Below are 72,089 nucleotides of genomic sequence, written 5' to 3'. Positions count from 1 at the left end.
TTGTTGAGTCAGAAGATGCGGAATTTGAGGTAAAATTCATGGTGGACCTTGAGCTAAGTTCTTCAAGATTGGGTACCAGTGGTGGTGTGGCCAGTCTGGGGCAATCAGGATAATTTTTGGCTTTTCTTGTCTGGCTTTTATGAGTACCTTTGAAAGGAGAGGCAGTGGTGGGAAGGCATACACTTGTAGGCTTTTCCAGCTGAACGAGAGGGCATCCACTTTCCATGCTTGTGTGTGGTAAGTCCTTGTGCAGAATTTCTGTAGTTGGCAATTCATTGGGGAGGCAAAAAGATCTATGTCTGGGCTCCCCCATTTTTGTGTTATCATGCTGAATACTTGTGGATTTAATTTCCACTCGTGAGGATCCATGATGTTTCTGCTTAAGTCGTCTGCCAGAGTATTTTTCTTTCCTGGCAGGAATTGTGCTTGCAGATGAACTTGATAGGTTATAGCTGTGTTCCACAAGGTTATGGCTTGTCTGCAGAGGGGATAAGAATGAGTGCCCCCTTGCTTGTTTATGTACCACATAACTGTGGTGTTGTCTGTCTTTAGTAATAGTTGTCCTGGATGCAGAAGGTCCTTGAAAGCTGTTAGGGCATTTTGTACAGCTAGCATCTCTTTTTGATTGATGTGAAGATGCATTTGGTCTGTGGCCCACTTGCCCTGAATACATTTTCCTGCCATGTGTGCTCCCCAGGTGTAAACCGAGGCATCTGTTGTTAGTGTCTGCCTGGCTGTGGGTAGAGTGAAAGGATGACCCTTGTTGAGGTGACATGCCTGTGCCCACCATCGAAACTCCTGTTGTAGGCAGGGAATAAGTGGTATTACTGCTTCCAAACTGTGACAGTGTTGAGACCAAACACTTTTTAGGTACCATTGTAATTTCCTCATATGCAGTCTGGTATATGGTATTAGTAGTATGCAGGATGCTATGAACCCCGAGACCTGCAGAATTTTTCTTGCAGGGAGTTGGGTTTTTGTTGCCATCAATTGAAAATAATGAGTCAGTTGTCCTTGCTTGTCTGGTGTGAGATAAGCCATCTGGGCCATTGTATTTAAGCTGGCGCCCAGGAATATTATTTCTTGTGAGGGCACTAGTTTTGACTTCTTTTCGTTTACTGTGTACCCTAGGCAAATTAGCAATCTTTTTACAAATGCCAGATGCTTTAGAAGAATGTCCTTGCTCTCTGCTTGAATAAGGCAGTTGTCCAAGTATGGATATATTTGAATTCCTTTTTGGCTGCAAAATGCAATTACTGGTGCCAGGCATTTTGTAAAGACCCTGGGTGCAGTAGATAAGCCAAAGGGCAGTGCAGAGAATTGGTAATGCATTGAACCAGCTATGAATCTGAGGTATCTTCTGCAATTTTGTCTGATAGGGACATGCAGATATGCCTCTTTGAGGTCCAAAGTAACAAGCCAAGCCTTGTTGCCCAGCATGGGAAGAAGCTGCTGAAGTGTCAACATTTTGAATTTTGGAACATCCAGGTAAGTATTTAGAGTAGAAAGGTCCAGTATGGGTCTCCAGGCATTGTCCTTTCTGGGGACCAGGAAAAGTCTTGAGTAAAATCCTTGTCCTTGTTCCTGTTGTGGTACTTTTTGAATAGCTTTCATGTCCATGAGGGCTGCAATTCGGTTTTGTGCCTCTGCCCATTGATTTTGTGGTAGGTCTGGCATTCCTTTTAGCCTTGGTAAAGTGTGAAAGTGGAACCTGTAACCTTGAGACACAATATTCAGAGCCCATTTGTCTTGGGTGATTATATACCAATTTTGTGAAAAAAGTGTTAGTTTTCCCCCTAAGGGAGCTGCCAAAAGGTAAGTGCTTTGGCATTTGAAGGGGGAAGTCATTGGGACTGTTTCCTATAAGGTTGTGACTTGTCTTCCCCTCCTTTTGGGGTTGAAGCACCCCACTGTTGTGGTCTGTAAGAGCCCTGGGGCTGAGATCTGCCTCTTGGGCGTCTGTATCTGCCTCTTTGTGGTCTGTCTGACACTGGAAAGGACCAATTTTTTTGAAGGCCAATTTCTGCTAAATCAATGTAGCTGTACCTGTAAGAAATCCTTCACTGTTTGCATAGATTTTGCCTTATCCTCCATTTTCTTTAATACCTCTTCTGCCTTAACACCAAATAAAATATCCTGCTGTAAAGGTGCATCCAATAATTTTGCCTTAACATGATCAGGTAAACCTTGTTCTTTTAACCAAGCATGCCTTCAAATCACAGATCCTGTAACTACTGCTCTACAGGAAGCCTCCAATGAATCAAAACCACATTGCAGAGTATGTTTTCCCACTTGTTCAGCTGCATGCAATAAATCCTGCATTTCCTTATAGTCAGGATGTTCTGAACTTGTAAGCATTTTCTGTTTTAACAGGGACATTAAATATTGTTGGTATTTAAGCATGTGAAACTGGCAATTTAAAGCTCTCACTGATAAAGTTGCAGAGGTGTAAACTTCCTTCCCCCATCTATCTAATGCTCTAGAATCCCTGTCAGAGGGAACTGGATTTTTAACTGTGGAAGCCTTTACCCCTTTGGGACCCTGGGAAATAGTTTCTGGGTCAGCAACAGGGTTTTTATAAAGAAATTTGTGAGAGTCAGGGACTCTGTAGTACCTGTCGGGCTTGACTGGAGCAGGGGGCAAAGAATCTGGATTCAGAGAACACATCATCCACAATATCTAACACTGGCGGAATTGCAAGGGGCCCGTGCTGAGGCAACAAAAGAAAGTCTCTGAGTCTTTTCTTGGATTCTGAGTAATCCTGGCCCTCCCAGTAGAAATGCTCCCTCATGGTATGTAAAGTTTCCCCAAAAGAGTAATCCTCAGGAGGAGAGGCTGAAGGAATTGATTCTTCAGCATCAGAGTCCTTATAGGGGGGTAAAGAGTATCCCTGGTCTAAAGAGGAATCAGAAGAAATGGAAACCTGGTCAGAGGAATCATAGTCTGCATCCTGCCTAGGCCTTTCATCAGGAGGGGGATGGAAACCCCTGATCAGAGTAATTAAGTCTTCGGCCATTTTGAGCATCTGTTTTTAGGCATGGGGGCCTGTCCATGTGAATGCTGTACTTGCTTCTTTGTCTTTAATGGAGTTTTAGACTTTGCTGTAGTTTTGATGGTAAGCTGTGAAGGTCTGAAAACACCCTCAGAAGCCGATGCCTGCTCAGCGGCTCCAGACCCATCTAAGGGGTTAGTTTCCATAGGCCCAATACCTTGAGTATCCAGAGGCCTAGACATCTCTACGTGGGAGCCAGAGGCGGCCTGTGGCTCTGAGGTAGCAGGTGTCAGGAGCTGCGAAAGCGCCTCACTGAGAACCGGCGACTGGCCTAGAAGAGGCTTCATCGTCAATTTTGGGCCTCGGATGCCTGTCCTTATCCTTGTCTTTGCATTTTTTGTGTATTCCAGTCGTCGGTTGTTCCAATGGCATGGTATAATTGAACCTTCGGCCAAAGTAATGGCGAGCAAAGTCAAACTGATGTTTAATAGTACGCTTGTTAAATCTAGCACAAAACTGACAACTAGTGATGTCGTGGTCTGGGCCTAGACATGTAATACAGTAAGAATGAAAATCCTTATGAGGTATTTGCTTCCCACAAGAAATACAATTATTAACTTTTACTGACATCGGTCTGAGGCAAGAAAAAGTTTCCTCAACGGGGTACTTAGCTTTATTGAAGACTTTGGTTCTGAAATTCAAATTGAAAATCTCAGGAGTCGGCTGACCGGCACTTGCGAACTGCTTTTGCTTTGGGAACCGTGCGGCAAGAAAGACTGAATAAAATGGCGTTGGCTGCATCTTATATACCTCTGGCGCACTGACGTCAGGGAAGAAGTGACAGCAACAGATGCCGGACCAAGACTTTGGAACTCTGGCCGACTGCAGGACCGCCTGATGGTAGGATAACCCAAGTGTAATGACTGCAGCAGTGAAACACGATGAACATCCATGGTTTCTTGTGCTGTTCTAGTTTTTGCCAACAGTTGTGCTGCCATTGTTATGATAAATTAATGTTTAATGCAGTGTGTGTGTGCGCACGCATGGGTCTATTTTGTATATGTTAACTTTAACCTTTCCTTGCTGTGTCAGGGGTATTAGTGAACATTTTCTGCAGAGTTTTTACTTCTAAAATGGATATTTTCATTTTATTTTGAGTTGAAGTGATGTGTAGTAGTAATATTTAATGAGTACTACTCAATCTTCATAGTTAGCTTGTGGTGATCAGTGCTTTGCCTTTCAAGCACATAAACTGCAGTAGCTCTACCACCATGGTAGACTATTAAAATGTGCAGTACACGTTTTGCATGAAAACTTGCTATACCAAAATATTCCTACCTATTTATCTCACCTTTTTCTACTTCTCCTCTCTTTTACTTCCTAACTGTAAAGAATAAGAGTGTAGTTTTTTAAAGCAGACATATTTACTCATACTACATATTTTTGACTTTCACAATAAATGTTATTTGTAACTTGCCTTATTCTAGTATTCAAATGGCTTTGTTTTTGAGTACAGCTTTATTTGTAATAGCCTAGTATCATCCTATGGACCTATGTGGTGTACTATATTGAGGAGTGAAGGTTAAATAACTCAGTATTTGCAGGGTGTGGATTCTGAAAGAATTGATGATGACATTGAAAGAAGAGCGAGAGGAGATATTGGATAGAGTGGGATATCTGATTATGTGGGCCCGATATTTTGATCAGCAGATGTGGTTAATATATAATTGGCATCTAGCAACACAAAGATTTATTAACTGGGGGATTGCTGTCAGCAAGCTACTGATCTCCTGTAAAACACATGCAGTGATTTATACTGTCACCACTGGAGAAATCCCACTTCTACATGTGCTCCTTGAGAACCTGGTGCCATCTTCAAACCCCTAACAGAACAGAGGAGACCATGCCCTTGACTCATGTCCCTCTCTGTGTAGCTTCAGCTATCACAGAGCTGCTAATGAATCCCTAATCACTTGGTTCACAGTTTACACTCTGTCCTTCTGCACCAAGGAGCTGGGAATGAATCATAACTACTGAAGATGTTTCTTAAATTGCATTAGCACAATGTTTTAGTTGCATTGAAGTAAACTTTGGGTAGAGAGGGAAGATTTCTTTATTTATTATTAGGAGTTTACAAATAATGGATATTAGAACTAGGAGAAGGTTAAAGGATTGAATGCTGAAGAATTAATGGGATAGGTTGTGGCTAGTATAGTTATTGACAGTAGATAGACAAAAATGTTAAGACATTGGTATGTTCAGTATTATGTAGAATGGAATAGGAAAGACAGGTATTTACACAGGGAATTATGTAAATTAACTGCTGCCAAAAATGTGTGGGGCCTGAATAGTATGGAAACTGAATGTAAAAAATTGACCACAGTAAGACTGCTGCATTTCTGTCACTGGTGTTTCAAAAACTAATTTCTGATCTAGAAAGGTTGCATATTTTGTGCTACTCTTGGTGAAGATGGAAAAGATGGGTGCTATGCTTATTTTCCACCTTTTCTTTCTCTTATCCAAGTTTGTGTGACAGAAAACCATAACTTGTCTGAAGAAGAGACCAAAATATGATTTTTCCCAAAATTATGATTGTCACTTGTAAACAATGGTAGTTGTCTCACTGAGATCAATGGTGTTACTTGTGGACTAATACTAGCATGGAGCCACCATCTATTTTGGGCAATATGCATGGTTATGTCAGTCGTGTAGAATTTAGGTGGGAGTAAGAGCTCAGTAATATACAAGTGTCCTACTGCGTTTAGTGAATTACTCTGGTGTTCCCCTAACAGATGGCAATGGCTCCTTGTTACATAACACCTGCACCAGGAATATAATGAATGCCTAATCAACAGGTTTGGTGCAGCAACAATCACCTTTGCTGAACGTGCATAACCTTGAAGTAATGAAATGCAGATCATTATCACATTTGAACAATAACTACAGTTACAGTATAATAGCCATTCTCACTTGTCAGGTGAAACGGTCAGCATCCGCCATTGTTATTCACATACGTAGAGGTCATTATCACATTGATGAATGCATAGACCATATGGTATGTTTTTCTAAGTTTATTAATGTTAGATTTGTAACCAAGGGAGTTTTATCTTGTAATACTATTGGGGTTGTATACAGGTTGAAATGTCCATGTAATTTATTTTATATTGGTGAAATAACATTTAAAGTGAGATTATTAGAACATATTTGGGACATTAAAAATCAACAGGAAGATTAGATGATGGCTGCACATTTTAAAGAAAATCATGTGATGCTTCATTGTTTCAAGGTAGTATCTTGGAGCAAGTGAATTTTAAAACAGATGACGAACATTTGCTTTTTAAATAATCTGTTTTTATTCCGAAATACAACACTTTAGTACCTACAGGTTTGAATTGTGAAGTTAATTGGAAGTATTTTATTTGATTGAATAATGGGATAATTACTTCAGTTGGATGAGTTTGCATATGAAGGATTTTTTTTTTTTAAATATGGTATATTACTTCTTGAAGGTCTTTGACAGAAGCACTACAGACAAAGTAGAAATCAGAGCTGCAGCTCGTGGTTTATTTATTTAGGGGTCATTGGGGAGAATGTGTCATTTTGCTCCTTGTACATACTTGGAAGGGCTGCTGAAGGGGTTGTAGATGGAAATGGTGTATTCTGATGCTCATGCATAGTAGGCCAGACTGGGGAAGGGGTCACTGGGGAGATGTTTCATTTTAGTGCTTGTGCATACTGAGACTGCTGAAGGGGTAATTGGTGGGAATGTTTTATGTTGGAGTTAGTGAACTGCTTGTGCATACATACAGTATCTGCTCACTCTGGCAAAACTCCTAAACTTTAAGCAGATTTCCTTGATCTCCCATAATGGGTTCTGTGCTGTAGTAAGTAATTTTGAATTTCAAACTGGATTTTTTTTCCCTGTACATATATATATATGTGTGTGTGTGTGTATGCATGCATTAAATTATCTAAACCATTGCCAGCACCTTTCAACTAGACCCAAGATGACCTATGCAGTATATTATATTTTGTTTAGGACTTCAATTATGGATATTACGTTTTTTTTTTCATATTTTGGTAACAAGTTTGCTAAGAGAGCATGCAACTGTGGCAAGTGATACCTCGTTTTGAAGACAATGTTAGTCCTTTCAACATGGTGAAAGAACTGTGTCTGTATGCTGTACACATGTACATATATCAGTTTGTTTAGTCTTGTAGGATTAGGAAAATTCTACATTTCCAATACTTCATTGTTATGCCCATATCTTTACAAGCGAACACAGTGATGACACAAATGATGCATCATTTTGAAGCTTGAGACACACTTGTACACTGATATATAACCTCTGTCTGTTACCGGTGATGAGATTTTATGTATCAATTGTGAGAAATATATCATATTTCTGTGAATATCTCTGTAAAGGAACATAACACAGTAATGGTTAAGGTATCATTTTAAAACTGACTCATACAAAAAAGTTAAATACAAACTGTATGGGTCTATATGGTACATTGACAAAGATATTGTGCTTTGCTTAATATGCACATTATCAGCATTCCTAGCCAAATATTTTATGACTTTGATACACACTATCAACATTTACACTGTTGCAAAGGTCAGTGTCTGCGCAACAACTTTCACATTTACATTTTTACTCTAGCTCTTATAGTTAGAGTTATGAACATTTGTTTTCTGTATGGTATTACAAATGGAGTTTCTGAAAATGAGCTCAGGCTGCATTTTTGTTCCTATAGTGGAATTAAGGAGGCAGCTTTTTTTGAGCTGCTCCGGAGTGAATGAGTTAAGGTCAGGGTTCATGACTCAACCATAATAAAGAAACTGGGCAAAAATGGCATACATGGCGGAGTTCCAAGGCAAAAACCACTGATGACCAAAAAGAACATAAAGGCTCATCTCACTTTTGCCAAAAAACATCTTGATAATCCCCAAGACTTTTGGGAAAATATTCTGTGGACTGATGAAACAAAAGTTGAACTTTTTGGGAGGTGTGCATCCTGTTACATCTGGCGTAAAAGTAACACAGCATTTCAGAAAAAGAACATCATGCCAACAATCAAACGTTGTGCTGATAGTGTGATGGTCCGGGACTGCTTTGCTGCTTCTGGACCTGGACAACTTGCTGTGATTGATAGAACCACAAATTCTGCTCTCTACCAAAAACCCCTGAAGGAGAATATCTGGCCATCAGTTCATAACCTCAAGCTAAAGTGCACCTGGGTTCTGCAGCAGGACAATGATCCAATGCAGACCAAGTCCACCTCTGAATGGCTTAAAAAAATGAACATTTTGGAGGGGCCTAGTCTGGACTTGAATCCAATTGAGATGCTGTGGCATGCCCTTAAAAAGGCAGTTCATGCTCAGAAACCCTGCAATATGGCTGAATTAAAACAATTCTGCAAAGAGTGGGACAAAATTCCTCAACAGCGATATGAAAGACTCATTGCCAGTTATCGCAAATGCTTGATTGCAGTGGTAGCTGCTAAGGGTGGCACAACCAGTTATTAGGTTTAGGGGCATTTTTATTTACATAGGGCCATGTAGGTTTGGATAGTTTTTTTTACCCTTAATAAATAAAATCATCACTTAAAAACTACATTTTGTGTTTACGTGGGTTATCTTTGTCTAATATTTACATTTGTTTGGTGATCTGTGTAACATTTGTGTGTGACAAACATGCCAAAAAAAAATATATATATATATAAGAAATCAGGAAGGGGGAAATACTTTTTCATTGTACAGATGGAAAGACGCAGATACAGGGGGAAAAAAAAGAAATAAGCTAATCTCATATTTTTTTAACTGACTGAAGAATTACTGCCCCCTAGTTACTTGCTAAAGTAAGGAAAGATGAAAGTGGATGTGTCTTTTCAGGACAACAAGCAGAGTGCAATCCTCACATCTCTCACTAGTATCCAAATACAATTTCAGTGCTAGCTACAGAATGACATCACATCTGGTCACGGACTCTGGTTTCCACTCTACCCCTTCAATAGAAACTGAGCCAGGATTTGGCACTGATGTGTCACAATACACACAGAGAACTTCAGCTAAGATTTATTATAGCATCTGGGAACTGTAAAACAATTCAAACACTTCCACCCTTCCTGCTGCAACTAACAAGCCATTCTCTGGCATCGAAGGTTAGCAATTAGTTCACCACTAAGGACAATAGAGCAAGATCCCAACCCAGACTTTTCAGACATTATATCTTTGGCTGCATTCAGACCTGTGAGAACATCTTTATGGTCTAAACTATGTAATTTAATTTCAGGCTATTTTTTTTTTCTTAAGGTTAGCTGGGCTGAGCTTAACCTCTTCCCTACCAGCATCCTCTGTTAAAATATATGCATTTCATCAGTTACAATACAGTCTGACATACATGCATATTTCGTCTCTGTCCAGCAGGACCCACTGATATGTTCCTGGAAACCAAAACTAATTTGTGATGAGCAATAAAAATGTGAGTGACCATTAGTCCAAGTTGCAGCTGCACAAAATGTCATCAAAAATCTGGAGAGACCACCACAGAGCTTGAATGAGCTCTAGGAGGTTTAGGCAAAGATAATCCTCTTTTATTACAGAGGATAAGAGATACAACTGGTTAACTATTTGGCCAGCATAACTTTGGAAACTGTTTCCTTCTCTCCTAACAAATTGTGAAAACTAAACTAGTCAGATTTCCTGAAATCCTTGGTTCTACGAAGGTAAATGCAAAGTTGTGTATGCGCATCCAAAAGATGGAGCATGTACTCTCCTTTATTTGAGGAAGCTTCTAAATTACGTAATTTTCACCTAGGTGGAAATTTGAAATGGCAGCGAATGGACCCCAATAGTACACAGCTAGCCTATCAGTTGAGGAATAAATGAAAAGGACAACATCAAGTGTTTAATTTTGACAGGAATCTGAAGAGAGATTTTTTCCAGCAAAAAAAAAAATTCCCAAGGGATGTTAACAGTTTTTTGGCTAAGCACCCCTTTTTCCACAGACAGCAAGAGTGGCTGTCCCTTGCCCTCCAAGGGTACTCACAACAGCTACACAGTATGTGACTAATCCATGGTGGCTGCAGGAGTGAGATAGTGGGACTCAAAGAAAAAGAAGTGACCTGAGGAACCAGACTTAACCATAGCAGCCACCCACATGTAGTGGATGTATTTTATCAGCTTGTTGTGGTGGCAGAGTGCTTAACAATCTTTTTTCTTTTTGTGACTGGAAAAATGTAGAACTGACATAGGGTTCCATGGCTATGCTGAAAAAGGTGAACAATTCCAGGGGAAGCCTTGCAACAAGTTAGTAAAACCAGTTTTAGCTGTAAAAAGCAACTTCTCTGCTTTAAAACACTTAACCAGACCGAAAGTACAACAGTTCAACTTTTAACACATGGGAAAATAGTCTGAAGTTCGTTATAATTCCTTACCACAAATGTAACCCTCCTGTTAAAAGTGTACAAAAGTCAACTGACATTCCTCGCTCAATAAAAGTTTTACAGAAAAAGTTGGTTTACTGTGATCAAAAGTAAAGTGAAAGGTTTTTTCGCCTCCACAAAGGGAGTTTATTTGCCTCGCAATGGAATAGCAATAGCCAACCGTCAATCCTTCAAAACCCAGAGAAAAGCAGTCTATTCAGCAGCAGGATAGCTCTGAAGGGCTTGGTTCCCAAACTTGACTTTTAGTCAACTTAGCTCAAGCTAACAGTTTGGGAGCATGAAAGGGTCTCTGAAAGGTTCAAAAATTGGCCAGCTGCTGTGACCTGTACAGGACACAACCCATACAGCTTACACTACTGCAGTACTGATCCTTATGAAGCACATCTGAGGAGACTCAAATAGAAAACACATGATTGTCTTGGCTAGTGGAGCTATTAGAATTAGACCGTCCTCATCTCACTGTGCTTTAAGTAGTACTTTCAGAAACAGGTGAAATTGGGTTAAGACATTCCTTAAATCCTCCACCCCCCCCCAATTCAAAATTTTACAAATTATCTTTTGAAGAATTAGAAGCAAAACATTGTTACCCAACTGGAGTGAAGAACAGCAAACGCAGCATAATCTGGGACAACAATATGAACTGTTAAAAGATGAAAGCATGTGGATAAGTCCATTTCCAAATGCAGACTGCTTTCTTACACTACTGACAGGGTAATACAATTGTGCAAGTTGCACTAACCCATAACAATAGATGCTAGAATTCCTCACTTCTGCACTAGCTTTTAGGCTATAAGAGTTGTTTTCTGCTTAGGAAACAACCAGTTATCTTAAAAAAGCTCCCCTCCCCACCTTCACTATGACTGCTTAATTGCCAATTCTAAAGAGGAAAATACTCAGTCAGAATGAAGGCAGTATGGACAAAAGCTCTGAAGAAGTCTATCAGAGAAGAGCCTAACAATTTTGAATCAAACCACCAATAAGGAAACATATAAAGTAGAAACAAAAAAATAAGTTATGTACTCACCATAACATTCCATCAAAGTAGTTGTACTCATTTGTCTTCAACCTGTGGGTTATGGATCCATATTGGATCTGACATGACCACATATCCAGCATCTGATCAGGGCTCCAAGCTCCTCCCCTTACCCACAATACCCCATCTCTCCTTCCTCCCTTCGGATCGAGTTTGCTGCCCAACCGATAACATACACCCAAACCCAACAGAACCTTACGATTACTGACAACCCAAAATACCTGAGCCAAAACATAACGGAGGACACCTCTGAAATGTTCTTCTTCCATAAGTATGGCCAAGACAATAGTGACAAGGTTGAAGGAAGGGGGGATGTTTGAAGACAATTACTTAGATGGACTGTTATGGTGAGTACATAACTTCTTTATATGAAGTAGTTGACTTCATTTGATCTTCAACCTGTGGGACAGAGTCCCTAGCTACTATACACCTGAGAGGCCCTCATGGAAGGATATTCCAGAGCATGGTGGAGCCAAAAGATGGCCTGTTTATGGATATGATGTCCAATTTATAATGGAAAATGAATGTATGACATGAGGACCAAGTAGCAGAACAGATATCATCCAGTGACACCCTGGACCAAAAAGCTGCTGAAGTAACCATTGATCTGGTAGAATGTGCTTTTACCTGACCGGGAGGGTAAATTCCCCTGACATTTTATGCTCGAATAATACATTGGGAAATCCAATGGGCAATCGCAACCTTGAAAATTAGTTTCCTCTAAAAAATGTTTTTTTGAGTAAGAAACAAACAGCTGGTCAGATTTATGAAAAGCTTGTCCTTTGCAAATAGAACTGTAATTGTCTATGCACATCAAGCAGCTCCCTCAGTAGCATGGGAGTGGAGACGCATGGAGGTGTTAGTAACTGATTTCAGAGTGGCCATACGAGCAGAAAACATCTCCTGCCAACATGGTCTCTGGGGTTGACTTAGCAATCTCCTTCACCAAGTATCACTGCAACCAAATCACATGTGCCATGTAATTTAGCACTCTTACTCAGAAGGTGGCTGAAGCATAGACCCACTTCCTTAATCAATCCAATGCCCTTGACTCTCGGTCAGGAGGATGAACCAAAGAGCTCTCCTGAGTGAGCTCTTTCCTGGTGGCAGCTGCCACCACCATACAACTGGGGACCTTTTGTTCCAACAAGTCCTGCCTGAAGGGTGGTTAAATACTTTATCAGGGTGCATAGGAATAGGCTCCACCATATCCGGTTCCTTCCATGCCCCAAATGTTAGTAAGGGATCCATGGGAGGGGACACCCAGGAAATAGATGGACCTGTGCTGAATGCCTCTAGGAGCACAGACTCGTCTTGAGGTAGTTTTTTGGAGACATCCTGTGGGGCTGATCGGGTATCTGCCCCTTTCTCCAAATCAGTGTCTTCAGTGAGGGACTCTGGTGGGGAGTCCAAGTTCTTCCTCTTACATGTCCGTTTGCGAAAGATCTCTGTGGAGGACTTGTGAATGTCCTGCTGCTCCCTCACGAGGGCGTCCTGAGGCAAAATGTGCACAGGTTGTCCCTGAGATGGTAAGATGGTTCGGACGGTACCCAAAACAGTGAGCCGGGGCAGAGTACGAGGACAAGATGGTCAAGAGTCTCAACGACACCGAGAGAACCCTCTCCACCATGTCAAAGGCTGAAGAATGGACATTCTGATAACTGCCAGCTGGAGCCGTTCCCCTCTGACCCAACAGGGGAATCAGAGCAGAGACTCCAGCCACCAAGATACCAAAGGGAATACTACGCTCAGATACACTCTGAGTAGACAGCATCCCCTCGGATCCAACCACGAGGCTACAGCTACAACAGCTTGGATTGGACCTGGTCAGATCAGACATGCTCAATGCAATGTCCGGTGTCGAGGTACAAGGTACCATATGCGGCAACCCCTCGACCCCAAGGGTCCTCGGATCCAAGGGCTCCAAAACCCAAGGCTGGATCCAAGGAAGAGTGATTGGAGTAAAGAAAGGCTGTGAGCTTCTCCCCTCCAGAGGGAGAGAGGGCTGGCAAGGCCCTCATCTGAATTTGGGTGCAGATAAATGTCATCATGTTATCCATCTCAGCTTCACTGAGGATCCGGGTGGAGCAGGAGGATACTGATACCGGTCTGGAGTAACGGTGGGGGGAAGCCCGTATGGTTGACCGGATCTGGGATTCTTCCAGCTCCGGGGAGAACCAGGAATGGTCTCTGGCCTAACCTTCAGTGGCAGGCCGGCTAAAGCAGAGTGGTCAGGAGACCGCTTCCTTGGCCTGTCTTTCTTGGACTTCTCCCCTACTCCCGACCTCTTGGTGGGAGGAGGAGTCCCAGAGACCAAGGAAGAGGTAGAAGCTGCTTGCTGCACCTGAGGTGGGGGGAGTAGGAGCTACTGTCCCTGAAGATGGAAGTAGGCCCTTGAGAATAAGTTTATCCCTCCTATCCTTTAGTACCCTGGGATTAAACCTGGCACAGATAGGAAGGAAGTTTGTAGGTGGGCCACCCCCAAACACAACACACACAGTGTGAGACCATCAGCTGGGGAGAGCTTATGGCCAGCACTCTGTACTTTCCAAAACCTAGTTTAGGGGGTTCAGCAATGTCCCTAAACAGGCCAAGAACATACACACTTGCACCAAAGAGAAAAGGGATAGATGGGAAAGAGAAAAGATTTATTTTTTTTTTTTAATTCCAACGACTGAGTGGGGAGGATAGAAAGTAAAGCTAAGAGAAAAAATAAAGAGAAGGAAAACACACAAAATTGCACTCACAAAACCCGACGACTAGCAAAGAACTCAGACCATGATGCTTGTTTTTCCAGTGACAAACGAGATCTGAAGGGAGGAAGGAGAGAGGGGATTATGGGTAAGAGGAGGAGCTTGGAGCTCAAGTCAGATGCTGGATATGCGGCCGTGTCTGATCCGATACGGATCCATAACCCACAGGTTAAAGATCAAATTAAGTCAATTACATCAGATCCCTACTTTATCCCAATTACAACGATGTACAAGAGTAGGGAGATTGAGAGTGTATACAACTACTGCAACAGTGAGAAATTTGAACATCTACTTTTAGGGGTATGTGCAGCATATACAACTGTACTTTGCTCATCATTCCCATTGCTTCAGTAGCATTTAGGGTATATGGGTTAATTACTAAAGCCTAGGCAACCTGGTAGGATGATGGATACTGCTCCAGGAGCCCAAGGACAGTGGTCCTATGAAAGCTAGTTTTGTACCATGAAGAGATCCAATTTGTAATGCTTTACACAAGTATTTACAGAAGACAGTGTTGCTGCCTGTAGAATGAGACCACATCTTTACAGCATGTCACAGACCAGGCTCATTTAAAATCTCCCTTGATTGTGCCTGGAATAGCTTTGCCAATCTGGGAGTAACCAAAGGCAATAACACAGGACACCCACCTGGAAATTGTCAGTTTAGGCACAAGATGTGCTCTTTTTGACCCTTGACAAAGTATAAATATAGCTGCTGAGCTTTTCTAAAAGGCTTATTTCTGTCAAGATAGTACAAGAGGCTGTCTATGCATATCTGGATTAATCAGGGTAATTTCCTCCCTGTTTTTTTTCGGTTAGATAAAAAAACTGGAAGAGTGATGACTTTAATGAGTCAAGAGAGACCCTAGCCCTATGGAAAATTAGATAGGGCTCACACACCATGAGAGCTTGCAAGGCAGATACTCTTCTTGCAAGTGTCACAGCAAAGAGGAAAGCAGTTTTTAAAAAGTCAGGAACCTTAAAATCAGCATGATGGGCAGGTTAAAAACTTGACTTGTTCAAATTCTCTAGTACAAAGTTGAGATCCCAGGGTACAGCAACCTGTTTATGAGGTCTCAGGTGCAAAATTCCTTTCTGAAACAGTTTTAAGACAGAAAAGAAAGATGAGGATCCATGGGCAAACATGCTGAAATGGCCTCTTATACTGAAATAAGGGAGGGCAGAGTAAAGTAACTTGCCAAATATATAAGCAACAGTTGTACAAAATCTCTGATGGGCTCTTGGTTATAGGTTAGCCATCAACTAGAAAATCACTTCCAATTACCAATATAGGATTTTGATATTTACCTAGAAGCCCAGAATGGTCAAATGAGACATAACCCAAGCTAATGACTCTTGGCATCTGGATAAATACTCTGCAAAGATAAGTAGACTAAATAAGGAAGAATGAGAATGTCATTTAGTCAGAAATGAGCTTTAAGTGGAGCTGGAAATTTTGTGAACCAAAGAGTAATGCAGAGAACTGAAAATGTGAACCCTCCAAAAAAACCCCAGAGAACCTTGGAAATTTCATGAAGTCAATGGCTATGGGAATGTGGCAGGCATCTTTTAGCACTACCAAGTAACTCAAGTGAGGAATAAGGATTAACAGTTTCTGTAAGACCAACATTTTGAATGTTGGTACTTTCACATAAAAACTTAGAAATGAAAGATCTAGTACTGCTCTCCAACAGGCCTCCTTCTTTGGTACAAGGTACATTCTAGAATAGAAGCCTTTGTCCTTTTGACTTATAGGCACTGGTGTGTGGACTGCTTGGCATACAAAGACTGAAGAACCTTGAGAAAAATATTTTGGTTTCAATGGTAGGAAGACATTCCTCTCAAAGGAGTTTTTTTTTTTTAATCCAGTGCTTCCTTTAACAGTCATGCACTACTTTTAGCACTCAAGAACATGCAACAATATTTTACCAAAAGAGGATATTGAGGACCAGTCTAGGAAACAGATGTGTAAAAATACTGGCCAAAGGAGAGGGAATGGAAAAATAATGCTGGCATAGTCATTCTGTACTGTTGGCCTGTCTCTACTGAAAGGAGACCAGTTTGTTTTCCTCCAGCCATATTTTTACCACCTTGTTTGCAAGGAGGCGACTGGCTTTGCTTATCTGGCTTTCTTGTGTACAAGTTAACTGTACAAGATACTAAGGTATATGAAAACCTTAGAAACTACCTAAATCAGTTTCTCCCTTTCATTATACTATTTGAATACCTGGGTAGCAGAAAAGCCAAACAGTACCTACTTATCTAAAGCAGCAGATATTAGACTGTTTCTTTAGCAAACTTCTGGTTACATACCCAAGCATATCTACAACACTGTAGCAGTAGCCCTAAACACAGCATATGCTCAATAATACGAGTCTTCAAAGCATGTTTAGATACCTAGAACAGGGAAGAACTAGGTTAAGAATGAAAAACAAAGCTTTCCTCTATAGGATGTGGTAGCCAATGCCCTCAGATCATCCATATGAAGAAGCATAATCTCCACAGAGATGCCTAAAGTGGAACAAAACATCTTACCTTTGTGGTTCAAAATACTGCCTTCATTATCCCCAGGAGAAAGGTTTGCATCAAGAAACAACCTGTCGCCAGCATAAGATGCAGATGAAACTGCTGCTAGATCAAATCTATGGCAACAGAAAAAAAAAAACAGCCTAAAGTATCTTATACAGTTTACCTGCTTTTATTTTTTTGGTTTGTTTAAGGGCTGACAGCTGGGTATCTGGAGAACTACTTGCAGCATTCAACACATCTTCCAGTACTGGCAGTATAAAATGGATGGGAAGGGAACATCCATAAAAAAATACTTCATTCATTCTGGCTATGATCTGATTAAAAGAAAAGTACAGTTGTGTATACTTACCATAAATGTAGATGTTAGAGTGTATTCACTGTTGCAGTCATTACATTTGGGCAATCTGCTGGCAGGTTGCCCTCAGTCAGCCTGAACAACACTGGGTCCTGCATCGGTTGCCGTCTCCTCTTCCATGACGTCAGGGCTATAAAACATGCAGCCAACGCCATTTTAACCAGTTTTTCTTGTCCCAGATGTCAGGTGACCCCCCCCCCAAAAAAAATGGGGAGCAAAAATATATAAATAAACTGCAAATATATAAATGCACTTTAGAAACATAAAATTTATCTTCAACTAAAAGCAAATACACCACAAAGGCTTTTGAGTATAGTAAAGGAAAGAAAAAGGTATAGAATGGGGAATAGCGGGTGGGTAACCTGGACTGCAACAGTGAATACACTCGAACATCTACCTTTATGGTAAGTGTACACAACTGTACTATGTTCTTCATGTTTCACTGTTGCAGTCATTACATTTGGGTAGAATCCCAAAGCTATGGATGGGAGGATGGAACTAAACGGCATTAGGAGCAGCTATAAGGCCATGCAGGACTGCAGTGGCAAAGCCTGCCCTAGATTTAGAGAGAGGTAAATGATAATGCTTTGCGAACGTACGAACAGAGCTCCAAGTAGCAGCTGCTAGAATGTCTTTGGTTGGGACCCCTCTGAGAAAAGCTGCTGAAGTAGAGGCAGCCCTAATGGAATGGGATTGGATCCCCTTGGACACAGGTTTACCATGGTGCAAATAGCAGAAATGAATGCAGTGGCTTATTCCTTTAGAAATAGTCTGCTTTGATATAGCCTTCCCCTATGATCCTGCAGCAAATGCTACCAGTAGTTGCTCAGACTTTCTTAGAGATTTCGTCCTGTTTAAGTAGAATCTTAGTTGTCTGTGCACATCCAATGAATGCAGAATCCACTCCCCCTTGTTCTGTGGATCTGGGAAAAAAGTTGGCAGGCGAATGGTCTGGTTAAGAGCCACACTGGATACCACCTTAGGCATGAAGGAAGGGTTGGTCCCGAGGGCCACACAGTCCGAGTAGAATATAATGAAAGGCTCCACTGCCATGAGAGCCTGTAGTTCCAAAACCCTTCTAGCTGAAGTAACTGCCAAGAGAAAAGCTGTCTTCCAAGACAGAAATTTTATATCCACAGTAGCTGCTGGTTCAAAAGGAGGCAGGGTGAGTTTTTCCAGCAAATAAATGTGGTCTCATGCAGGAGTTGGTGCTCTTCTGGGAGACCTTAAATTTTTGGCTCCTCAGACACTGTTTTAGCAGTGGATGAGAAAAGAGGGGAGGGCTCTGTGTTGTAATGAGCCGAGATGGCAGAGACATAGATTTTTATTGAAGAAAAAGATAGGCCCTTGTCAAGCATCTCAGTTGAGTATTGTAAAATCTCAGGAATATTGCACCTTGCTGTGTCTATTCCTTGTGCTTGGTTCCAAGCACAGAATCTCTTCCATTTATCAGCATAAGATTTTCTAGTACTAGGCCTACTAGGCCTTCTGGCTTCCAAAATGACATCCATCATAGGTTTACTGAGAGGTGCTGCAAGATTCAGAGTTTGGAGCAGAGTGTGCAGAATTTGATAGTTCTGCTGAAACAGTAGATGAGGGGTATGAGGCAAGTACCACGGAGGAAGGTGTCACATATTCCTTAGAAGCAGGTACCAGTGCTGGCGAGACCAGTCCAGAGCAATTAGAATCATTTTTGTTTTTTCCTGTCTTTTAGTAAGACCTTGGAGAGTACAGGCAGAGGGAGAAAGGCATAGACTGATAAGTTTTTCCAGCTGAAGGATACAGCATCCACTTTCCATGCTTTTTTGTGATGAGTTCTTGTGCAGAATTTGTCCAACTGACAGTTTTGGGGAGAGGCAAACAGATCTATGTCTGGGCTTCCCCATTTCTGTGTTAACATGCTGAAGATTTGTGGATCCAGTTTCCATTCGTGCTGGTCCATAAGATTTCTGCTCGGGTCATCTGTGAGTATTTTGCTTTCCTGGCAGGAATTGGGCTTGAAGATGTATTTGGTAAGTCAAGGCTGTGTTCCACAAGGCCATGGATAGTCTGCAAAGAGGGTAGGAATGGGTACCCCCCTACTTGTTTATGTACCACATAACTGTGGTGTTGTCAGTCTTTATCAGCAATTGTCCTGGATGAAGTAAGCCCTTGAAGGCTGTCAGAGCATTCTGAACAGCTAGCATTTCTTTCTGGTTGATATGCAGATGCATTTGGGTTGAGCTCCATTTGTCCTGAATGCATCTCCCTGCCAGGTGGGCCCCCCCCCAAGCATAGTCTGATGATTCTGCAGTTAGGGTTTGGGTGGCAGGGGTAGAGTGAATAACAGCCCTTTGTTTTGGTGACATGTCTTTGTCCACCAAAGAAACTCCTGTTGTAGGCAGGAAATGAGGGGAATCATTGTTTCCAGGCTGTGACAATGTTGACTCCATAAACTTTTTAGGTACCGTTGAAGTTTCCTCATATGCAGTCTCGCATATGGAATTAGTAGAATGCAGGATGCCATCAACCCCAAAGCCTGCAGAATTTGTCTTGCAGATAACTGGGGCTTTGTTGCCATTTGTTTGAAGTATGTTGTCAATTGTATTTGTTTGTCTGGCATGAGGTAAGCTATTTGGGCAGCTGTATTCAAGCTTGCACCCAGGAATGTAATTATCTGAGAGGGTACCAGTTGTGATTTCTTTTTGTTTATAATGTACCCTAGGCATGCTAGAAGCCTTTTTACAAATGCCAGATGTTGAAGAAGAGTGTCCTTATCCTCTGCCTGAATGAGACAATCGTCCAGATAAGGATAAATTTGAATGTTTCTTTGTCTGCAGAAGGCAATTACTGGTGCCAGGCACTTTGTAAAGACCCTGGGCACAGTAGATAAGCCAAAGGGCAGTCCAGAGAATTGGTAATGCAAAAAACCTGCTTTGAAGCGGAGGAATCTTCTGCAAGATACCCTTATTGGGATATGCAGGTATGCCTCAAGTCTAGAGTTACTAACCAAGCATTCTTGCCTAGCATAGGCAGTAGCTGTTGTAAAGTCAACATTTTGAATTTTGGAATGTCCAGGAACATGTTCAGAATCAATAAGTCCAGTATTGGACGCCATGAATGGTCTTTTCTGGGTACTAGGAACAGTCTGGAATAAAATCCTTGTCCTTTTTCCTTTTCTGGCACCGGTTGAATAGTCCCCATATCCATGAAGGACATGACTTGTTTCTGGGCCTCTGCCCACTGGTTTTGTGGCAGATATGGCCATCCGTTTGGAATTGCCAAAGTATGGAAATGAAATCTGTACCCCCCTGGGATACTATGTTTAATACCCAATGAAATCTGTACCCCCTGGGATACTATGTTTAATACCCACTTGTCCTGGGTTATTAACTGCCAATTTTGAGCATGAAGTGATAGTTTTCCCCCCAAGGGGGCTGCCAAAAGATAAGTGCTTGGAGATGGTAGAGGAAGTCATTGAGACTGCTTACTGTAGGGTTGTGCTTTGTTACCTCCAGATTTGGAGGTGGAGTCACCCCATTGCTTTGACCTGTAAGATCCCTGTGATTGATATCTGGAACCTTTTGAGCATCTGGGTTTGCCCTGATTGGCTCTGTTGGACACAGGGAAGGACCAATTATTAGTAGGCCAGTGCCTACTGAACCTGGGTGGCTGCACTTGCAAGAAATCTTCTACAGTTTGCATAGATTTAGGTGTCTTCCATTTTCTTTAAAACCTCTTCTGCCTTATTACCAAACAGTATCATGCTGCAAAGGGGCATCCAGCAATTTAGCTTTAACATGATCAGGCAGATTTTGCTCCTTGAGCCAGGCATGCCTTCTTATCACAGATCCAGTACCGGTGTCAGTACAAGAGGCCTCCAAGGAATCAAAACCACATTGCAAAGTATGCTTTCCAACCTGTTCTGCTGAATGCAATAAATCCTGTAACTATTTTCCACACAATCAGAAATCAACATAATTTTCTGTTTTAGTAAGCCCATAACATGCTGTTGATATTTAAGCATATGAAACTGGCAGTTTAAAGTCCTGGCTGCCAAGGTTGCAGACGTATAAACTTTCTTACACCATCTATCCAGCGCCCTGGAATCTATCAGAAGGGGTAGAATTTTTGGCTGTAGAAGACTTTACACACTCGAGACCCGGATAAATAGTCTCAGGATCAGCAGTAGGATTTTTAAAAAGAAATTTGTGGGAGTCAGGAACCCTGTAATATCTGGCTTACTAGGAGCCAGAGGCAGGGAATCAGGAGCCATGCTTGATTCCGAGAACACATCATCAACAATGTCTAAAACAGGAGGTATTGCCAAAGGCCTATGCTGAGGAAGGAGAAGAAACCCCTAAGCCTCTTTTTTGATTCAGAGAAGTCCTGACTCTCCCAGTGAAAATGTTCCCTTAAAAGTATGCAAAGTCTCTCCAAGAGAGATCCTCAGGAGGAGATGCAGAGGAATCTGCATCAGAATCCTCATAAGGTGGAATAGAAAATTCCTGATCAGAAGAAATGGAAACCTGATCTGAAGAGTCATAATCAGTGCCTTGCCTAGGCCTCTTAGCAGGGGAAGGGGGGGGGGGGACCCCTGATCAAGGTAATTAAATCCTCAGCCATTTTGATCATTTGTTTTTTAGGCATAGGGGCCTGAGCACGTGGCTCATGTGTCAGTTTTTTTTAGACATAGAAGCTGTTTTTGACCTTGTTTTTGTTGATGGCATTGTTTAATATAAAAATGTTGAGGCCTGAAAACACCCTCAGAAGCCGGTGCCTGCTCAGAGCGCCAGACCTATCCAAGGAGAGATATCCGCGGAATTCATACCAGACTCTGAATAGGTCTTGGTAGAGGCCTGCCACTCAAAAGTAGCAGGTATCAGGAGATGCGAAAGTGCCTCCCTCAGTACCGGTGAACCGGCGACTGTCTTAGAAAAAGCTTCGTCGGTTTTGGACCTAGACGGTCTCTCTCTGTCTTTTTCCTTGCGTTTTTTGTGAACTCCGGTAGTCAGATTGCTAACCGACGACATTTCAGGGTAGTTAAATCTTGAGCCAAAATATTTATAAGCAAAAATATACAGACGCTTAATAGTGCGTTGGTTAAATTTAGCACAAAACTTACAGCAAGGCACGTTGTGATCAGGGCCTAGGCAAGGAATACAGTACAAATGAAAATCCTTGAGGTATTTGCTTCCCACAAGTAATGCAATTATTAACTTTTACTGACATCGGTAAGGAGCAAGAAAAAGTTTCCCCAACGTGGTATTTAGTTTTAGTTTGAAGACTTCGGTTCTGAAATTCAAAAACAAAAATTTCAGGAGTCTGCCAACGGGCACTTGCGAACTGCTTCTGCTTCGGGCACCGCATGGCAAGAAAGACGGATGGTGTCAGCTGCATGCTTTATACCAGATGACCTGACGTCATGGAAGAGGAGACAGCAACCGACGCAGGACCCACGACTTTGTTATTCAGGCTGACTGAGGGCAACCTGCCCGCAGATTACCCAAATGTAATGACTTCAACAGTGAAACACGAAGAACATCTTCTTATCTTACTGTGGAGGAATTGATATTTTTCTCACAATAACTAAGCTGGGCTTAGGAATCTCTAAGGGAAGCCCTCTGTCAAAGCCCGAATTCTCAGACCATGTTGTTCAGGAATGACTTTGCAAGGGATGCCCACCTGTAACAGTTTCTGTGCACCAAGATTCATTGCTTGTAAAGCCTGCCTTGCCAAGGTAAGAAAGTCCATCTTTAATTGTAATTATTAAAAGTTCCTGTGGAAGACTACTGACGTAAAGGAGTGCCACCTGCCTGGTCTTATGGCCTCTTGTCCCAGTAATCCAAAGAAAGACCTCCTGGAGCGTCTCTCTGACAGAGATGATAGTTCTCCCATGCCTTTATTTGAGACTGGAAAATCCATAGAGGATATGGCTTACCTCCTGATTCAGAATGGCCAAAAGGACTACAAGCAGAGGAAGTCAGAGAAGTAATGGAGTAGTCTGAGGAACTACCAATGGCAACTGCAGGTCCACTCAATGTCGGCTGAGGTGTAGACAGAGTCCGCCACACAGGCAAGGACTCCTTGGCAATTGATGTTGTTCTGTGTACAGCAAGAGAAGACCCAGAAAGACCAAAGTATCCATGCTGTATCCAAAGAGGAGGAGCTAAAGGCAGTAAGCACTGCTGGTGCCAAGATGGTTGGGAGGTAAGTGGTCACTTACCCTAACACTTTTAGTCAATAAACATTGTATGTTTTTTTCTCCCCGTTTTAAAGGGCAATAATTTCTGCACGGAGGGGTTCTCTATAGGGACTGGTCTTCCAGAAACTAAATTCTAAGCAGATTACCGCTGCAAAACCGGAGAGATATTTCTTCTTCAGATGAAAAAGTATTGAAGAAATGTTCATCATGACTACTGATTTTCCTCCTTTGAATTTATTTTATTTATATTTGTTTTCTACAGTACAGCACTGATGTCCACGATCTTTGTCAGACTCAGCCTGGGAGCGGTCCCTGGTTAACGGACTTGCTCAGAGTCAATTAGCCAATCATAAGTCATGGTGGAAATGTAAGGGGAAGTCATCTTTCTGAAGCTGGCTGGTTGTCTTCTAGACAAGAAACAAAACATAGGATCCTGCAGCAGAGGGAATCATTAACATCTGCCATCTTCTTTTGTACCCCAAGTGCTGATCACACAACGTATCCTCACTGAAAAATGTATAGAAAAAGCTGTGAAGAACCTTTATATATGGTGTTAATTTCCAGAGATGTAAAGGGACTTTCTTGCAAGTCCAGGTGCAAGAAGCTTATGCATAATCCAAATATTCACTTGCTGCATACTAAATTTTACAAGGATGAAGGTTACTCCCAAAAGCACAAGTGTGCTACCTGGCTACCATAGCAGTACTATCTCTAGAAACTGGGAATCTGAGGAACTTTTCTGTGAGACTGTTTTAATGAGACATTTTCCATACCTTGAGATGCCATGTACATAATGCAGTATGAAACACAAGTAAAGATTTACAGTCTGAATGACTGTGCTTATAAGCTTGCTTGAATTAGACACATTTACAGTTGGCCTTGACTTTTAACTAAATCTGGAATAAAACCTTGAACTCTTTGAAAAGGAGGTATCATCTACATTTAGACTTTTAATATCAGATTCACCAGCTGTAAAGCTTGCTGTACTTGATGTAGGGGTGTCTATGAGACAAGCTGCAATGATGGTCATGAATACATTCCAAGGCACACTACTGTACCCTTTTGTAAAACCAGTTGATATTTTGTACCATTCAAAACAATAAGTGAAGATTTTCTACAAAGGTTACGGGTGTGAGCAAGTGTCAAGGGGTGCAACCCTCTTGTTACAGCTTCCCCTTCCTGTTGAATTTTGAATTTTAACCGATCTTTCTGTTTTTTTTTTTTTTGTCAAAACAAAAAAGACATAAGGGCAACTTTTTTATACGACTAATTTTTGACAGTGTGGAGTACATATAGAAGCATTTACCTCATCAGTTTAGAAAAAAGAAAGGGTAGAAAACTAAATTAGGTCAACCAAATAAGAAATGTTGTGCCACTGCAGTATTTAGCAAACATCTGACATCCTGATTGCAAACCTCTATACTAGGCAACACAGGTCTAGTCAAAACTCAACCTGGATAGTTATCCTTGCTGAGCTGTCTATAGCACCACACGTTATTTCTGTGTATGAACTCTAATCTCAAATCATCTTAACTACAACAGACTAACCCAGATGCACCATTAGTGATTGGAGCAGATTGCAAATTTTCTTGAATTTGCACTAAAAATAATACATGGATAGAAAATAAAATAAAACTGGATGAGATATTTTACTGCCCCAAGTGTTAAAGCATGACATGTGTACATTTTGTTTTCATAATTGCCATCTAACATGGCAATGCAGTGGATTAAAGGACATGGAGTACGAATGAACTTCATTCAACTGTCCTGAGTTAGATGCTCACTGTCTATATTTGTTTACTCTGCAAATCTGAGCAGGCCATTTCACCAGAAAGAGTTCCTGGTGCTGCAATGAAAAAAGCCCCCAACCCAACTGAATAATCCAGTTAACAAAACAAATAAATACAGATAAAGAATCTTTACCAAATGAAAAGGAAAGCAAGAAGGAAAGCCTTACCAATCTAATTAGAAGCTGACAAAGAAAGCAGGTCAGTCTTCAGCGCATCATTTAAATCCTGCCTACAAGAGACTTGGACATCTTGTCACTGTTTCCTACAGCTGGTGCTGCGTGTACGAGCATCGACTATTTTCTTTCAAAGCATCCTAAAAAGTGTACTTGTGATGCCATCCACTATCAATCTAGGCGAGATGGTGGATTAACACAAACCAAATAAAAAATGTTAACACAAAAAATATCTTCTGGATGACAGCCTGAAGACTAGGAAGTATAACCCATTTACATAACACAGAAGTCCTTCGCCTTCAGTGCAGGAGTCAGGGAGTACTCTGTTTCACTATGCTTTTTAGAGTCTTTGAGGCAATTGCTAAGGTTCACATATCTGTGTTATAACTACACAAGGATGTGTGACCTGTAAAGGTAAAGGTCAAGTCTCGGATGCTTCATTGCATTTTCCTTCTTTACATTACAATACTCCACTGCAAAGGTCTAGTATTCAAGAGATGATTTAACACAGGATCTGAAGCTGATGCTGTAATTTGGGTCTTTATTACCTAACCCCCACCCTTATTTTTTATAATGTATTTATTTTTTTTTACTGTTTCCTGTGATAACTCACCCTTATCCATACCTCTCAACTTCTGGACAAAACTTAAAATAATGGGAGGAACTAGCCCAAAAACAGGGACGAATTTTAAATATTTCTCTTACAAACTTAGAAAGTTGCTAGAACACATTTGGGTAAGCATGCATTTTCTGAAGGAAATGAAGTCTGAAACTTCTTTATTTAGTTACTTCAGTCCTCGGTGATCTGCAGAACCCTACAAATTTTATGAGGAACAGAGCAAAACAGAGGAAAAATCTGGTCATTCTGTGAAAGTCTGGATAGCTGCCGGGTACATCCTTATCCCTGTTCTGCTGTTTCTTGCAAAAACTCTCCGCTATGTATTTGAGGAGCTACATTTACAGAAGGTGCAACAATCTACTAGAAGTTGCATTTCAAATCCTTTTATTTCGAGTCTGCCTGAAGCTCTTCAAAAGACATGAAAGAAAGGTCAAAAAGCACAAGCTACTACTCAAAATGAATTACTCACTCACTAATGCAGGAAGTGAAACACCAAAAGTAATGATAAACTAGATACTCCATTAAGTTGCTGACCAACTAAGGTGACATGGCATGCCTGGGAGGACACCCAAACTTGCCTTCACAAGTACAAACACACAGATAATGACAACTTGGATTTACAGTTATTCTGACCCTCTCCAAACAGTAGCATTTCCTTAATGCGCACTATGGGATGCACGAGAGACAGGTGTAGGAATCCAACATTTTTTTTTTTTTTTTTTTAACTTTAGCGTACCCCGATGACTTCCTTTCAGATTAAATGACTATGACAAGGAACAATATTATTATAAAATTATTAAAACACTTGATTTTGATGCATCGAGCGAGGTCAAAACAAATTTTCTTAGGTGCTGTTTTCACAACTGTCTTACTGTGGCAATTTCCATCTTTGTCTTCTCCATGGTTACCTCATTAGTTCTGACAAACTCACTTAAAACAGAAACAAGAAAGCAGTGAAATTATCTCCTGTGCTAGACATAAGGACAAGCTAGAATTCAAGAATTATTAAAATATACCAGAAGTACCAAATATGGTACACAAATAAAAATTAAGACAGTACTGTGGAAGCATACTGCTAACAGTCAGCCAGCATCTGTACAGAAAGAAAAAGTGCAAACATGAACAAACTAAAATGGACCAACCAAGCCTTTTCTGGGCACCCTCATCTAAATCAGCAAAATATTCACAACCACATCTTTGTATTACATTCTACTTCCATATGCTGCAAAACACATTTAATCTGTCTTGATAACAATTACAGTAATTGGTTAAAAAAAAACAAACAAAAAAAAAAAAAAAACTTTTAAAAAAATTATCTTTAGTCAAGTTTCACAAAAATGCTTTACATTTTAAGGTTAATGTAACAATGTTGAAAGAAATATAAAGTGCAACATTTACAGTATGTGCTGTAATAAATCTAAAAATCAAACAAATATAGTACAACAGCTTCAAGAATGTTGCAGAGAGTGGCATTTGTCCCCATTTCCATTAGAACACTCTGAATTATGCATGCTGATTACATAGCTAATGTAAGGATAATGGCTCAACAATTACTACCACCAATAGCTCTGACTAATATTCAAATTTTAGCCATTTACAAAATTAGTCCCGAATTATACTTTAATGAAAATCTAAACAAGGCAACGCTGAGCACGCAACTAAAGTAAGTGCCTTAGCCAAGTAAGAAGTTCAGAAAGATCATATGCTCAAGTCACAGAAAATGGAACATTGCAAAAGGTTAAAAATGATGGGAGGTTTTTCGTTGCAGAAGGGAATAAGGCTTCATCTGAGTAAATCCTTCATTTTTTATTCTTGGGTTGGGCTGCCATGTAAAGTGCTATCAAACAGTATACTGCCCCACCGACTGTCAGAGCCATAGTGGTCCGGTAAAGAAGCTTGTCAGGAACTCCTCGTTTTAAATGTACTGGCACACCATCTGGTCTCTAAAACAAAGCAAAAGGAAAAAACATGTTAACAGCAATAGTGCAAACTATACACCATAAGAAACCATTTCAAAAGATTCAGAAAGTTATGAAGTGAGGACATCCAGATGCTTGAACATTCAGTCACACAGACCCTATGCATTTGCTTAATAAGTGCATTTTAAATCACCAAAGGAGTTCCTCCAAAAATAATGCCCAATATTCAACCAACATGTTAAAAAAATACATCATAATAACATTGTGTACAGCTACGACTTGGAGCAAAATAATCCTAGTCATAACAGTACAACAAAAGAACAAAGAAAACAGCTTCCCCAGAAAAGCTAAGGACATAAAAACTTCATACTCCCACAGGCAAGTTTATCAACAGGTTAAGGAATTCACATTTAGTATTAGACTTGCAATTTGTGCTTTAAAAAATGCATGTTAAATCATGCCATAGCATGCGTCTTGCATGTCATTCACTGCATACCACAGTACTTACTATAAATCAATGGCACGCTTAAAGCCTGCATACAGAAGCTAGAGAGTCAACCCCACCAGCATTTTCAATTTAGAATTATTAAGTTATTTTTTTTTGCACTACTTTACCCTACTTGGGAGTATGGACAGCTGAATATTACTAAGGCATGCAATGGGCAAAAATTACAGGACAAGTCTGGATAAGGTGCCAAGTTCATTACAGATGAAGATAAACACTCAGGGGCAGTTCTAAATGATTACTATTTATACAGATCTTTTTGGGAAGTGAGAGAAAGATAAAGATTATCAAAACCCAAGTTGACATAAGGAAGACAAGCAGACTACATAGAAGGCCCCTCAGTAACAGAACTTCAAAATGTTCACTCACATCTTCAACTTGGATTTCAGATTACTATAAAAATAAGTGAGTGCATGTATAAAGGGGGTAATCTGATTAAATAAAACAACCTCCACCACCCTCAGTAGCCTTTATGTCACAGAGCCACAGGCCTGGGCACTAAGAAGTGCAGAACAGTAGAGAAAGTAGTGCTGACTGCAGATATGAAATGATACATCAGTATGAGACATCACTGTCAGTAAAAACAGAAAACCTGGACCATCTCCAATAGGGCTGGGCCAGTAATTGTACCCACCCAGGGTGATGTAAGGCAAAGTTTACAGAAAGCCCCCCAACATGAGGCTGTGTAGGATGCAAAGGGAAGTGAGAAAAATGAAAGTTCAGTACGTAAGGAGAATGATGAAGCTTAGGGTTAACAACAGCTGCAGCAACAGCAGCAACTCAAATCAGAAGACAGGATGCTGACAGGTTGTCATACGAGACTACCTGCTAAACACCAACTGTAGCTTCACAATACATGCACAATGCTTGGAAGGAAGTTTGGATCATAGCTCTAGTGCTCACTTTACGCGTACTACTAAAATCAACCCCACAAACCTGGAAGAAATGTGCTGATAATGAATTTCAGGAACTACATAAAGGCCTGATCTTAAAAAGATCTTTTGCTAATAAAAAAGTAACAATAGGAAAATTGATAAGGAGGCAGCACTAGCTTTCCATCCTTAATTTCAATGAAATAAATGTTTGGTTACTTTACTAACTTGATTATAATACATTGACCCTTCTCCTAATTCAGTAGTGAGAAGCAGAAATCTAAAGTTGGACTTGAAAGCAAAAAAGAAATTATGTACTCACCATAACGTTCCATCCGAGTAGGTAACTTCATTTGTCAGCAACCTGTGGGTATCGGATCCGACCTGGATCCGAGCCGGCAGCTTTCCAAGCTAGAGATCCGAACTCCTCCCCTTACCCATAATGCCCTGCCCACCTCCTTCCAATCCCCAGTTCGCGTTTGCCCATCTACATAATCCCACCACGACAAAACAACCTGGAGAATCCTAACCCAAGGATTAACAAATGACCTGGATAAACCATCCTAGTGATCAGGAAACCATAGAACCAGGTTAGGAGGGAGAGTCGGTTGCTGACAAATGAAGTTACCTACCCAGACGGAATGTTATGGTGAGTACATAACTTCTTCATCTGAAGTAGTTAACTTCATTTGGTCATCAACCAGCTACCAAAAACTTGGGAGGTCCTCAAGGAAGGATATTCCGGAGCACTGCAGAGTCAAAAGCCACCCTTCCTCTAGAAACTAAATCCAATTTATAGTGAGAGATAAAGGTACGAGAGGATGCCCAAGTAGCCGCAGAACAAATATCATACAAGGGAACTCGACCAGAATGCAGCTGATGTAGCCATAGAACGGGTAGAGTGAGCGTGAACCCCAAAATTCTGGCAGGCCAGATAGTTTATATATGAGCAAAATACAATTTGAAATCCATCTGGCCAAAGTCACCTTCGATACAGGCTTACCCAAGAAGGGTTTAGCAAGAGACACAAATAGCTGATCAGATTTGCGGAAGGCCGCTGTTCTGTGTAAATAAAACCATAACTGCACATGAACACCTAACAAATTAAGTTTGTACTCCCCTTTGTTCTGAAAGTTAGGGAAGAAAACTGGAAGATTAATGGACTGATTGATGTTAGTCTCGGAGGCCACTTTAGGTAGGAAAGATGGGAGTCCTTATGGAAAACCAGATACAGGGCTTTAATACAGAGAGCTTGAAGCTCCAACACTCTTTTAGCTGAGGTAATGGCTACCAAAAAGGCAGTTTTCCAGAACAAGAATTTCAAATCAACGGAGGCCGCAGGTTCAAAAGGAGGTCCAGTTAGAGCTTGAAGGACCAAAGTTAGATCCTAAGGAGGGAAGGAGTTCCTAACAGGGGGCCTCAAGAGAAACATCCCTTTCAGAAAGGCCTTACAAATCTTGGTGGAAGCGAGGGTACTGAGATTATCTCCAATGTGAAAATGCGAGATGGCAGCCATTTGAACCTTTACAGTAGAGGAACTGGTCCCTTGCTGAAAAATATGCGATAGAAAATCGAGCACTGCTGGAATGGGAGCAGTGAAAGGGTCCAATTTTCTATGAGACGCCCAAATAGAAAACCGCTTCCATTTACTATTGTAAACCTTCCTGACGCTACCAGGCTAGATCTAACTGCAGACGCGATACCAGGAGTGCTAGCAACTAATGGAACTGAATCAACCATGCTGAGAGCTTGAGATCGACCGGGTTCGGGTGCTTCAATCCTGAAGGATGAGATATTAGATCTGGGATAGAATCCAAGATCCAGAGAGGAGCTACAAGACTAGACCGCAGGCACGGGAACCAGGTTTGACGAGGCCAGAATGGGGCTATGAGGATAATCTTGTTCCCCAACCGACGCGCTTTCTGTAAGAATTTTGTTATCAGTGGCAGAGGAGGATAAGCATACAGAAGACTGGGTGGCCAAGCATGAACTAGTGCGTCTCTGGGGCTCTCCCCCGGAGGGGGAATTAGCGAAAACCTCGCTGCACTTCACACTAGAGAGATGCGAAGAGATCGCAGCAAGGCTGACCCCACTTGTGGAAGATCTGTTTCGCTAGGGATTCAGAGACCACTTGTAAGGCGAGAGGATGGTTTGACTCAGTTTGTCCACTAGGATGTTGGACCGACCCGGAATGTGCGTTGCTAACAGAAAACGGTTGGTGGATATCGCCCAATCCCAAACTCTCATGGCTTCTCGACAAAGAGGGTAAGACCTGGTCCCCCCCCCGTTTGTTGATATACCAGACCACCGACATGTTGCCTGACTGAATCGCAATAGTCCCTGGAGGGAGAAAGGCATGAAGGGCTTGCAACGCTAGAAGCAACGCTCTCATCTCCAGAACACTGATATACAGAACGGTCTCTGACTGGGTCCATGTACCTTGAACAGTTCTGCCCTGGTAATGCCCCCCCACCCAAGGCGAGAAGCGTCCGTGGTCACCGTGACTTGGGGTTGTTGCATAACAAACGGTCACTCTTCCCGAAGCTCTCGGGAGTGGAGCCACCACAAGAGAGAATTCCTGCATACTCTGCTGAAAGGAATCGGCAAGTCCAACGGATGGTGAAGGATGGACCAGTGAATCTGTAATGTCCACTGGAGAATCCTCATGTGTAAGCGGGCTAAGGGCGTGAGGTTGATTGTCGCTGCCATGGACCTAGAGCTCTCAGGACTAACCCCGCTGACGGGACAGGTGACTGGAGAAGGGCTAAAATGTGTAAGGTCAAACTGCAAAGTCTGTCTGACATCAAGAAGGCCTTGGTCTGGTCTGGTGTGTGTCTATCCTGGCCCCTATGAATTCCAAGACTTGAACTGGTTTGGAGGGATGACTTCAAGTTTATGGTGATCCCCAAATGGGACGCTAGAAGTAGGAAACAATCCCTGGCTAAGAAGAGTAGATGCCTGGTGGGGGTGGTCAGGAGCCAGTCGTCTAGGTAAGGAAAGACCTGTATTCCCTGAAGCCTCAGGTGGGCCGTTGCAACTGCCATGACCTTGGTGAACACCCTGGGGGCTGTGTTGAGACCGAAAGATAGGACCCTGAACTGGTAATGACTGGCCCCTAGTCGAAAGCGGAGAAATCGCCTGGAAAGCCTGTCCATGAGAATGTGATAGCACGCATCCTTGAGACCTATGGAGCACATCCAGTCCTCCTCCTGCAGCAGGGGCAAAATGGATTGGAGCGTGACCATCCGGAATTTGTCCTTGGCAATGAAGAGGTTCATTGTTGAAAAGTTGAGAATCTGCCTCAAGTCCCTCGTCTTCTTTGGCACCAAAAAGAACATACAGTAATTGCCTAATCTGGATCGTCTTGGGGGGACGTGCTGGATGGCTCTTTTTTCTAGCAGCTTTTTTACCTCTAAAGCTGCAGCCTCCATCTGACTGGGTGGGACATTGGGGAGACACCTCGACTGAGGAGGCAGATTTATGAAAGGGATAGAATAACCTCTGGATATTATTCGAAGCACCCAGCGATCTGATGTTATGGACTCCAATTGGGCCAAGTGCTTCGAGAAACGCCCCCCGACTGCCTCCAGAGAGGAGCAGTCGGGCAACCCTTCAGGGCTGCTGCATGGGTTGATCTGAAAAGGGTTCCCACGACCTAAACTTTTTCAGCCCCACCTCTGCCTCTGGGCCGGCGTCCACCTTGTCCCCCTCTGCCTCTGAAGGACGAAGGGTCCAAAGCGTAACTGGACTGCTGATACTTGCGGAACCACATCTTTTGTCCTCTCTGGTTCCTAGATGACAAAAAATATACCGAACCCACAGACATTGCCAGCATCCTAGCTGACAGGTTCAGCGCAAGCTTCTCCACCCCCCCCCTCCCCACCAAAAGGGCAAATATCTATCCCAGCAGAGTGCTGCCCCCCCTGACATCTCAGATGTTCAGGTAAGAGCCACCCTCTCCAAAGCAAAAAACAAAGCATCAATGGGACCAGACTGTGTCCCAGGCTGCGTCCTACATTAACTCCAAGAAGAGCTAAACCCAAACATAAAACTACTGTTCAATCTCAGCCTTACTACAGGATATATACCCAAAGAGTGGCGTACAGCAACAGTGGTCCCTCTCCGCAAAGGTGGTACCTCAACGGATCCTGGAAACTATCGCCCTATAAGCCTGACTAGCTTGGTCTGCAAAGCTATGGAAAGGATCATCATGGACCTCATAAATAAAGATATTGGGGACCTACAGACACTGGATCCTACCCAGTTCGGCTTTAAGGGCAGATCCTGCCTCTTAAACCTGGTCGATTTCTTTGAAACAGTCACCAAGGCCATTGACGAGGGGAAGGTGGTCCACACAGCCTACCTGGACCTCGCAAAAGCCTTCGATACAATACCCCACTCGGGCATTATAGATAAGCTCAGAAAACCAAATGCGAACTTTAGAACTCGTACACAAACACACTACCACTGTTAGAAACAAAGGGTCTCAAAGTCAAATAATCTTGACGCGTTTCGTCCACTTTTATTTCCTGTGAACTTCTTCAGAAAATGAATACACGTTACAAAAGATTTAAATAGTCCCAATACATCCACTCATGATCCACAAAAGCCAATCAGATGTGTCTGACTTTCCATATATACTTAAAGACATATATACAAATATCAAAAGTTAATAACAACTTATTATTTCATTTTAAAATTCTTTAAAACATTTTATAAAAATTACATATGTGTGTATAATGAAACTGAAAATGAATTGATATCAAATGTCAAAATGTATATAGACTTGATGTAAATAGACATAGGTCCCTTAACAGGGTCTTTGTGCTTGTAAAAAGCACTTTATGTTAACTGCTTCGTTCAACCCAGGATATTTGTCTGCATTTAACAAAATCTGCCATATGGCTTCCTTACATTCCAGTTTTACTTTGTAATTACCACAAAATCCAACATCTTTAACCTTTTCTAGTACTGAAAAAGTGAATTTCTTGAAATCCACACAAACACTTGCGTGCTTTGCTAGGGCATTTGTCGAATCCTTATTTTTAATGGCTAACAAGTGCTCATAAATACGTTTGTTTAATGTTCTGATAGTCTTGCCAATGTAGAAATGTTCACAAGAATTACATAGGGCAACGTACACCACATTTTTAGTGCCCCCTGATGAAAAATTCTTTTCTTAAATGTTTGAAAAAAACTGAACTAGTACCAGAAATATGTCTACATTGTTTACAATTTTGGCAAGGAAAAGTACCATCAGTTAATCTATCAGTAACACTGGATGGTCCTTTTTCCAAAATCATTTTTAAATTCTTCGTTTTTTTGTATGTAAATAAGGGTACCTTTCCTATTATTGAACTCAAATCCTTCAGTGATGGGAATAGGGAAAGCTAACCTGAAAATAGGATCGGCTTTATTAATGTTGGAAATCATATCACCATTAGTGGACTTGTACAGTATTGGAATAGCTTTATTACCTCTTAAGGACACAACTTCTTGTAATATACTGTTAAGCCATAAATCTTTATAACCCCTATCAACAAAAAAACATTTTAACTTGTTTGCCTCATTCAAAAAAATGTCTTCACAGGTAGTGAGCCGACTCAACCTGATGAACTGCCCCTTCACAACCCCACGCTTCATAAAGGTAGGGTGCAAACTGTCAAAATGTAGGTATTGGTTTGTAAAACTTGACTTTCTATAAATGCTACTTTCAAATTGACTAGATTCAACATTGTAGCTCAAATGTAAATCTAGAAAGTCTAAGGTCTTACCAAAACAACCCACTGTAAATTTCAAGAAATCAGTGGAATGATTTAAATGTTCAACAAAATTGTTGAACGAACTGTGGTCACCTTTCCATAGAATAAATAAATCATCAATATAACGTCTATAGAAAAGAAGATATCTAGACAGTGGATGTATCTCCAAAAAAAATAACTCCCACATAGCCATCACTAAGTTGGCAAAACTTGGTGCCACTCGTGAACCCATCGCTATACCTGTGGTTTGCTTGTACTGTATACCTTCAAATTTAAAGAAATTGTTATCAAGAACTACTTCCATCAAACAACAAACTGTGTTGACCTTATCGTTACTCAAGTCTGTGTGTACTGACAAATATTCTCTTAATAATTCAACCCCTTTGATTTGATCAATACAAGTGTACAGAGATACAACATCTAATGATGCAAAATGAAAAGAAACTCCTTGAGTTGGAACTGTATTTAAAAGTTCCAAAAGGTGCCACGAATCTCTTAGATAAAATTTCGTCTTCTGTACTATGGGGTTTAAAATGTTATCTAACCATATAGAGATTGTCTCGGTTTTAGAAAAACCTGCAGAAACTATAGGTCTGAATGGTAATTTGTCAGTCATTTTATGTAATTTTGGTATACCGAACAGACAAGCTAGTTTGGGGTATTCAGTGAACAAGAAATCATATTCTGAATATGTGATGTTACCTTGACTCAATAAGTCAAATACATCAACCTTTAGAAAACTTTTTTCAATGTCTTTACTAGTTACTACTTTGTAACTGACATCGTCTTCTAATAAAGCTCTCAGCTTGAACATAATCTATAACTTTCATAATGACTTAAGTACCACCTTTATCACATTTCATGACTCTAAGGTGTCTATTTTTAGTCAAAAAATCAAGAGCCTCAACTTCAGAACTAGACAAATTGGGAATTATGTTGTGATTAATTCCCATTTTCCTGAATTCTTCCTCACAAATCCTACCAAACACGTTTAAGGTAGAGTTAAGTAAGGGATTAAATGTACTTTTCTTGTTACATCCACCATCTACTACTACTTTATCAACCATGCTTTCAAAAATAAATTTCAAGTTTAATTTTCTCAAATACAACCTGAAATCTATTATTAACTTAGTAATATTGACGTGATTAGACGGAATGAAAGAAAGTCCTTTTCTTAACAAGGAAAGAACTTCAGCAGGCAAAGTCTCTTCTGTTAAATTACAGATTTTGATGTCATAACTTAGTTCCTCCTCTTGTTTTTCCCTTTTGCCTTGCTTCTGGTCTGTACCTTGCCTGACCATCTCGGCGTTTTCTTGTTCCCATTTTTGTCCACTAAAAAAGGACTAGCTTTACTGTTGGTGGAAACTACCTGTGAATAAGAAGTGTTAGCTGAAACATTAGAAACACACCTAGTGTTGTTAACATTAGCAACACAAAAACCTGCGTCAGTTCGAATGGAATCAATAACTGATCCATTAGTATCATTGTCATTATTGACCTCAATTCATTTTCAATTTCATTATACACACATATATATTTTTTATAAAATGTTTTAAAGAATTTTAAAATGAAATAATAAGTTATTAACTTTTGATATTTGTATATATGTCTTTAAGTATATATGGAAAGTCAGACACATCTGATTGGCTTTTGTGGATCATGAGTGGATGTATTGGGACTATTTAAATATTTTGTAACATGTGCATTTATTTTCTGAAGAAGTTCACAGGAAATAAAAGTGGACGAAACGCGTCAAGATTATTTGACTTTGAGACCCTTTGTTTCTTACAGTGGTAGTGTGTTTGTGTGCGAATTATAGATAAGCTCACCAGCTTTAATATAAACCCCCTATGTCACTAGATGGGTTGCAAACTGGCTCAAGGACAGAACCCACATGGTTAGAATTGCTGGAGCCATGTCAGACTCCAAACCAGTTACAAGTGGCGTCCCACAAGGCTCAATCCTGGGACTCTCTTGTTCGGTATATATTTCTCAGAGGTACAGGCCAACACGGAAAGACTGTGGCTGACCAAGTTCACAGATGACTGCAAACTAGGCGCCATAATCAACTCTCCAGCCGACACAAGCATCCTACAAAAGGGCCTCACAGAAACAGACAACTGGTGCCAGAGCCATGGCCTCAAGCTAAACGCCAAAAAGTGTATAGTCATCCCCTTTGGCAAAAACAAAGTGCCCACAAATTACCACATAGTTGGTAATCCATTAAGTACGGAAGAAGTAATTAGGAACCTGGGGACCCAAGTTGATGGCAATCTCTCATTTGAAAACCACGTGGCCAAAGTGGTTAGAAAAACATTTTATATAGCCCACCTAATCATGAAGGGATTCACATCTAGATCAGGGGAGGTCATCGTGCCTCTTTACTCATCCCTCATCAGGCCCATAATTGAGTACAATGCCCCTTTTGGGATGTACCTTACCAGACACCTGCAGCAACTGGAAAGACTCCAAAAGTACCACACCAAGAGGATCAAAGGGCTCAAACAGATGCCATATGCTGCCCGGTTAAAGAAACTCCAGCTCTACTCAGTGGCATACCGCCTGCTCAGAGGCGATCTGTGCCTGACATATAAAGCCATGTCCAACCCGGAATTAATGGACATGCTGCAAACTCAGAAAATCCAAATCCCATCGAGCTAGGCGCTAGAGAGACTTGAACCTCAGTACTGAAATAAATAGGACATGCTGGAGGGACAGATTCATAACCCAGAGATTCCCTTCACTCTGGAATAAAATCCCAGTCCAGGTTAGGCAGAGTCCCTCATTGACTCTCTTCAAGAGGAATCTTGATGAGTGGATGGGAGATCGTAGGTTTACCCCGGGCATCACTTCTGTGTCACTGTTAGACAGAGGCACAGCATACTAACCTCGAAAAAGGACATAGCAAAATTCATTTAAAATGGGTGGCGAAAGCCAAACACACTCTGGCTAGGCTTATAAATGCCCTAGGGCAAATAGCCTAGTATGAACCTATGAACATCTATATCCATATCTGGTTTCACTTCACAATCTTGAAATGCTGAAATCTTGAATTTCAGCATTTCAAAACTATGAAGCCGAACCATTCAGTCAAAAATCACACATTCACGAACATACATACACCACATAACACACACACACACACACACCACTCCACCCACAGCACACAAACCACACAACCCTACACTACATACAAGCAGGGGGACAATACATATATATATATATATATATATATATATATATATATATATTCGGCTTTTCCCGGTTAGGGGTCGCCACAGCAGTACTCTGGTCCGCTAATGATTGGTAGTAGATTTTTCACGAACGTCGAGGTGCCAGCTCGACGTTCAACCTTCAATGAAGGCACGCCCATTACGCATGTCTTTTGATCGCCCACCCAACCACGGGGAGGACATGCAGACTCCACACAGAAGGCACTCCCTGCATTCCAGCCAAGAATAGAATGGGAGAACCTCTTGCTGTGAGGCAACAATGCTACCGCAACTCCCATGTGCAGTACATCAGAAAAAAAAGGGATACTGGGGAAAGATGTGGAAGAGCAGCATGATGCCCTTGCACAAGGACACTACTTAAGTAAAATTTTCTTAAATAATGTCACTATATAATAGCAATAACGCACAGCTGGGTAATACTGGATTTACCCATGGTTGGCTTTGTCTAGTCACTCGGGCTTCACCCTCGTGATAAAACCACGCCAACACACCCAGCTGTGGGTTACTGCTACAAAATATTATGCTTAAGTGCCACATTAATGATATCTATCTGAAAATCTATTTTAAATATCCTTACAAGACTCTTTGTTCAAAAGGGAAAAAAAGGTTTGTGTTTGGGCAGCAATATCCCTTTTGATTGTATGATCAGGCATTAAGAAGGAAAATCATACTTTTTTCCACTGATTTCAAACTGCTTGCTCCAGAAGCTTAATCAAATATATTCTAAATACTTTAGAACCAATAGTAGAGGAGATGGTGTCTACTCTATGTAACCAGCAAGTATGATTCAGTCACAAAATTTGACGACATGGTCTCCAAACTTCTCAGAGTGGCAGAGTACTGATGTCAGTGGAACTATAATGAATGTAGTAATTTTTACCAGTCTACTATTATTTCAAAGGAGATGGATGAGCAACTTTTAAATCTTATCAGGAAGAGTTTTCTAGATAAGGCAGGATTTACTTGCTGGGGACCTAAATGCTCCTTATGTAGACTGGGTAATTTCTGCTACAACAAGGGCATTAAACTATTTGATAACTGAAAGTCTGATAAAAGGTTATACTCTAAACTATGAATGGGGCAACTAGAAAAAGCAACTTAATGACTGTTGTTTTGGATCTCTTCGAGATTAAATCTGGATAGTTCTAACTAGGTCTTGAGATGGGAAGCTCTGACCAAGTGTAAGCTTTAAGGCTGTTTTTCACACATCCTAAGTTGGTTACGCATAATGAAATAGTGAAAAACTTTTATCAAATCAGACTTTCAGTCAATTAAGGAGGCTACGGAAACTCAGTACTTGTGTTCTAGTTTTGAAAATAAAGATGCAAGTCAGAACAACTCAGTGTCCAGCCCTAACTAATGTCCTTCCCCCCTACATACCCAAAAACACTAAGATCTGAACATCAGAATCTAATAGCTATTAATAAACCTAAACATCTGGTTAACCAACTTCTTCTCGCCTACTCACTTGGCAAAAAATGGAATTCCCTTCCATCTACAAGATCTATGCCAAACTTCAGAAACTTCAAAAGCTTGATTTTCAAACACCTGTCCTCCAAGCAAAAATGTACCCTAACTAATACAAGTAAAACCATCTGCTCTCCGTGCGTTCTCTCTCTTTCTCCTAGGCTCTCTATGCTCTCAATAACACCTACAGCCTCAACTCAACCTTGTAAATATTGTAAATAGCATCCATGTTTAATTATGCAAGAGTGTATTCTCCATGTCCTTATTCTGTCTTCTCTCCTTCTACTCATGTTCATACATATATTGTTGTTAAACTCCACATATTAGACTGGTCCTTAAATTAAATTGTAAAACCCTGAACTCTGTTAAATATCATGACTCCAAATGTGTTAATTGTAACTTTTTGTATAATGTATCTTTTATACCTATGTATCACTTGTACTGTAACTGTTTTATGCAACTTGGAGCTTTTCTCCCCGGGCCTCCACAGAAAATGGGTCATTTTGGCCCAGTGGACTTGCCCTGGTAATCAAACTGGAAATTAAATAACTAGGATGTTTGACAAAATTGCAAAAAAACAATTTGATAGACTATCAAGTCCCAGTTGGAGTGAAAACATCCTGCAAGGGTAACAGACATCCCTAGCATAGCTCTCGACCTCTTAGCACAAAAAATCTGGACAATGCCAAAAATGGCAGGTCAAAGCCCCGCAAATCAGTACAAATTCTGATTACTGCTCTTAAAAACTCAGAAAGTTGTTAGAATAAAAGATCTAGTGTTATCTTTATTTTCTGAAGGATACGGCGACTAACTCAAATGCCCGTCATTAGTTAGGGAATTAAAAATGATTTACTTTGACTTTTGTTAACCGGGTTTGTCCAAATGAGTGGAGACCACAGGAGAAAAGCTCCTGAGAGTGACGCATTCTATGAATACATACATACATAAAATGACGCATTCTATGAATACATACATACATAAAAGCAGAAACTGTGACATCACTTCATTGTGGAAGAATAGGATACAAAACATTGGTACAATTTGGAGACAAAAATGAAATCATACTTCAGGTAAGGAAAGAGATTAACAGGTAGATAAAAAGAAGTGTTACAGACAGAAATAAACAAGTTGGGAAGAGAAAAAGAAATGCAGGTAGAGGGAACATGAGTAGAGGTGGTAACAAGGAAACAGACAGGAAGTGGGGGGGGGGGATTATAGGATCCTGGCAGAACAGATCCATGAGTTTAACAAGGTGCACCACTAATGCATACCAATTATTCTATTGTCCAAATTAAAAAAAATCCTTGCTAACAGCAGCTCCAAGACTGCAGTCACACTTATGGAGACATAGCTGTTATTACTGTGCCCCCCCCCCATGGAAATCTCAGCTTAAATATCAATTCCAGCTCATAACATCTTACTAATGGATCTAAAGAACAAGAACCTGTACAGATACCACTTGCAGAACAAAACTGGCAGCGCAAATAGTATTAAACACACTAGTCTGTAAACTTGATTTCAATGCTAGAAATAAACAGTCTGGTTTTGGCAAATATGCCGCCTTCAGTGTTATATAAAACAGAAACGTGCAGATTTCAACAGTGTCTGCATGACGTAAACTGATCAATGTGAACTGAAAAAACATTTATTTTAATGATTACATCTCAAAAAATTAAAAGTATTCATATTTATAACAAACAAACATCTAGTTTAATTTAAGTGGTTATATCAAAATAATTCACTCAACCAAAGAGAAAAACCCACCACCCAAATTAGCAATCCAATAGTGTTCCCTATCAGGTAAAACTTTTGACAGCCCATTTCTTAGGTGAAAATGGTGAAATGTTATCAATTCTTATGAAAATAAAGAAAGCTCCTGGATTTTTAAAACATGTCTACATAGCTCATTATTCTCCATTCTACAGTGGGTATCACTCAAATGCTCAAAAATACAAGTTAATTCATCAAATAATTTTAACACAAATGTGATACTTTCCCTTTACAAGCTGAACAATGCCCAGAGGGAAAACATTCCTTAACTTCAGTGCCAAACCATCAAAGACATGTGGCTATTCATACTTTTATAATGGCTAAAATATTAAGATAAAAGACTTACCCCTTCTATAAACAAATTTACAAACATCAGGTAAATAGTAATCAATGCTTTATCCAATAATACAGTATCCCAATGTTTGTGGATCAAAGACTGAAAACCTGATGTTAGAACCAAAAAGTCATAATAAATGCCAGATACGCTCCAAAACAATTCATGATCCCAGTCATAAATTAGAGCAAATGAACTGGGGGCACAAATCTGCACTACTGCTAACCATAAAAATTGCTGTGTAGCTGGGCTGATGAAGTCACACAGTAGGACTGCACCATGTGTATCAAAAATAAACCGACTGCATGTGCAGTGTTACACAAAATTAAATTTAGGAAGTAATTACAGCAGGGTAACCTCTTCCATGTTTAGCAGCTCCCAGTACAACAGGCAGCAGAAAATGAGATAGGTAAGGACTCAAAGAAGAAGGCTACAGGGGATAATCATGCCAGATGGAGGCAGCCACAGTACAATGTTGCACTATTAAACAGGCAGTAGATTGTACATAGCTTTACAAAATAAGCTAAGTACAAGTGAAGCATGTAAAAACATCAGGTTAAGCTTACTCGTGCACAGGCTGGCCACACACTGAGCATAAAACATAGGCAGCCCAAGTAACAATGTACAAAGGTCAGTGCATAGTCATTTGCACAAGTGGAGGAGGAAGTAAAGAAGTGTGCATCTATTACAGGGAAGGGTGCGAACAAGTGATGCGTATAAAAAGTAGACGCGTTTTTTACAAACGTGTCATAACTAGTGCAGGGTTGAGGGGGTTCAGTGTTGAGAAGCACTCAAGTCAGTCTCGAGTCAGTGGATGCGATGTGCTGTGGGCTGCACTGGCCATTTAGCATGCTGCATTTGTACCTGACAGTTGAAGGTTGTGGGTACAGATACCAAAGTAAATGCAACGCATATATAATGTACAGCGCACACTCCCCATAAAACAAACACAGAAGTGCAACTGAATAAGAATGTATGACCTTTACAATACCAGTGTTACAAAGGATGCCGCTAATGACATATGTGCAAGGCATACAACAATAAAATAGTATTAAATTGTATATATGAGCACAGTGGTGCGCCATCAATCTAGCTATACAATCTTTCATGTGACGTATATTGGCAATGCACCCCCCCACGACACCTTTAGTAAATGCATTTAAAAATTACTGACAAAAACTGGCATCCCTTATAGGCATCAAGATAAAGAGAGCAGCCAAAAATCAGTTGTACAAAAGGAATATTAGTAAGCAGCAGCTCTTACTTTATATAAACATTATCTTAGGCCAAAGGAAAGTTTTTTTTTTTTTTTACAAAAAAAAGTCACCCTTAACAGGAATAAAAATTCCTTTACCAGTCTTTTCTTCCATAGCACTATGAGGCACTGTGCTTGCCATACTTATACCTCTGTAGACTCGCTCAAGAATTATGTTAAGACCCGGCTCATTCTTGTGTTTGAATCGCTCAATTTGCAAAAGAAGCAAACCTATTAAATCATGTAGCTTTCTATATGGGTGCTGTGAACTTGGTGGCAGCTCCCCTGCCTATGTAGTCAAACAATTCATTTCTTAGTAAGGGAACGTCATGCCATATGTAACCATTTGGAAATGAGTCCTTTTAGAGCATGCATTCTCATCACAAAGACGAATGAAGGGCTGCCATGTTTCACACCTTAAAATTCTAAAGAAACCACAATTGTCTTAAGTTTGCCATCCTGCATTCAAATGATGTGCCAGCTGCTGCACAAAAGATAGTTTGTGCCAAATGTCTGCAATTTTCCCCTCCAAGATTCTTCAAGGTGGGACGTCATGGTCAGACTGTAGTGCTCCTTTTAGAAAGCACAGGTGGGGAGAAGAGTCCAAAAATGTTCAGGACATCCTTCTTAAGGAATAAAGCCAATAGCTCCTGCAGGAAAGCTATAAAGGATACTGAAAGTATAACAAATCCTGCTATTGCATTATCATCCACAAAGACAGGTTTTTAAGTGTCTAGCCCCTTAAGTCACAGGAAAAGACTGGAGCACCAGAGAGTGCTTCACAGGGGTTATATGTGCTTGACCTTGCAAAAATAAAGTCTGGCTTTTAATAAATAAAAACAGTGGTAGGGATTTATACCAGTGCTACTGTTACCAGTAGCTCAAAAGGTAGCAGGAGGACTGTGTAAGGTTAGATGCATTTCTGCATGCCTTATCCTGTACACGTAGACAACTGGGACATGATTAAGTCTGTCTTCTCATATTGTGAGGATGTCTACAAGTTCACCCCTCCTCGCCCCACCACAGTTATATTCTTAAGAAAAACATTTCATATATGCTTCTCTGTCTTGGCAATCATCACTGCAGCAGTACATGGACCTTGTATGGAAGATCAACATTAGTACACTAACAGGCATTTTACAAAGTCCATTTCCTTTCCCCCATCACTTGCGATTGAAATATATTAACAGCATGTTTACTTGGTAAATGTACAGTATTCCCTGACAAACGGCATTTCTCCACCAGCGCACTCTTTGGTCTGTCCAAATAACTCCTTACGTTAAATCTTCTACCTGTCAGACTGCATGCAATGATGGCCGTTTGTTTAGGTCTCCTGTAGACAGAGTATTTACTGGTTTAAAAAAAATAATCATTATCAGCAGTTAGAAATTGAATTTTCCATTGCATTTTTATCCCTCCACCACATCCTCTTTGCCGCTATCCTTTCTGCAACACATTTTTTGTTTCTCTAAATTCCTTTTACTATCATATGCAGCAGCACAGGAGTCTATATTCATCTCACTAGCAAGACCTGTCAGACCCAACACAGGTAGTAGCTGCACCACCACTGCCACTAGCAGAAGCACCCAATACATTTGGGTCCCAGCTTGCCACAGGTGCCTCCACACCTATCCACCTGTGTTAGATAGCCTCCGCCAAAATACAGCACAGTTGTACCTGCCAGTAGTAGTGAGAGTCTAGGTGGCAACGTTATCACCCATTGGCAGCTGGCAGTGGCTGAGGAGGATGGATGCCTACACCTTCCAAATGGAGACCATGCTTTGACAACTCATTGAGTCACATCTCTGTCCCTCTCTGGCTCCACCTGAGTCAGGGCCCAGTAGTGATAGTACCAGGAGGACAAGTGAGATTGTGAACATCCAATATCATCTGCCAACCTGGTTTTCGACTCCCTTGTATCTATACCCCAGTTTGTTATACAAACCTCCCCTCGCCACTGTTGGTCTCCTTTACCATTGTGTTCCTCCTCCCTCATTGTGTTACCTCACACCCTGGTCAGTCTGGTCCGTCATTCCTGCTACATAATCTAATCCTTTGGTTTCCCTTCCTTTTCCTTCCCCAACTTTCCTCGCTCTTCATTAAATTAAATTAAATTGTCATTACCCCACCTCCATCCTGGTCATCACTTATTTGGTCACCTTCTGGTCTACACTGCTTGCTTCCCCTTTTCATCTCTTTACAATACTCCAATTTCTAATGTTTGTGCTGGTCAAAATAATACATAAACCACACGCATACCCAAAATGGGTTATAAAATTACTTATCTTTCTGTGGTAATCCTGTGCCAGATGGTTATTGGAAAACACTGTCGCTGCCCATGAACAACCAACAAGAAATAGCACTGCTCACTGCATAGCAACAAAGAAGTCAAACTATGTCTGGTCCTATGTGTACTGGCCTCCGCTGCCTTCAATCATGCAGATGAGGAAAGTGTTGAACAGCACTTGTCAAGTAAAAAGTAAGGTACAAACTTGTATAACTTTGGTCTGACTGCCTCAAGAACTCAATTTGTTCTGGAAGGGATTTGTAGTATGTCAATATACTGAGTGGAGGGCTCAAATTCTCTCAGGATTGTAAGTTTGTTTTTCAATTTTCTGCTTCCAGTCTGAAAGTGTATAACATTCATCTGTGATGTGTTTCGTGACAACTTCCGTGCGAGTGTGTCAACTGAGCACCTTGTTAAGTGCTGGGTAGCGTGGATAGGAGTTAATTGTTCAGATCCCCACAACTGTCAGGACTGGTGTAGTTCAGTGAACGCTATTACTTTTCTCTACCCCATCATAAGTTTCACATTTTCTATGTTCAAGTACTTCAGACTGCTATCTATGTCTTCTTCATGGTGTGCTGCATCCCTGATTTAGTCATCTCTCTTTGCAGTATTTTGTCCACTTCTGTTGCCATACTACCACTTCTACTTACATCCCTTGGGTATCAACTTCCTTCCTTCCCAAAGACATTTCTCCAAGTATTTATAGCCCTGAGCTACAATAATAGATCAGCACCACAGCATTGCCAACTGTGCACACAATTTTGCACTAACTACCCTAGGTACATGTGCACAGTCAATATTTTCAACAGCTGCTTGTAGATTACTGTGACTGCATGGGTCTAACACAACTGGATTTTCTGAGATGGTTTCTTGTCAAATAAAGTAGATACAATTCTGATACTATTAGTACTGTATGTCAACTAATGGAATTAATGTTGGAGAACAATTATTTTAAGTTAAATGGGGAATACTTTCATCAGAAACAGGGGGTGGCGATGGGAGCTCCATCATTCACCAATATAATCTTGGACTGGTGGGAGACTTCGTTTTCAAAGCAGATTCATAGTGGACTATTTATTCTTCATTTCAGATACCAAGGAGGAAGACATGGATTTTTGCCTTTTACCTTAGGTAATATAGGTTTGACTGTACATTACTATATGGTGGGATATGATAGGGAAACAGTTCATAGGTTCATACTAGGCTATCTGCCCTAGGGCATTTATAAGCCTAGCCAGAGTGTGTTTGGCTTTCGCCACCCATTTTAAATTAATTTTGCTATGCCTTTTTTTGAAGTTAGTATACTGTGCCTCTGTCTAACAGTGACACAGAAGTGATAGCCGGGGTAAACCTAAGATCTCCCATCCACTCATCAAGATTCCTCTTGAAGAGAGTCAATGTGGGACTCTGCCTAACCTGGACTGGGATTTTATTCCAGAGTGAAGGGAGCCTCTGGGTTATGAATCTGTCCCTCCAGCATGTCCTATTTATTTCAGTGCTGAGGTTCAAGTCTCTCGAGCGCGTAGCTCGATGGGATTTGGATTTTCTGTGGTGCAGCATGTCCATTAATTCCAGGTTGGACATGGCTTTATACGTCAGGCACAGATCGCCTCTGAGCAGGCGGTATGCCACTGAGTAGAGCTGGAGTTTCTTCAACCGGGCAGCATATGGCATCTGTTTGAGCCCTTTGATCCTCTTGGTGAGGTACTTTTGGGGTCTTTCCAGTTGCTGCAGGTGTCTGGTAAGGTACATCCCAAAAGGGGCATTGTACTCAATTATGGGCCTGATGAGGGATGAATTAAGAGGCACGATGACCTCCCCTGATCTAGATGTGAATCCCTTCATGATTAGGTGGGCTATATAAAATGTTTTTCTAACCACTTTGGCCACGTGGTTGTCAAATGAGAGATTGCTATCAACTTGGGTCCCCCAGGTCCCTAATGACTTCTTCTGTACTTAATGGATTACCACCTATGTGGTAATTTGTGGGCACTTTGTTTTTGCCAAAGGGGATGACTATACACTTTTTGGCGTTTAGCTTGAGGCCATGGCTCTTTCACCAGTTGTCTGTTTCTATGAGGCCCTTTTGGAGGATGCTTGTGTCGGCTGGAGAGTTGATTATGGCGCCCAGTTTGCAGTCATCTGCGAACTTGGTCAGCCACAGTCCCTCCGTGTTGGCCTGTACTGCCGAGAAATATATACCGAAGAAGAGAGGTCCCAGGACTGAGCCTTGTGGGACGCCACTTGTAACTGGTTTGGAGTCTTGACATGGCTCCAGCAATTCTAACCATGTGGGTTCTGTCCTTGAGACAGTTTGCAACCCATCTAGTGACATAGGGGTTTATATTTAAGCTGGTGAGCTTATCTATAATGCCAGAGTGGGGTATTGTATCGAAGGCTTTTGCAAGGTCCAGGTAGGCTGTGTGGGCCACCTTCCCCTCGTCAATGGCCTTGGTGACTGTTTCAAAGAAATCAACCAGGTTTAAGAGACAGGATCTGCCCTTAAAGCCAAACTGGGTAGGATCCAGTGTCTGTAGGTCCCCAATATCTTTATTTATGAGGTCCATGATGATCCTTTCCATAGCTTTGCAGATCAAGCTAGTCAGGCTTATGGGGCGATAGTTTCCAGGATCCGTTGAGGCACCACCTTTGTGGAGAGGGACCACTGTTGCTGTACGCCACTCTTTGGGTACACATCCTGTAATAAGGCTAAGATTGAACAGTAGTTTTATATTTGGGTTTAGCTCTTCTTGGAGTTCATGTAGGACGCAGCCCGGGACACCATCTGGCCCCATTGATGCTGTGTTTTTTGCTTTGGAGAGGGCGGCTCTTACCTGAGCATCTGAGATGTCAGGGGGGCAGCACTCTGTTGGGATAGATATTTGCCCTTTTGGTGGGGAGAGGGGGGAGAAGTTTTCCACTGAACCTGTCAGCTAGGATGTTGGCAATGTCTGTGGGCTCGGTGTATTTTTTGTCATTTTGGACTAATTCTGAGCATATCTGGGAATTCCCACCCAGGTTCCTAACATAACTAAAGAAAGCCTTGTGATTATCCTTAGTGTCCTGTGCAATTTTTCTCTCGAAGCTAGCCTTAGACGATTTTATGAGTGCCCGTAGTTTTTTGCTCATACTGATCAGAGATGCCTTCCCTTTTTGGGATTTTGCTCCATCATGTAGTAGCTTCCTCCTTCTATTGTATAGTTTGTTTATGGCTGGGGTCCACCAGACAGGACATCTGCCTTTGGAGGATTGGGTCTTGGTTTTATTTGGGATTGCATGATCCATGCATTCCTGAAGGTGTTCATAGAATGCGTTTATAAAGGATTCTGCGGTCTGGGCCGTATTTTCCACAGGCCCGGGGGCTTTGAAGGATTTCGCCTCGGAAATTTGCTTTAGAGAAGTTTTTCACTGTGGTTTTCTGGGCAGGGGGTGGGGTCGGGATGTGAATATCCAGTGAGATTAGTTTATGGTCTGATCTTACCAGTGAGGGATACACTTCTGGTCTGGAGCATAGTGTCCCCATGTTGGTGATGATCAGGTCCAGTATGTTTTCCCCTCTTGTGGGAGTGGTAACAAGTTGTTCCATAGCATTTGAGTTTATAAATTCTAGGAACCTTTGGGCTAGGGTGTTGGAGCTAGAGTAATGCTCCCAGTCTATGTTTGGGTAGTTGAAGTCGCCCAATATAATGGTGTTTGGAGAGACCTTCATATTTTCCAGTATTCTCAGGAAGGCCAAGTGGGGTTCCTGTGTTTGGGAGGGTGGTCTGTAGCAGGCTATAAACTGGAAGGCAGTTTTACCCACAGTTAGTTGCACATGGATAGTCTCTGATGCTTCGTGCTGTGCCACCAACCTGGAGGTGTGTGTATCTTTGGCGAATATTGAAACTCCCCCTCCTTTTGTGGTTCGGTCCAAGTTTTGGGGCGAAAAAGCATGGTATGAGGTATAACCTGGTAGTGCTGGGGTGCTCTCGGGAGCCTTGAACCAGGTTTCTGTTACTGCACAGATATCAATGTTCTCCATGCTAAGGAGAGTTTCGAGTGCGTGCATCTTGAGGTTTAGACTTCTGGCGTTGAATAACATTACTCTTAGTTTCTTATCCCTTGTGATACCTATGGAGGTGGGTTTGTCTTTTGAGCCTTGCCTAAAAAAGGCACTATGGGGGTAGCAAGAGCCTTTGCCAATATCCGAAAGCCCAGGGGTGACAGGTGCAAGCTGTCCCTAGCGAAGCATCGTGGCTTGTCGAGCATGTCATCCCAGGCTGACAGGCATTGGATCCCCTTTGAATGACACCAACACTTAAGCCAATTGTTGAAATTGATCATCTTGTCTTCATATTGTGGCATCATTCTTGGTGAGGGTAAGATGCTACTCAAGGTCAGGGTCATACCAGCCTGGCTACGTGCTCAGAGAGCTCCTCTAGGTCTCTTTTCATGTAGTCCAGGGAGGTACGTCTCAGGTCATTCACACCAGCATGGACATGGACAATGACTGAGTCATATTTGTACTTGCCTTGGAGTGACCTGAGTGCTTGTGTCATGTGGCGGATCCTAGCACCCGACAGGCAGCTCACCGTGACCTTCTCCTTGTTCAGCCTGGTGAGCGGGACGTCAGTGTGCCTGACGATAGAGTCACCTATTACAAGTGTATCAGGTGTGTTGTTTAGCCTTAAGGGCTGTGACTGTTCGGCACACTGGCTTTGTGAGCTATGTGTTGCATGTGTTTTGTTTTGGGGTAGCGGTTGCTTGGGTGTCTGCTTTGGAGGTCTCTGCTGCTTAGGCAGATTTTTATTTAGAGCCTCAGTATGTTTTTGTGTGTTTATGTGTTTGGTTTGTTGTCGTGGTAGGTCTATGTGAGACTGGAATTGTAGTGAGTGTGGTTTCCTTCTCCTCCTGACTGGTTACGCCAGTACTGAGTTGAGAGAGCTTAGCCTCCAGTTTGGCTATATGGTTGCATCTCTCACATGTGTTGGAATTTGTTGGGAGGAGGAGAGGGTTGTCTGTGTACATGAGGCAGTTGTAACATTGCCTCAAGATTCCCAGATTCACCAGCTGGACTGGAGAGGAGATTGACAACTGACCTTTGGACATGCTAGAATAGTATTGGGAATTCCTTTATAATTGAAAAAAGGGCCAATGGGGAACAAGGTACTCAAGGGGAGTTTGTGAGGGTGTAGTGCTTTTAATTTTTTAGAGCTGACATATAATTGCTTTAGTGAGCAAGTGCCACGTAACTTAAATGCAATGTGTTACAGGTAACTTAAATGCAAAAACGATAAACAGTAACTTTCTTTCAAGTGAAACAAGGAAATAAGTACAGTAAGCAATGCAGATATCACTAGGGATCCAGAGAAGTGCTAAAAGGCTGCGTTTTAGGTGGAATTAGCATTTCAGGGAAATAAACAAACAACAAGCATACAAATAAAGCTAGATTCAGCAGGCCTGGATCTAGTCTATGCTGCAGCAAACAAGGTGTACCAATTTCAGTAATAACAGTTAGACTATGCAGGCACTATAAGCCTCTAACCAGAAATTCCCTGCTCAGAAGGGCAGAGTCCAGCCTCTCCTCCCACAAGAGTGCAGACCGCAATCCTTCTTAACGTAAAATAACTGGCCTGAAGCCCAAGTGCTTAAACCAGAACTAATACACTTTTAGAATAACAGACAGTGAGCTCTCAATCAGCAGTTCCCAACTTAGAAGGATGTAAGCTACCTGTCCTGCCACCGCAGTGCAGGCCACAAACCTTCCTAATGTAAAAGAACTGGTCTGAAGCCCAAGTGCTTAATCCAAAAGACTTACAAATGATAGCTACACTTTAATCAAGTTACTACCAGCAGTAATAAATACAACTGAATACTTTAAAGAATGCCTGGATTAGTGCTCAAGTTATACAAACAAAGCTAGATTCAGCAGGCCTGGATCTAGTCTATGCTACAGCAAATGAGGTGTACCAATTTCAGTAAGAAGTAGTTCAAATATGCAGGCACTATAAGCTTTAACCAGAAATACCCAGCTCAGAAGGACAGAGTCCAGCCTCTCCTCCCACAAGAGTGCAGAACACGAACCCTCTTAATGTAAAATAACTGGCCTCAAGCCCAAGTGCTTAAACCAGAATTAATACACTTTTAGAATAAGACACACTGAGCCCTCAATCAGCAGTTCCCAACTTAGAAGGATGTAAGCTACCTGTTCTGCCACTACAGTGCAGACCACAAACCTTCCTAATGTAAAACTGGTCTGAAGCCCAGGTGCTTAAACTAAAAGGCTTACAATGAGTTACACCAAGCAGTAATAAATACAATTGAGTACTTTTAAGATGACGCAAAAGCAAAATAAAGTAGGAAAAAACACAAATACAGTAAAAGCAGATACATTTTTTTTTGGAAAGAGAAAGGAGAGAGAGAAAGGAGTAGCAGAAACTAAGCTGATTGGCCTTCTCAAATGCTCTCCCTGTACTGGGTAGAATGAGGTAATGACACTAGACTGGGAGGAGGGTCCCAGATCAAATTTACACTACGGGCAGGCAACTGCAAAGCCACCAACTATAAAAACACTATACCAACAGGGAGGGTGGGAAACAAACAGCAGAAATGTTACTCACAGCTGAAAAGCAGCAGTGAGCCTTTAAATTAAAGTTTTAAACAGCTAAAGGAGCCACTAGAAAAAAGAGTTTAACTGCAACAAGTTATCATAAACGAACAACCCAACAGATGCTTAATAAGAGTGGACAATTTTCAGTTAATACCTCACACACAGTGAAACTAGCTAGAAAAAATACACAGTACACAAAGTGCTATAAACAACAAAGAAATAAAGAACAAAATAAACAAAAAAACAGGATACTTAATGTTATATATTGTAGCTCCGAGTTTGCTGAGTGTCCTTCCTTCGATCAGCTCACTGTAAAATGGCTGAACACTCACAACTGAGCTTCTTAGGTAACAGAAAGTTGAAACCTGAGACAGCTTTTAAGAAAGAAATCTCAAAAGAACCAATGAGATGCTTAGTCTAAGCTGTAGTCCAGGAGACCTCAGTCAGCCAATGACCTCAAACAATTCTCTCTCACTGAAATGCCTGATGGCTTTGGCTAAAACAAGATGTCCCTGAATTATGTGCTCAGACACACAGCCTCCACAAACAGCAGTCAGATTTACAGAATAGAAGGTTTTCCCAATAATTATTTGCATTTTCAGAATGCACACCCCTATTATATGAAAAGAATATACCCAAGGGACAAATGATTAGTCTCCAGACTCACTGCTGAACAAGATATGTTTTTGAAGGGCACTGCAGAGCTTATTATGAGAGTGGTTATAATTTGGAACAATTATGTATGACAGCTGATGAGATTACAACTCTGAGATTGCCTATTTTTCCTCCTGTTTTGTTATCTTGGGGCATCAAACTCCTCTATGAAAAGTGATTTTTAATTTAGTACGAGTTTCAATTTACAAATGACAGTAGAGGATATAATTAGAAACATTTTTATGGCAAAACTGAAAGATTCCTATTTATTTATTTATTTGCTGTTGTTTAACCAGTATAGTCCATTAGGCCCAAAGAACCCGTTTTCAATGGAGTCCTGGGGAGAAAAGCTCCACATACAGATTATACAAAGATTATGTTACACAATACATAAAATAAAATTAATTTCAATACATAGATTATATAGAGAAAAACATAAGTATCAAACAAAACAAGTAATAGCTGCGAAATATAAAAACAAATAGTATTGTGAGGAGTTGAATGGTGGAAGCAAGCAAGCATGAATTTGCTAGCTGGGAATGGAAAAAGAAAGAGGAGTAGTGGTGGAAGTAGGGTAGGTTATGAAGGATGTGAGCAGGAGCATTACCATGTTACACATTCCCAATCTTAGAGGTAATTTTGAAGTTTGGAAGGTTGTTGGAGAACAACTGAAGTTTATAGTTAAAAAATCTAAATATGTTACCCCACATGGAAAGAAATAAGTTGGAAGGGTATTTTAACTATTAACATTGCCGGTTTAGTTTATACGGCTATTTGCCAGTTTAGTTTACACTGCTATTTGTTCATATTGTTCTTTTTTTTTGTTGCATAGGAATGACCACCAGGAAATTGAGAGTTAGAGTAAAAGGGCATTTATATGCTACAAAGAAAGAAAAAAGATATGAATAATGGCCTGTACAAGTATTCCACTGTTCGCATTTCTTAAAAAAAAAAAAAAAAAAAAACACTTTTCTGTTCTTGAACTAGTCCCCAAAGATCTTAGGGGTGGTGATTATAAAAATTATGTACTTAAGAGAGACTTTTTGGTAAGTTAGAATGCACGCTAACAAACATCCAGGCATAAATGAAAATAGCTGCATTAAAATGTTTTTTAGAATTAAGAACACAAACTAAACAGTAAACTGAATAAATAAAATAAGAAAGAGCAATACGGCTCACGGACAGAAACCTTTATTTAGAGCTTTTGTCAGCTGTCAGCATTGACTTCTTCAGAAAACAAAAAAAGCACACTAAACCACTTGTTAAATATATACTTTTGTCACATGACATACACCAATTAAACAATTAGTGGATTTTAAAAGGTGTATGTTCATATTTAAAAACTAAAATTAGTAATAAATTCCCTATAATACTAGCAGCAGGAAAAAACATTTTCTATACACAACACTGATAGCAGCTTTTGAAACAGAGAACTGTGTTGTGCAAACTGGAACGATAAAACATATAAAAACTGTACAAAGCTAATAATCAAATTCTCAAAAATAAATAGCAATAACTAACCTCTTAATTCTTTCTCAATCTATTATCTTAAAATGTCCTTAATAAAAATTACATTTTTATTTACATATGAAATTCAGCTTTTAACTTGAGATAGCTAAAAAATGGAAACAGTTTCATTAAGCCCAGGGGGTATGTTGCATTGCACCTAAGCTGCCACATTAATTCTCGATACTCTAAAGTCAGAAGGATCCCCCTGCCGTTGTTTCCTATTTGTTCAAGGGCACTGAATTTGAACTGATGACCAGGGTGTTCTTTTATGGGTTTGTTTAACGCATTCTTGAGATTGTTCTTTTTGATATAAATGTTGATAAACTCGCTTATTGAGGCTAATAATAGTCCTCCCTACATATAAAACTATAGCACTGTTGGCAAATCGCTATATATATATATATATATATATATCAGATATCTACTTTGACAATTAAGCCTTTGCTTCAGGACTAACCTAACAAAACCCCTAATATACAGGGACTCATTCTCCAAAATATATGGGCATTGATTACAATTGTCCACATTTCTTTGTTCACATTAGTTACATTAATTTCAAGCAAGTTTTTTATTGACTTGTCTTTCTTATATACTACTACAGGATAGCTACCTAATTTATTTTTAAATTGTTGTTAAATTGTTAATCACAATGTCAACAGCATCATTAGTAATGTAGGAAGAGATTTTAAAAATATACAACTGAGTTCAGCTACCATCACACAGGAATGGGCAGAACTTTTTCAAAGCGGTTTGAATTTTGTCCCTGTGAGAGGAGACCTAAAGTTGAAAATTGCATTCTTGAATTTAAGCTTTTTGTAAGGAAACTTAATATTAGGCTTTACTTTGATAACAACACACAGTTTGGACCAGTTGAATTATGTAAGAAAACAAGCACATTCAACCCACCCCTGCATCCCACATTACAGATTTATAAGAGCCTTTGTACATCACAGATTAGGGAACGTTTTTTTGAAAAATACCACATTTACTAATAACCTCACTAATGATGAACAGTCTATCGTCCAATATTGTGAGAAATAAAAATATCAGGTTAATGAAACAAGACAAGGGGGGAGGTTTGGTAGCTATGGATCAAGAGGTCTACACCCAAAAATGCTTTTACATTTATATAGTGACACCTACGAAGAAACTTCTATCAATCAACTTAATATAGCATATAGATATAAAACTCATGGACTTACTACTTGACAATCAAATAACACTTGCTGAGTTAAACTGTACGCAACAAGAAAGCCCACATACCCCTACAATTTTCGGTATACCTAAGATTCATACGTCTACCACTGATCCTCCCCTTAAGGCCCATAGTGGATGCTAAGGCATCGAAGACATTTTTTATGGCTAAGTTTATAGACTTAAACCTGAAGGATTTATTACAATTCCCACATATATTACAGGACTCACATAAGAAAATTCAACAGGATATGTACAACGAACATCTTATATTTGCCACAATTGAGGTCTGTGACTTATTTACAGTTATTCCACATGAGGAGGGTATCAGTATGTTTTATGATTTTCTTTGCAAGCATTCTGGTTTTACACATTCCAGAACATTGATGTTCCAAACAGTTATGGATATGATTCTTAACAATTTCATTCTCTTTGAGTAGCAATATCTTAAACAAAAGATAGGGGTGGCCATGGAGGCATCATGTGCGCCCCTATTTGCCAACATTGTCCTAGCTGAATGGGAAACTTCCAAGGTTTTTACATCCAAATTATTTAAATATTGTAAATTCTATGGACGTTACTTGGATGACATCCTTATTTTATTGGGAGGGACGCAGGAGTTATTGTATGAATTTTTTGAATGCTTAAATAAAAGCACACATTTTTTTACAGTTCACAATGGACATTAATGATGACAGTATACACTTTTTGGACATTAATATCAGGAAGGATAAAGTCAATCACCGGTTTACTTCCATGTTATACAGGAAGCCAACTTACTCCAATACATTGTTGCACTTTTCCAGTGCTCACCCAATGCACCAAAAGGGATTCTTGGTGAAGGGCAGGGAGTTAGGTTGGCAAGGATGGTCAGCGAAGATAAAATCTTTCTAAAGGAAATAGGAATTTTAGAGAATATGCTACTAGGAAGAGGGTATCCCACACACTTTCTAGAACCCATACTGGAGGAAGTCATCACAAAGAGAAAGCAAGGCCATTTTTTACCCCTATTGGGGGGGTACTCAACAATAGCAGCGGTAGGGCAGACATACCACACAATACCAATAATGCTTTTCACTCTATGGTTCTTACTTTTAGTCCACTTTTTGGTAAAAATCAAAGAAATTTTAAATCACAACTGGGTACTTTTTGATATGGAACAACAATTTAAAAATAAATTAGGTGACTATCCTGTAGTATTATATAAGAAAGACAAGTCAATAAAAAACTTGCTTGAAATTAATGCTGTAAACGATTGGGGAGAGATGAGCAAAGGCTGCCAGACAAGGTCAAATAGAATTTGATATACAATTCTGGCATTTGTAAATAAGTGTAAAATACAGGTGTGTTTTCTTGAGTGTAAAAGAATATTGTGAAGTGTGGAACTGCAAAATATGTGACATTGCACTCTACTGGCCCAGTGAAGCATGTTGTGACCCTTTCATATTAGAATTCAGCTCCAGTGCAGCTGGAAGAAGGTTTCATGCCCATTGCTTTAAGGCTAATTTATGGCCAGAATTTAGATGTGGAAGGTGCTTTATTGCTCTAGTTTCTGTTAGAATATACATGTGAAATGTCTATTGTAAGTTTCTGTGCAGGTGTTAGATTACTAAATAATGCAGTTTGTTTGCCTGGGAAAACCTAAGTGTCAAAAATGATATCATTTGGGGAGAGACCCAGCAAACATGTTTGTTAGTAAGGTTTTAAAAACTATTTCTCACAAGAGAATGGGAGCATTTTGACTTTGGACATCTAACTTATCAGCACTTTGACTTGTGCTCACATGTAAGCTTTAGCACTGTGATTTCTTGTAGGAATAGTTAAAGCCAAAAAAGATCAATTTATTTTTGTTTGAAATCAGACCTGTCCTACTGTATTATTTTAAGTTTCTGTGTGATCTCTGAACTCTTAGATATCTATGTGGTTTTGTCTTGTGTTTTAATTACTTATTATCAAATATTTTAAAACCTTCTACCTGTGGCTGCTTTGTGTAGAGAGAAGCCCTAGAGTACATTGCATATTTATAGTGGTTCTTGTAACAGGCCACTCTAAAGTAAGCCTTGACTGCTAGTCATACTACCATTGGATAATAAGATTACACAGTAATAATTGGACACCCTTTTAAGGGCCTTTTAGTAGCTGATATTATTAACTTGGTGGTGGCAGTAATTACTACTGTATAGTCTGGGTAAAGGGGCACAGTTGGGGAATCTGTGTCAGCCTTTCCAAGGAGTGTCTGTGAAGTTGTATAAATACTTATCTCAAAGTGTGTGTGTGTGTGTGTGTGTGTGTGTGTGTGTGTGGTGTCAGCTACTTGGCAGGGACACGAAGCACTGGTTGGACAGAGAAGGTACAGGAGGATTTAGCTTGCCCAGTTAGGCTGAGACCTAGACCCTATAGCTATGCCAGTGGGGAGTCTTATGGGGACCTAGTGAGCAAGGGAGCAGCCAGCCCCAGACGGACTGTGATCTCTGTGTGCACTTAAGGGAAATTGTACTTTACTGTGAGTATTAGTTATCCTTTCCTCTTCTATGAGACGACCTCCCTGGTGGTAGTTGTGAGGATTGAGGCTCCTTGATTGCTGGGCCAGGGCACGGTCGTCACAAATGTAACTAATGTGAACAAAGGCAAGATGGTGAAATGTGGACATTTTAATCAATGCCCATAAAGTTTGGAAAATGAATCCCTGTATATTAAGGATTTGGTAGGGTAGTCCTGAAGCAAAGGTTTAATTGTCAAAGTAGACGTCTAATATATATAGCGATTTGCCAACAGTGCTATAGTTTCTATGTAGGAAGACTATTAATAGCCTAAATAAGCGAGTTTATCAACATTTACATGATATTAAAAAACAATCTCAAGAATGTGTTATACAAACACATAGAGCACCCTGGTCATCAGTTCAAATTCAGTGCCCTTGAGCAGATAGGAAACAATGACAGCGGGGGGTCCTTCTGACATTTTTTAGAATATCGAGAATTAATGTGGCAGCTTAGGTGCAATGCAACATCCCCCCCTGGGCTTAATGAAACTGTTTCCATTTCTAGCTATCTCAAGTTAAAAGCTGAATTTCATATGTAAATAATTTAATTTTTATTAAGGACATTTTAAGCTAATGGATTGAGAAAGAATTAAGAGGTTATTTATTGCTTTTTTGAGAATTTGATTATTAGTTTTGTTCAGTTTTTATATGTTTTATCATTCCAGTTTGCACAACACAGCTCTCTGTTCCAAAAGCTCTAAATGTTACGCATAGAAAAATGTTTTTCCTAATGCTAGTATTATAGGGAATTACTAACTTTATTTTTTTTAAATAATATGAAAAGGTGTAAGTCATGTGACAAAAGTGTATATTTATTTGCTAAGTTTTTCTGCATAGCTGCCTAGCTTGAGCATTTTCTGGCTTGTTAAACTTGATTTCTGTATTAGTAGCTGTATTTAGAGCACAACCAAAAGCTGTTTGCTGAATTTCCTGTTTGCACTTAATTTTAAATCGTTTTTTTTCTTAAAACTTGCATATTTTCTGTCCTTGACCTAGCACTCGTGTGGGGTCATTTACTGCACTGTTATAACTTGATATTACTTGTGAACCTCTGCTATCTCTGTAAAAACAAAAACAAAAAAAAATCTTGCTTTTTCCCACTTTTCTGAGAGTTAAAAAGTTCAGTTACAGGCTTGCTGTTCCTGAACTGTTTGAAAGTTTCTGTGAGGCCATTTTTGCTTGGGCTGAAGGAGGGTCTCTGTGTTTATCAGTGGCAGTGACTAACATTGAGCAGCTTCCCTGCTCCCGGAGAGGTGGTTACTGACTTGAAACTGTAGTTTTATTGGCCACTAGGGTCATTTCCATAACTCCTTCATCTTCCTCTCTTAAAACCTAGTTGCCTCGTGGTTTGAGCGTCTTTTCAGGCTTGTTGGCTGTTGGTGAAGCACCCTCCAAGAGGCTGAGAGAAGAAGGGAGCCACTTTTGAGATTTTAAGTATTTTTTCTCTGTTTATTTGCTAAGTTTTTCTGCATAGCTGCCTAGCTTGAGCATTTTCTGGCTTGTTAAACTTGATTTCTGTATTAGTAGCTGTATTTAGAGCACAACCAAAAGCTGTTTGCTGAATTTCCTGTTTGCACTTAATTTTAAATCGTTTTTCTTAAAACTTGCATATTTTCTGTCCTTGACCTAGCACTCTTGTGTGGGGTCATTTACTGCACTGTTATAACTTGATATTACTTGTGAACCTCTGCTATCTCTGTAAAAACAAAACAAAAAAAAATCTTGCTTTTTCCCACTTTTCTGAGAGTTAAAAGTTCAGTTACAGGCTTGCTGTTCCTGAACTGTTTGAAAGTTTCTGTGAGGCCATTTTGCTTGGGCTGAAGGAGGGTCTCTGTGTTTATCAGTGGCAGTGACTAACATTGTGCAGCTTCCCTGCCCTCGGAGAGGTGGTTACTGACTTGAAACTGTAGTTTTATTGGCCACTAGGGGTCATTTCCATAACTCCTTCATCTTCCTCTCTTAAAACCTAGTTGCCTCGTGGTTTGAGCGTCTTTTCAGGCTTGTTGGCTGTTGGTGAAGCACCCTCCAAGAGGAAAAGCCGCTGAGAGAAGAAGAGAGCCACTTTTGAGATTTTAAGTATTTTTTCTCTGTTTATTTGCTAAGTTTTTCTGCACAGCTGCCTAGCTTGAGCATTTTCTGGCTTGTTAAACTTGATTTCTGTATTAGTAGCTGTATTTAGAGCACAACCAAAAGCTGTTTGCTGAATTTCCTGTTTGCACTTAATTTTAAATCGTTTTTCTTAAAACTTGCATATTTTCTGTCCTTGACCTAGCACTCTTGTGTGGGGTCATTTACTGCACTGTTATAACTTGATATTACTTGTGAACCTCTGCTATCTCTGTAAAAACAAAACAAAAAAAATCTTGCTTTTTCCCACTTTTCTGAGAGTTAAAAAGTTCAGTTACAGGCTTGCTGTTCCTGAACTGTTTGAAAGTTTCTGTGAGGCCATTTTTGCTTGGGCTGAAGGAGGGTCTCTGTGTTTATCAGTGGCAGTGACTAACATTGAGCAGCTTCCCTGCCCCGGAGAGGTGGTTACTGACTTGAAACTGTAGTTTTATTGGCCACTAGGGGTCATTTCCATAACTCCTTCATCTTCCTCTCTTAAAACCTAGTTGCCTCGTGGTTTGAGCGTCTTTTCAGGCTTGTTGGCTGTTGGTGAAGCACCCTCCAAGAGGAAAAAACGCTGAGAGAAGAAGGGAGCCACTTTTGAGATTTTAAGTATTTTTCTCTGTTTATTTGCTAAGTTTTTCTGCATAGCTGCCTAGCTTGAGCATTTTCTGGCTTGTTAAACTTGATTTCTGTATTAGTAGCTGTATTTAGAGCACAACCAAAAGCTGTTTGCTGAATTTCCTGTTTGCACTTAATTTTAAATCGTTTTTCTTAAAACTTGCATATTTTCTGTCCTTGACCTAGCACTCTTGTGTGGGGTCATTTACTGCACTGTTATAACTTGATATTACTTGTGAACCTCTGCTATCTCTGTAAAAAACAAAAGAAAAAAAATCTTGCTTTTTCCCACTTTTCTGAGAGTTAAAAAGTTCAGTTACAGGCTTGCTGTTCCTGAACTGTTTGAAAGTTTCTGTGAGGCCATTTTGCTTGGGCTGAAGGAGGGTCTCTGTGTTTATCAGTGGCAGTCACTAACGTTGAGCATCTTCCCTGCCCCTGGGAGAGGTTGTTACTGACCTGACACTGTAGTTTTATTGGCCACTAGGGGTCATTTCCATAACTCCTTCATTTGTCCTCAGAGGAGTGGTTTAGGGCAGTGACTTGTGGTTTGTTGGCCAATTTGGGTCATTTCCTGTCTTTTCCAGCCCCTGCTATAAAGCACGCTTAGCGGAGTTGCTACCGTTGCATACTAGGGCCGCGCCGGGTAAGCAGGTTTAAACCATTCGGGCTACCCAAAGTGCACTCTTCAAACTTTCCCTTAAAACTACCTTCCTCGAACTATACTACTGATCTAATCAGCATATCCTATAATTAAAAGATCATCTCTACTTGACTCCAAGTAGACTATTCTCTGTCTGTTAAACGTAGCACTTGCTCCTACAGTACTTATTACCTTGATACGGCACTCTTGTCATAGATAGTACCCCAAAAAGGCAACCCCCCATTTCTTGGTCACCCACGTCCTCCGGCATCTTTTAAAGTTTTTTGTCTATTCCTTCTAGCATGTCGAGGGATCAGTTGCTAGTGTCCTCTCCTGCTCAGCTGGTGAACCTGGGAATATTGAGGCAATGTTACAATTGCCTCATGTACACAGACAACCCTCTCCTCCTCCCACAAAACACAAATACATGCGAGAGATGCAACTATACGGCCAAACTGGAGGCTGAGCTCTCTCAACATAGGACTGGCAAGACCAGTCAGGAGGAGAAGGTTACCACACACACTATAGACCCAGTCTCACATATTACCATTACAACCTCAAATCATACACATAAACACACAAAGACATACTCGGAGGCTCTGATCAAAAATCTACCAAAACAGCAGAGGCCACCAAAGCAGACACCCAAACAACCACCACCTCAGAACACAACACCTGCAACACATAGACCTCACATAGACCTCACAGTCAGAGTGTCAAACAGTCACAGCCCTTAAGGCCAAACACAATGCCAGACACACTAGTCATTGGTGACTCCATAGTCAGACACACTGACGTGGCGCTCACCAGACTGAGTAAGGAGAAGGTCACAGTAAGCTGCCTGTCGGGCGCTAGAATCCGCCACATAACGCAAGCACTCAGGTCTCTCAACAGCAGGTACAAATATGATTCAGTCATTGTCCACGCTGGTGTAAACGACCTGAGACGTACCTCCTTGGACTACATGAAAAGAGACATTGAGGAGCTCTCCGATTATGTAGCCCAGACAGGTATGACCCTGACCTTGAGCAGTATCCTACCTTCACCAAGAATGATGCCACAATACAGAGATAAGATGATCAGCTTTAACAATTGGCTTAAACACTGGTGTCATTCAAAGGGGATCCAGTGTCTGTCTGCCTGGGATGACATGCTGGACAAGCCACGCTGCTTCGCAAGGGACGGCTTGCACCTGTCACCCTGGGATTCGGATATTGGCAAAGGCTCTTGCCACCCCATAGTGCCTTTTTAGGCAAGGCTCAAATTCTAAACCTACCACCCTAGAACACAAAAAGGAAAAAACTAAGGGTAATGCTGCTCAATGCCAGAAGTCTAAATCTCAAAATGCACGCTTCGAGGCCCTTCTCAGTATGGAGAACATCGATGTCTGTGCTGTGACAGAAACCTGGTTCAAGGCTCCTGAGAGCACCCCAGCGCTATCAGGTTTTACCTCATATCATGCGTTCCGCCCCAAAATCTGGACGATACCAAGAAACGAGGCGGGTACCCATATTCATCAAGGACACCCACACCTCAAGACTGGTGGCAACGCACGATGCATCGGAGACCATCCAGGTGCAATTAACCATAGGCAAGACTGCTCTGCAAATTGTAGCATGTTACAGGCCACCCTCACAAACTCAGGAACCGCACATGGCCTTCCTGAAAACACTAGAGGGGATAAATGTATCACCAAACACCATCATACTAGGTGACTTCAATTACCCTAATATAGACTGGGAACACTACTCAAGCCCAAACACCCTAGCCCAAAAGTTCCTGGAATTCATAAACTCAAATGCCATGGAACAACTAGTCACCATCCCCACAAGAGGAGATAACATACTTGGATCTCATCATCACGAACATGGGAGCACAATGTTCAACACCGGAGGTGTACCCCTCACTGGTGAGATCAGACCACAAACTAATCTCGCTGGAGGTCCTCATCCCACCCCCACCTGAAATAAAAAAGACCACAGTAAAGAACTTCTCAAAAGCCGACTTCACACTTCTAAAGACTAGTGTGGTCTCCTTTAAGGCCCCGAGCCGGAAAACAGTACTCAAGCCGCTGAATCACTTACAAATGCCTTCTACCAGCACCTGCAGGACTGCATGGATAAGGCAATCCCAAGCAAAACAAAGACTCTTTGTACCAAAGGCAAGCGTCCAGTCTGGTGGACCCCAGCCATAAACAAACTCTACAACAAAAGGAGGAAGCTACTACAAGATAGAGCAAAATCCTTAAAAGGTAAAACACCCTTGATCACTATAAGTAAAAAACTAAGAGCTCTCATAAAATCATCCAAAGCAAATTTCGAGAGAAAAATAGCTAAAGACTCAAAAGACAATCATAAGGCCTTCTTTAGCTATGTTAGAAACCTGGGAGGAAACTCCCAGATATGCTCAGAGCTAGTTCAAAATGATGTGAAGATTACTGATCCTACAGACATTGCCAACATACTGGCTGACAGGTTCAGTGCAAACTTCTCCCCTCCCCAAAAGGAGAGATATCTATACCAAACGATTGCAGCCCCCAAACATCTCCAGCCAAGTGAGAACTGCTCTCTCCAAAGCAAAAAACACAGCATCCATGGGACCTGATGGTGTCCCCGGCTCTGTGCTCCATGAACTCAATGAGGAATTAAACCCACAGCTAGATGAGGAATTAAACCCACAGCTAGGACAGCTGTTTAATCAAAGTCTTACCTCTGGATACGTACCCAGGGAGTGGCGCACTGCAACTGTGGTACCACTTCACAAAGGCGGTGCTTCCACCGACCCTGGAAATTACCGGCCCATTAGCTTGACGAGCCTTATCTGCAAAGCCATGGAGAGGATCATAATGGACCTCATAAATAAAGACATAGGGAATTTGCAGACTTTGGATCCAACCCAGTTTGGCTTTGTCAAAGGCAGATCATGCCTTTTAAACTTGGTTGACTTTTGAAACAGTCACCAAAGCCATTGATGAGGGAAAGGCAGTCCATACAGCCTACCTCGATCTGGCTAAGGCCTTCGATACAATACCCCATTCGGGTATCATTGAAAAACTCATCAGCTTAAATGTCAACCCATACATCACAAGATGGGTTGCAAACTGGCTGAGTGACAGAACCCACAGGGTCAGAGCTGCTGGCGCCATGTCACACTCAAAGCCTGTCACAAGTGGTGTCCCACAGGGCTCAGTCCTGGGCCCACTCTTGTTTGGCATCTACTTTTCCGAAGTACAAGCAAACACAGGAGGGTTATGGCTGACAAAGTTTGCAGATGACTGCAAACTGGGCCATAGTAGAAAACACATCTGACACAGATATCCTTCAGAAGGGTCTCACAGAAATGGATAACTGGTGCCAGAGCCGCAGCCTAAAGTTAAATGGCAAAAGATGCATAGGCATACCCTTCGGGAAAAACAAGGTTACTAGCTACCAAATAGGTGGCAATCCACTGAGCACAGAAGAAGTTATCAGGGACCTGGGGACCCAGGTTGATAGTAGTCTGTCATTCGACACCCATGTAGCTAAAGTAGTTAGGAAGACCTTCTACATTGCCCACCTTATCATGAAGGGATTCTCATCTAGATCAAGGGAGGTCATAGTCTCCCTTTACTCATCACTCATCAGACCAATGATTGAGTACAATGCCCCATTCGAATGTATCTGACCCGACACTTGCAGCAGCTGGAGAGGCCACAAAGTTCCTCACCAAAAGGATAAAGGGTCTCAAAAATCTGTCCTATGCTGCCCGACTGAAAGAACTCCAGCTCTATTCAGTCGCCACCGCTTGCTCAGAGGTGACCTTTGCCTAACATACAAGGCCATGTCAAACCCAGATTTGATGAATATGCTTCACCTCAAAAATCTAGATCCATCAGAGCCACAAGGGCGGAGACTTAAACCTTGACACGGCTATTAATAGGACGTGCTGGAGGGATAGATTCATCACCCAAAGACTCCCTATGCTGTGGAACAAAATCCCGGTACATGTGAGGCAGAGCACCTCGCTGGCCTTGTTCAAGAGAAATCTTGACCAATGGATGGGAGATCGCAGATATACCCCAGGGATTACCTCAGTGTCACTGCTCGACAGAGGCACAGCAAAATAATGGGTATAGTTCCCCATACTAAAGGGGTGGCGTAAGCCACAAAACTATGGGCTAGGCTTGTAAATGCCCTCGGGCAGATAGCCTAGTATGAACCTATGAACCTATGAACAAGTGGTTTAGTGTACTTTTTTGTTTTCTGAAGATGTTAATGCTGACAAAAGCGCTAAATAAAGGTTTATGGTTTCTGTCTGTGAGCCATATTGCTCTCTTATTTTATTTGTTTTTTAGAATTACATATGCTATCTACTTTGGAAGCTCGAACTTTTAAAACTTTGATCATCATATGGTTGAGACCATGACATCAAAGTTTTGAAAGTTCAATTAAAAAAAATTTTTTTTACATTTATGCAGAGGAGCAAGCTCTCCTGCACCCCCACACACCACTTGCTAATTAAATATGCCAACTATACCGCTCTGTACTGTGATCTCCATTTAAACCCTTAAAAGTTTCAAAACTTCAATCATATGGTCTAGACCATATGAAGTTCGAAGTTTTGAAACTCTGAGCTTCCAAAGTAGACCTGCTATTACATATTTGGGTGCATTCAGAATGAAATGCATTTGCTAATGTACACTGGTTCACTTTAAAAACTAATTCAGCTGGTAGTCAGTTTTACCTTTAGTCTAAGACTACTGGCTAGTGAGTTAACTATCTCTTTTAACTTAAGCTATACAAATGTGGTTGGAATTTTTATAATTTATTCTGATGAAGTCTTTGGACGAAAGCGCTGAATCTGTTCATTCAAGCTGGTGAACATGTTTGTCTCATTACTGCTGCCTTCCTGTGGATGTTTTTAGTGCATTGTTTATGTTTTACACCTTTCGAGTTTGTACAACTTTTTTGCACAACTGCCACACATACTGACCTAACCTCAAAATTTTAAACAAGCCTCAGGACACGTTGCACATGCATTGCAAACAAAGCTGGCTTGATCATTAACATATGTTTCTGAACTTCTGGAAAAAGTGGAGAGAGAGCAAGAGAGGGAACGTAATCACATTATTCAACATGAAAAATGTCTACCAAATGAGTGTTACTTCACTCGTGCCCCACTTTTAAAAGGGCTGCAAAATGGCAAGGACAAATATAAAACAAATACATAAAAACAGAATACTATGAAATCAAACTTGTAGATTTTTTTTTTAGTTATGGTGTGGTGGAATCTGAAAGAAGAAATAAAATTTCTTCCATTTCCTGACTTTAAACCTGAAGGTGGTTTACTGCAAAAGACAAGAAATGCCAAGGACAAGAAATTATATTATCTATAAAATGGTTTTAGGGCATGCACCTGAATCTCAGTTACTTGCATACAGTATTGCAACTTGCATTCAACTTCAGTGTTCCCACTGTACTCCTTCCAGAAATATAAACATTTACTTAATGCAAATTAATTATTTTTTTCATAATTTGATAGTTAAGTAATCCAAGTAATTTATAACCCTAGCCAGAGGCAAGAAGTGGCAGACATACAGCACAGCACAAAAAATGAAATAAAACCTTAGTGCAGTAAAGTAAAAGTGATGACACAAAGGGATATCCTTCACCTACTATAAGCTCCACTATAGAATATATACAACAAAGCATCTTTAGCAAATGAAAAGAACATAGAATACAAGAATTGTACTAGAATATCCTTTAAATGAAAACAGTGTGGATCAGGTTATGGTCTTCAGTGGTATACATATGATGTGTGTAATAAACTAGTAAATTCATCCAACATTCAATAAAGGCTTTATTATTTTTGTTTGATTAGTTTACTGACAAGCTTTTTATTTAAGCAGGTGGAATAACTGTCAGCATTAAATGTGCATCTATATTCACTAACAACTGTGGCATTATCAACTGGCAGTGTAAATTTGTTCTAGACACAAAACACTTAAATGTGTCCCCTTTTGTTATCATGTGAAAAACACTTGTCTATCAGCTCAGCCATTCCTGCTTCCGAGACTCTCAGAAAAAGTGGCTATAATTTTACACACCCACACACAAAACAGTAATAACTTTTAAAATACCTGGAAAAGTCTCTGTAAATCAGGCACTCTGTTGATTCCCATGTACTGAGAAGACTCTGAAACTGGTTTAATGGGTGTTCCAAAAATGACAGGTGATGCCTCAGTCACAGCAGCTGGTTTCAGACCCTGTTAAAGAATAAAGAAACTTTAGCAAACAGTACCCAAAGTGCAACATCAAGAGATCAAGCTATTAACTACATGATGCACACGTCTAATTTTATGATCTAAGAGAATCCAGGTGACTTTCTGCTAAATAAGTTGTTTTGCTGAAGATTTCCTACCCTAGGTAACAAAATTCTAGTGCATTCCCAGATGCTCATGCGAACGCACACACTGTCACACAGGAACACAAACTATTCAGGCATACAGCAAAGCAAATAGTTAACACAAAAATATTCTACATCAAGAGAGAACTTGTCAGAACCTTCCATTTTAAAAATATCCAATAATCAGCTTCCATTTTACCAAGACTAGACTAGGCTCATGTTAAGGACTGTGTCACAAGCACTACATTTTCTATTACCAAGAAATGTTCTGTAGAATGCATAGATAGTTAACATCACTAATAATACTAATAACTATATGATAACATGGTTTACTATCACATAGTCAATCGCACTTCATGCGATCAACATATGTGCGAAAAGTTAGCAGAACCGTAGGTGCCATTACTACATTGTCGAACAACGTTTTACAATGTTGAGTGGATGTGAGCATTTCAGCAAAGGCGGCATATTCCGCATTCAACTTTACTGAAATGCTCAGTTCAGCATTTACTGTATTCGGTGTTCTGATTTCTGTTTGGACATCTTCACACTGGAACACAGTGCATTCGATATGATAGGAAACCGATAACATACTTTATTGCTAAATAATGATAACATACTATAGTACTAATGAACACAGGCAGCTCCTAAATGCTTTATCCTATGCATGGGTCCACTCAAAATTATGCATACTATGATCTCATTTATTCTCATTACAGTTAATACATAATTTTTGACTTATCATAGGAAAGGCCAACCTACAACTAAATGGGATAGATTTTAGCAGAAAATAGGGAAATTGTCTAGGCTTAAAATGGCCTGCAACGGCAGCTAGGCTACTACTTACCTATGAACCTATAAACAAACATGCTGGTTAATGCACAGCTTACCTGCCTCCCTATACAGAAGTGGACTGGTCTGCAGACCCACTTCAGCCACAAGGACAAAAAAGGAGAAAACATCTCGGACAAAGTCACTGAAACAAGCAACACTTTACACAGATAGTAAGCAGAAATCAGGATTCCCTAACAGAGTGCCTTCTTTTATGTGCTCAATGCTACAAGTCATTCACAAAAAAACTATTATACTGCTTTAGGTCGACTTATGATATATATAGTTAAAAAGCTCCCATTACCAAGTGTGCAGAATCAGAGCCCATGACACTAAACTTAAAATGTATTACAAATATTCTGTAGCAGTAATCCAAACACAACCTTAAGCATTTTACGTGAATTTTATAGATACACGCAAAATCTGGAAATTCAACAAAAGAAAATAACCACATAACACTTCTTACATCGTGCCAGACGAAACGTATCAGCTTCGCCCAATAAAGTAAACGATATTTTGCTTCCAGATCAAATATCCACCAACTACAGCTAGTAAACACCTACAAAAACGACACAATACATCGATCTTCGCTATTTTAGACGATAAACAGAAAAAAACTTTAAATTGCAGGAGTGACTAATCAAAATACACACTCATCAAAACCCGTAACTCATAAATCTTTCCATATAGACACACACACGTGTACTTAAGAACCAAAATACACAAATGTCAAGTAAGTAAAGGTGCAGTGTTAGATGCCACCGTAACACTCATAATTTTAAAGTTTTCAAGAATACCATACCTTACAACCTGATTCTTAAAGACATCAGGACAAGCAGAATACTGAAGGTCAACACAACTCCCTCTGAAGTAATCATTTTACTTAATTTTTCATTTATATTTAAATTTACTGTTTACCTGAGGACAATATGCATTAGCAAATGAAGCACCAGTCAACTTTTGCGTAAAACTGCTGAATTTATAATACATTTTCACACAGATTGTAAAACACACTAACAACCTCACAGACACCGGCTTTAACGTGCTGTAAGAAAGGACCCCGAAACACTAAAACTGTATAGGTAGCGTCTTGATGACGAAATAGAAATCTCAACTTAGTGCCTGAAAAGTTTTACAGAAGCTACGTTTACATGACTGGATTAAACGGAACTGTGTATTCATCGCTATGTTTGACGTTCATTAGCTAGACTTTAAAAGAAGGTCTGATATACGTGATTTGGTGGTAGATGACTGTGAGTACATCTATCTATAATCGCGTTTATATCGTTGTCATTGTTTTTCTGTATGGATTTTAACGAATTAGGAACAAATACAGAAATAATTTCTTAATTTTAAAGACGTTGACAGACAAAGAGATTGTGAATTAGTGCACATTTTACTTAGTAAAACACATCTATAACTCTAATTGTAATTATTTATGAAGTGTAATTCGCCAAAGCGTTGTCGCCTAACAGTAACACGCTGTCCGGTTCGATTCTCAGCTAGAGCGTCTTCTGCGTGGAGACATGCGTGAATGGGCGTACCTTCGTTGAAGGTTGTGCGCCAGGGCTGGTAACTCGGCACGTAAAAATCAACTACCAATCATTAGCGGACCGGAGTTCCGCTGTGGCGAGTGGCAACCCCTAACCGGGAAAAGCCGAAAGAAACAACAACAACTCCAAACGTCATCAGTTTTTAGAAGGACAGAGCTAAAATTTGAGTGGAAATCAGTGGCAATTGAAAGGTATGGTTGCATCTCTGCAACACCTAGCGCTCAGCTGGGTCATACATAGGCGCTATCAGAGGTCCAAAGTGGGACATGGGTGTGGCCAATATATAATAAACCATGGGAGTGCTGAAGAAGACGGTTCAGTTAATGACAGTGTGGTGTCTGGTGTTATGTACACCCCTCAAAAAAAAAAATAAATAAATATATATATATATATATATATATATATATATATATAAATAAACAGTAAAAAAAATTAAGCCTTACTGCAAAAACCCTTACATATACATTGCCAACATTCTAATATCCCAGTGCATTATGTAATACTTCATTACTACATTGTAGATAAAATACTAATAAACTAAGTGTAACATTCTGCACCTATTAACAGTTGTAAAAGCGATGCTACTAAATAGTTATAGCCCAAAGATCTGTAGACATTTACCCCAATAACAGCATAAATAACAGACAACTTTTTTTGATAAGATGAGTTAGATAGCAAAAAGGTACAAGCATCCTACCATGCTCAGACACTTAAAGATCATGTTTAATGGTGCGAAACCTTTTGTTTTTGCATAAAAAAGTGTTCTCATGTATCTTTTCTCAAACAGGTTTTAATACAAAAATGCAACTCTGTTTTGCACCCATATATATATATATTAAAAAACATGTTTTAATTATTGCTTCATTAAGTTCTCAGCCAGTATTTTTCCAGAGCTGAACTGCTGTATTCTGGCTTACTTTTTCTCTTTGTTTTGCTGGTCTGTGAGGGTAGAGTAGGCTTTTGGACTTTGCATTTCAAAGTCCACCAAACCTCCTTACATTACACAGTTTTTCAAGTAGTCAAGTGCAATTTTTTTACTGTTATCACCATGAGTCAGGTCAAGGTGATACTGAACTAACTCTCATACTAAAACTGTGTCCAAGAGCAACAAAACCAAGACATTCATTTACTAGCACAGAGGACTTTTAAACTGCATTGTTCCTTTTACTTATCTCTCAGCAGATTTGTGGCTGTTTATGTTAGGTCAGTGATTGTTTTCTCTCTTTACTGACAAGTTTCCAACCCACTTTGTTTGCCCTCGCTAACGCCCGGGCTCACTCCACTCCCCTACCATACCCCCAAATCTCACTCAACCCTCTTACTCTACATTTATACTGCCATAGCACCACTTGCATATTCCTCAATCAATACCATTAATTCCCTCCAGTAGGAAAACAATCAATACAATTACTCCTAATACTAACACTCACTCTAGTTTACCACTTAAGACTCTCTCACAAATTGTCTTAATCCTTAGGTTCATAGGTTCATAGGTTCATACTAGGCTATCTGCCCTAGGGCATTTATAAGCCTAGCCAGAGTGTGTGTGTGGCTTTCACCACCCCTTAGGATGAGAATACTATACCCATTAGTTTGCTGTGCCTCTGTCCAGCAGTGATACAGAGATGATTCCCGGGGTAAACCTACGATCTCCCATCTACTCGTCAAGATTTCTCTTGAACAGAGTCAGTGAGGGGCTCTGCCTCACATGGACTGGGATTCTGTTCCATAGTGTAGGGAGTCTCTGGGTGATGAATCTGTCCCTCCAGCACGTCCTATTTATATCCGTGTTGAGGTTTAAGTCTCTTGCTACCGTGGCTTTGGTGGATTTGGATTTTTGAGGTGGAGCATGTCCATTAATTCGGGTTGGACATGGCCTTGTATGTCAGGCACAGATCACCTCTGAGCAGGCGGTATGCGACTGAATAGAGCTGGAGTTTCTTCAGTCGGGCATCGTATGACATATGTTTGAGCCCCTTTATCCTTTTGGTGAGGAACTTTTGGGGTCTTTCCAACTGCTGCAGGTGTCGGGTAAGGTACATTCCAAATGGGGCGTTGTACTCAATCATTGGTCTGATAAGTGAAGAGTACAGGGGTACAATGACCTCTCCTGATCTGGATGTGAATCCCTTCATGATCAGGTGGGCAATGTAGAAGGTCTTCCTAATCACTTTGGCAATGTG

The 72,089-nt window shown here is 40.7% G+C and overlaps 1 protein-coding gene across 1 annotated transcript; it reads right to left on the bottom strand.

Moving 5' to 3' along the window:
* Positions 1–27,174: 27,174 nt before the first annotated feature.
* LOC122804896 (cytochrome c oxidase subunit 7A-related protein, mitochondrial) lies at positions 27,175–69,469 on the bottom strand. The gene is made up of 3 exons (XM_044075090.1): positions 69,272–69,469; positions 67,257–67,382; positions 27,175–27,819 (listed from the first exon to the last, which is right to left on the bottom strand). Exons 1-3 carry the CDS (start codon positions 69,341–69,343, stop codon positions 27,676–27,678), a joined length of 342 nt encoding a protein of 113 aa, XP_043931025.1. The 5' UTR covers positions 69,344–69,469; the 3' UTR covers positions 27,175–27,675.
* Positions 69,470–72,089: the final 2,620 nt, after the last annotated feature.

The sequence above is a fragment of the Protopterus annectens genome, chromosome 6.part0 (genome assembly GCF_019279795.1).
Source record: "Protopterus annectens isolate FY-2018-M chromosome 6.part0, PAN1.0, whole genome shotgun sequence".
In the NCBI taxonomy this organism is placed as follows: Eukaryota; Metazoa; Chordata; order Ceratodontiformes; family Protopteridae; genus Protopterus; species Protopterus annectens.
This window is presented reverse-complemented; position numbering and strand designations above follow the sequence as displayed.

Excerpts from the sequence above, each read along its gene's own strand:
- LOC122804896 (XM_044075090.1), bottom strand. The coding sequence starts at position 69,343 with ATGTATTATAAATTCAGCAGTTTTACGCAAAAGTTGACTGGTGCTTCA. Across the intron at positions 67,383-69,271 it reads CTAATGCATATTGTCCTCAG|GGTCTGAAACCAGCTGCTGT; the intron begins GTAAACAGTAAA and ends ATTCTTTAACAG. Across the intron at positions 27,820-67,256 it reads ATTTACAGAGACTTTTCCAG|AGACCAGATGGTGTGCCAGT; the intron begins GTATTTTAAAAG and ends GCTTTGTTTTAG.